The 71,864-nt window shown below is 43.7% G+C and overlaps 3 protein-coding genes across 6 annotated transcripts; all 3 read right to left on the bottom strand.

Annotated features, from left to right (window-relative positions):
- Positions 1 to 20,817: 20,817 nt before the first annotated feature.
- Positions 20,818 to 22,138, bottom strand: LOC309691227 (nesprin-2-like; the record flags this gene model as incomplete). Its single annotated transcript, XM_082508818.1, has 3 exons — positions 21,930 to 22,138; positions 21,040 to 21,204; positions 20,818 to 20,961 (listed from the first exon to the last, which is right to left on the bottom strand). Exons 1-3 carry the CDS (start codon positions 21,984 to 21,986, stop codon positions 20,818 to 20,820), a joined length of 366 nt encoding a protein of 121 aa, XP_082364944.1. The 5' UTR covers positions 21,987 to 22,138.
- Positions 22,139 to 24,752: 2,614 nt separating this feature from the next.
- LOC309691391 (trace amine-associated receptor 13c-like) lies at positions 24,753 to 26,151 on the bottom strand (the record flags this gene model as incomplete). The annotated part of the gene is made up of 2 exons (XM_082509004.1): positions 25,909 to 26,151; positions 24,753 to 25,572 (listed from the first exon to the last, which is right to left on the bottom strand). The coding sequence occupies exons 1-2, from the start codon at positions 26,079 to 26,081 to the stop codon at positions 24,753 to 24,755; spliced, it is 993 nt and encodes a 330-aa protein (XP_082365130.1). The 5' UTR covers positions 26,082 to 26,151.
- Positions 26,152 to 29,891: 3,740 nt separating this feature from the next.
- Positions 29,892 to 69,892, bottom strand: parp4 (poly (ADP-ribose) polymerase family, member 4). Of its 4 annotated transcripts, none has more exons than XM_082507928.1 (36): positions 69,454 to 69,892; positions 68,619 to 68,853; positions 68,096 to 68,189; positions 67,179 to 67,257; positions 66,980 to 67,084; positions 66,029 to 66,187; positions 65,200 to 65,337; positions 64,865 to 65,032; positions 63,835 to 63,986; positions 61,671 to 61,802; positions 56,202 to 56,300; positions 55,465 to 55,648; positions 55,155 to 55,296; positions 54,185 to 54,327; positions 53,958 to 54,089; positions 51,670 to 51,756; positions 51,325 to 51,489; positions 51,198 to 51,244; positions 50,946 to 51,027; positions 49,977 to 50,114; positions 49,700 to 49,889; positions 49,353 to 49,423; positions 45,388 to 45,575; positions 44,572 to 44,671; positions 44,290 to 44,457; positions 39,234 to 39,314; positions 39,023 to 39,103; positions 35,994 to 36,089; positions 35,770 to 35,901; positions 35,491 to 35,538; positions 35,127 to 35,178; positions 33,773 to 35,063; positions 33,614 to 33,683; positions 32,195 to 32,297; positions 30,933 to 31,065; positions 29,892 to 30,703 (listed from the first exon to the last, which is right to left on the bottom strand). In XM_082507928.1, exons 1-36 carry the CDS (start codon positions 69,577 to 69,579, stop codon positions 30,496 to 30,498), a joined length of 5,619 nt encoding a protein of 1,872 aa, XP_082364054.1. In that variant the 5' UTR covers positions 69,580 to 69,892; the 3' UTR covers positions 29,892 to 30,495. The 4 variants fall into 4 exon arrangements, with proteins under 4 accessions (XP_082364054.1, XP_082364055.1, XP_082364052.1 ...); XM_082507929.1 differs by having other exon boundaries at positions 33,773 to 34,993; positions 35,129 to 35,178; positions 69,454 to 69,891; XM_082507926.1 differs by having other exon boundaries at positions 33,773 to 35,178.
- Between the last annotated feature and the right edge of the window lie 1,972 nt (positions 69,893 to 71,864).

Below are 71,864 nucleotides of genomic sequence, written 5' to 3'. Positions count from 1 at the left end.
GGCAAGACTCAAAACCTGGGGTCGGTACTCCGTCGACACCACAATCTGAGTGACCACATCACCCTCTAACCCAGACACCGGAGTCCACTTGTGCAACAGAACCCCGCGGTCAAATTGGTAGGATGCAGGACCAGGTACAGCCACCTGCTGCTGGGCAGCAGATCGGCAGGCAGACAAATTATCATTAGACTGTTGAGCCTCAACAACCTGCTCCCTGTTCACCGCCAAACACAAGTCCTCTGAAACTACACTAAAAACTTTAGATTTGTCACCGTCTACCTCCGGGGAAGGGCTATTATGTGACTCAGAACCATCCAAGAACGTCTCAGATATGAGAGATGAGATTTCTCTCAACTCAGGATGCCACCAATGACACAAGTTTCTCTCCATCTGTGCTACCCCCACGTGGGCAAGCCCGTGGGCCTCATTCACCTTCTGTTTCGCCATTTTGGCTGTTAACACGGGGCGCCCGTCTGGCCCCCTCCACAAGCGTCCATCCTGCCAGGCTTCTTTGTTTTTCCACACCCCCTTTTCCTCTGGGGATGCCTCCTCCTGAGCCTGTTTGACTTCCTCAGTCATGTTAGTGGACACTTCCTCTTCTGCAGTTACCTGTATCATTTGTCTCCGTCCTTTGTAGCCTGCCGCCTCCTTTGCGGCTTCATCTGCTTTCTGGTTTCCTTTTGCCACCATGCTGGTTCCTTGTGAGTGCGCTTTGCATTTTATGATACTCACCTCATCTGGGTCAGCCAAGGCCTTCTCCAGTTCCCAGTTTCGGTGTCAGGTGTCCAAGGCAACTCAGCTTTAAGATTTCGAATGCCAACTTGCTTCATTAGGCCCCTTAAAGGGGCAGTTTTACCTGCATAATCCAGAATGAACTGTCGGCTGTCACCTGTCAAACCAAGAAAAGAAAGCATTTCTCTCACAGTTCGCGGTTTTGTATGTGTCAGAATTTGGTCTGTGTGTGTGTTCATCAAACCCGCTGATTTGTGTGCGATTACCTGGCCAAAAATGTTACCTCAGGTCGAACTAACTGCAACTTTTCTTTACTCACTTTGAAGCCACCCTCTGCCAATCGATTCAACACAACGAGCGAGGCTGCTGCACAATCCGCTGCTGACGGGGCTGCAATGAGAAGATCAAATTACATGTTGACAGGGCCTCTTTGAGCACCTGATTGAAAATGCCTGGAGAAAGCGCAAAGCCTTGTGGCAAACGTGTGTATTTGAATTGCTGACCTCTGTATGTGAATGAGAAAATGTCCCTGAGTGACTCATGTAGTGGAAGACAAAAGAATGCATTTGCCAGGTCAATACACATGAACCACTTTTGGTCACACGTGATAGCTGATAATGCTGTGTATGGGTTTGGTACAGGCGCAGTGTTAGTAAGCAGTATGGCACCACCACGTCACCAAGGAGACGAGCCCAAGCACGTGTAACCACACATGCCGGGAAAACTGTGGAGTCGCCAAGTCCAGAAGAGGTATGACAAAAATTATCCAGAGTAGGACATTCAGTGACTTCAGGAGTGGCCGGAAACACCTTTCCCCAGCCAAGTCGTTTCCCAGACTAAGATCAATGCCTTCAATTGGCAGCTGATCTTGCACCCCCACCCGCACTGCGCCCGATACAAAGGGCGAGGTCAAGGTAACAGTATGAAGCGGCATGCGCAAAATACTCATCTTAATCCCCCACACCAACAAATCAGAGCCACAATACGACTGCTGAGAGAAAGGCACAATTCCACGCAGAATTTCTACAGAATGCTTTGGCCCCCGTATCCCTTAATATGGTGATTGGAACCTGGTCCGCTGCATCACCAGACAGTGACAAAAGGTCTGAACACCTCATCTATCGCCACCGGAAAAACCCCATCTGGCACTGGCCCAGGGTGGTCCACAGTAGAACAACACTGTACTGGATGTGGTTTTAGTCTGCGATACCTCCTTTGTCCTTAGCACTGGACAAAATGTAATGAGGTGACCGAGTTCATGACAATAGAAACATCTGCGGTCCCCACCCGCCACTGTAGGGCTACGCCTTGAAAGCAGGGGAGATCGTTTCTGACGGTACGCTTCAGGCACCAACTCAAAAGCATGCAACACAGCAGCCTTAACAACCTCATAATCCAAACTTTCAGTTGCCGAGAGACTAGCACACACCTCCTGAGCCCTACCCACCAGCCAACATTGCAGCAGCAAGGCCCAGACCTCCTCCGGCCATTTCAACGCAGTAGCAACACGCTCAAAAGCAGCAAAGAATGAATCCACATCAGACTCACTGAAAGGTGGCACCAATTTAATGTGCTTACCCACATCAGAATCTTGATGGGGAGCTTGGGTGAGACCAGTTGTGGGTGGCGCAGGCGTAGGGCTACGTGGCGGAGGCTGGCGTTCTAGCTCTAGCGCTCTCACCCGAAGGTGCATCGCCTCCACCTCCAACTTGTGATTACTCAACTCCACCTCCTTAATGCGGAGCATCAGCTGGAGCTCCTCAGCTGACGTCCCCACTGTAGGAATAGGAGGAGCTACAGCAGAAGAGGTTACAGGAGGAGTAGTGGAAAAAACAGGTAAAGGAGCTAGCGGCTCCACAGCAGCCTCGCCCGCCTCACTGGCAACCGCCACACCCACCAACAGGCCCCGCTCACCCAAGGCCACAGCCGCCGCAATTCGTCCTTCTTCACCACCACCGGAGCATGCACATCAAAACGGCCGGCAATAAGCAGCAAATCCTCCTTTCTACACCTGTTCAACTGCTGCAAGGTAGGAGTCTTAGCGAACTTATCCAAATCAAACTCCATTTGCGGCCAACAACACAAACCAGCCACCAAACAATAGGCACACAAAGCAACAAACACCACACCCCTACACGGGGTGGCTGTGGCTCAGGTGGTAGAGCAGATCAGCTACTGATCGGAAGGTTGATGGTTTGATCCTTGGTATCCCCAGTCTGCATGCCAAATATCCTAGGGCAAGATACTAACCTCAAGTTGCCCTTCAATACTTCATCGGAGTATGAATGCAGTTTAGGTTGCACTTGAGTTTAAGAATGGGTGAATGAGGCATGTTGTATAGAGCACTTTGAGTACTGCGGGAGAGTAGAAAAGCACTATATAAGAATCAGTCCATTTACCATTTACACGAACCCCACGAAACACAAACGAGCAAGGACGAGCCCCCAATTATGTTACACACTGGCCTTGGGGGGTTGGAGTGCAACATGAGAAAAATAATAAAAATAAGTAAATCACACAGCCACAGCTTTGCAATGACTAGTCGTTTTATTAACTTAAAAGGTAGCGAGCATCAGGGTGGGCATGGCCAAAACAAGAAAACAAAACACACTGGAAATGAATCAGAACTAACTTACCTATAGTGAGTCAACCCCAAAAGAAAATACAAACCTCTAACCTGTCTCCCTACCCGAAACAGGAGAAAAAGGTTGTAAAAGAAACGACTTCCCACCCCTACAGCTACTATGTCCAGATAAACGACTTTCGAAGGGCCCCAAACGTGCAGCTCACTGGAAACCGGAAGTAGGAGAAGGGGCTGCCGGCTCAGTCAGGTCCCAATTTGTAGCTGGCCTCATTCCCTCTTCCACCAATGGTCAGCCTCCATCTGGAAACTTACATAACACAGACATCACAGAGTACAAACAATGCCCCCACATGGTGTGGTGAGTAACAGCACCACACGGCAACAATAATGTCACGGTTTGCCGGGGCAAGCCGTGTGGAATTATGTAGGACCAGGACGCGGCAGCTCTGGTGCAGGTGAGTATTTATTAACGAAAGAAATACAAACAACAAAGGCACTGGGAACATGAAACTCAAACCTAAACTGGGATAAACTAACCAAAACAAACCAGAAACGAAGATGCAAGGCGATCCGGGGAAATACACATGGAGAGATGCAGGGAGACCGAGGGAAACAACACAGACGAACCAGCAACTACCATGACAGAAGACACAACTTAAATACACTCAGAGAACACAGGGAGATTACACACAGGTGGGGAACACAGCTGGGAGTGATTACGTGACGAGACTAGGGAGGCAAACTGAAAACACTCACATAAGACGCAGACCTTCACAATAAAACAGGAAACACATACACGCAATGACTTAACCCACCAACTTAACACAGTCTGGGGGACACAGAACATAGGAACATGAACCATGAAACAGAGGAGTACAAACACCCAAGGCAACCAAAACCACAGAATACTAATAAACTAAACATAAACACGGAGTCGCAGACTCCGGACCATGACAAATAACCTGGGTCATAACAACCCCAACAGTCAGGAGCACACTAAAATAAATCTGAGGTTTAAATAGGCAAGGCTCCTTTAAAATGCTGAGTAACGATGTACTAATGATGTGCACCTGACATGAAACACCTGTGTGATTTTAATCATTTTAAGAGGGATAATTCCGTGTTCTCCAGCACACAGCTGCAGTTTTTCAGCAGCATCCCCCACACACAAAAAACCCCCCAACAACAACAACCTAAGGTTCCTGGCACACTCTTTTATGCAGGGGAGGTGAGTTGAGCTGTTGTTGCTCCGGTGTGTCTCAGCTTCCCCTGCCGCAGATCCCTCCAGTATGCAGACCTCCGGCTCGGCATGAGCAGGTCCAGACAGTGCGCAGATCTCTGACTTGGCCAGGGTAGGTTCCTGGAGTGCTGATCTCCAGAATAGCATAAGAGTTGCCTCCCTCCCCCATGTAGCTAAGGGATGCTGGTGGGGCCGGCGGCGGTGTCGGCCAGGAAACTGTCCCAAGCTACCAGAGTCCCTATCAGCTGCATCCGGTCCTGCAGCTGTTCCACCTGATGGCAAAACACTGCTCCCTCTGTGTGGCCATGAGTTCGGCAACCATTTGGGCCAGCACTTGGGTCCGGCGACTGGCTGGTCCGGTCCTGGTTCCGCCATCCCAGCACCTGGGTTTTGGCACCTTGCGGGTGAGGCTTGATGAGCTGATGGAGCTATCCAGAAAAGTTGGAGCAACTGTTTTCAAGGCTTCCATTGCTGTAGAACAGCTTTAAATTGTTATTATATACTGTATACACACACATTAAAAAAAATCACCTCTTGCCTCTGTGGGTGGTCAATCCTTTAAACTCCAGTCCTCTACCAGAGGCCTGGGAGCTTGAGTGTCCTGCACAGTATCTTAGCTGTTCCTAAGACTGTGCTCTTTTGGACAGAGATCTCCAGTATTGGTCCTGGGATCTGCTGGAGCTTCTTGCTTAGCTCGGAGTCACTGCACCTAGGTCTCCAATTACCACTGGGACCACTTTTACCTTCACCCTCCACATCTTCTCGAGTCCTTGTTAGTTCCCAACCTTCTTGTGTTCCATCTTCCTATGGCCATCTTCTTCTGCTTGTCCACCACCACAATGTCTGGTTGGTTAGCCACCATGATTTTCTTCGTCTGTATCTGGAAGTCCCACAGGCTCTTAGCTCAGTCATTCTCCACCAGCTGAGGGGGTATCTCCCATTTGGAATTTGGAATTCCAGGCCATACAGAGCACAGATGTTTCTGTGCTCAGTAATTCACATTTGTTGCTTAAATACTCTGCTTACCAATGATTTTTTAAACCTTATAGACTCATTTAATCTTGTTCAATCAGTCAAAGGCCCAACTCACGAATGCTGTCATACTCTGGATCTTGTACTTTTTTACAGCCTGTCACTCTTTGACACTGAAATCTGTAACATACAGTAAATTTTTCAGAACACATGCCTGCCCTATTTGAGGTTCCCTTTTCAGGGTAGCCTGGTAGATCTACTGTGCCCAAACTCCCATCTTGTACAATCAATTCAAATACGGCAGATCCCTTCACCTGCTCTTATAAAAATCTAAATCAGGCATTACCTGTTAACAGGTCCACTCAGCTGTTTTAATATTATTAGACCTCAGTGCTGCTTTTGACACAGTAGATCACAGGATTCTTATCACTCGAATGGAACAATGTGCTGGAATTAAAGGGCTTGCTTTGGAATGGTTTAAATCCTACTTATCTAATCGAACTTTCTCTCTTAGATTCAGAGACACTTTGTCTCCAAGGACCACACCTTTTTGGGGTGTCCTCCAGGGCTCTATCCTTGGTCCAGTCCTATTTTCAATTTATATGCTTCCGTTGGGATTAATTATTAAAAAATATGGTATTTCATTTGATTGCTACGCAGATGACTCTCAGATTTACCTACCACTGAAACGAAAATCGGTGAATCCTCTGAAGGGACTGTTTGATTGTCTAGAAGATATCAAGCCACGGATGGCTCTAAATTTTCTAAATCTAAATGAACAGAAAACTCAGGTCATTGTCTTTGCTCCTTCTGACCATTATGACCTTGGCCCCTTAGAAAACTACACTGTAAAAAAAAAAAATCCTAAAAAAACAGTAATATTCCGGCAGCTGGGGCTCCAAAATAATACCAGAAAATAACAGAAAATAACTTTCTCATAAAAATACGGTTATTTTCAGTAATGACAATACAGTTTGTTGCCCTAATTTTACATGGGATTTTGCCTTTTTCAAGTGCTTTTAAAAATTAAATTAAGAACATTTTAACGTGATTAAACAATGAAATTTACTATAAACAAGGTCAATGAATGCGGAAATATGAATAATAATACTTAAATGTACAGAAATATACAGTTAACAGTTGGTTTAAATAATAATGGATTGCATTTATATAGCACTTTTCGAGACCCTCAAAGCGCTTTACAATTCCACTATTCATTCACTCTCACATTCACACACTGGTGGGGGCAGCTACAGTTGTAGTCACAGCTGCCCTGTGGCAGACTGACAGAAGCCAGGCTGCCATATCGCAGCATCAGTCCCTCTGGCCATCACCAGTAGGTGGTAGGTGAAGTGTCTTGCCCAAGGACACAACGACCAAGACCATCCAAGCCGGGGCTCGAACCAGCAACCTTCTGATTACAAGGCAAACTGCCAACTCTTGAGCCTCGAACGCCCTATATAACATCATTTGATGTAAAAAAAAAGTTTATAAGAATCATTTTATATATTTTTCCATAGCATTACATTTGAATTTAACAGTTCAATCTTTCAAATAACGGACAAATATCTGTGAAATTATGATACATTTGTGAATGTATTTTAACAATCTAAATATGCACATGTACAGACAAATATATCTAAAAAACAAGAAAATTATGTTTTATTACATTTACAATGATTTTACGTTATTTTACATTTGAAATGTAAAATCACAGTCTAATTATGTAAATTTAATGATACTGTGAAATACACAGTAAAATACTTTTATATTACAATTTTTTTTACAGTGTATAAAAACCATTTGCAAGAAAATTAGGGGTGATTTTTGACAGCAATTTAAGATTTGGTAAACAGATAAATAATGTAGTCAAAACCAGCTTCTTTCATCTTCGCCTAATTACAAAAGTTAAGTCCTTTCTCTGTTTCAGAGATTTTGGGAAAGCGACCCATGGCTTCATCTTATCTCGCCTCGACTTCTGTAATAGCCTCTACTCTGGTGTTACCTCTTCATCAATTGGCCGACTGCAGCTAGTCCAAAACGCTGCAGCACGGTACACTTAAGCGAGATCATATATCTCCTATACTTGCATCACTACACTGGCTGCCAGTCAGCTTTTGAATTGACTTTAAGATCTTAACACTTGTTTTTAAGACATTGCATAAACTAGCCCCTACATATCTTGCTGACCTCCTAACCTGGTATTCTCCCCCAAGATCCTTGAGGTCTGCAGACCAAATGCTTTTGGTTGTCCCTAGGTCCAGATTAAAACATAGAGGAGATCGGGAATTTGCTGTGACTGCCCCCAAACTGTGAAATACATTGCCTTTGCATATCAGGTCCTCCCCAACACTGGATACTTTTAAAATCTGTCTGAAGACTGGTTTGTATTCTATGGCTTTTGATTCATCATGAGTTTTTTACTATTATTCTTTTTATGATTTTATTCTCTTCTAAAACACTATTCTATTTTTCTTTGTTTATGTCTTCTGCTTCGTCCATGTTATTGTACAGTACTTTGTTCAACACTTTTTAAAAAGTGCTATATAAATAAATCTGAACTTGAACTGTTTATGTATGTTAGTATTTGAGTATAGAAATCTACATCTAATACTACTTTGCATTACTTTACTGTATACAATAAAGTATAAAACACAAATATGTGGTGCTAATTATGAGATATTAGCCATAACAAATCCCAACGCAATCCAGCTGCTAAACAGCTACAATCTTATATCAGACAAGAACAAGACAAAATTCATCTTCAAAAAGTCCAGTAACTGGTCTCTGGAGTTCTCAGATGTTTACAGACTGTTGTTAAAAGAAGAGGAAATGCTACACTGTGGTAAACATAGCCTGACCTTTTACATTTTACACAGCATGTCATGTTTTTTGGATTTGGTTTTCAATCTTATTTTCCATAATCAGAAGTTATAAAACTGTTTTTAAATGACCTGACTAAGAATTAAACACTAGCAAATGTGTGATGGGATGTGGGCTAGATTGTCAGTGCAAAATCGCAAAACTAAACGACAATCATAATATTGATACAATGGAAAATGTAATTGTACAGAACTTGTCTCCAAACACATATCTGTTTGTTTCACTTTCAACTTCAACTTTTAACAACCGCCACTATTAATAACCACTGAGTTTTACATAACACACACCTACATGCACGCATGCACACACACATTATTATTAAGAGTCTCACCAGGCTCTCAACAGCTTGTGTGTTGCCCTTTAATTGCTGCTAATGACTGTTTGACTCTGTAGGTAATGACTGTTTTCCCACATGCTCTCATTAGTGATCAAATGATGACAGTGCTCAAATTAGAGGTGTTAATTGTTAATGTCAGTCAAAGCAAGGTGGAATATCAAAGGATGATGCAACTCTTGCTAAGTTGTCCAATGAAGTTAAGAGTATTTAAGTTTTAAGTTTTTTGTTTGTTTGAGTGTTTTTGTGTCTGTGACCCAGCATTTGTGTTGGAATTTTTCAAATTTTGTTAATTCTTGACTGTTTTGGTTTTTTGAGAAATGGTTAATTAGTTCCCTTGAGTGTTGCCTTCCTGTTGCCCAAGTTTTGTCTCTGGTTTTCCTAGTGTCTTCTATGTTCTCTAAGTCACATCTTTATGTGTGTTTAGTTTTCTTTTTTTGTAAAGTTCATCTGTTTGAGTCCTTTTTTTTAGTGTCCCCTTTGGAATCCTGACCAATTCTCAGGCTGATGGGTGGCCATAACGATATCCTCTGCCCTTGATGTGGATGATGCAACCATGAGTAATAACTCCCCGAAGCGGCATTAAGGAAAAACAGTGTTAATGTCTCGTTTATCCTCCAGGGGAAGCAGTGTGGAGGAGCATTCATTTACACGCTTGCTACACTATATATTTATACCTTTTAAATTTGTTCAGGAATTGTATAATTATGATACAATCAGCATTTCTATTAACTATTGATATAGATATATGTTTGCAGCAAATAAAATACAGATTGTGCACACCAAACAAACCATACCAAAAGTAATGTGTGTATTCTGTGGTTATTGCTGACTTGTGTTCCTGAACATAAAAGCATAAAATGATTATTTCATTGCACTGCTAATGTAAAATGCAAAATCCATATTTAAACACATTCCCATTGCGCATTAACATGAACGTGCATGTATTCCTTCCTTTTTTTTGCCTATCTCGTTTGGCTCTTTTGCCATCAGAAATATTGTCTAAAGGCGAAGAAAGATGCCCAACGGATTTACTTTACCAAATTGACCAGTTAACTCTGTCAAACGCTTTTTCTGCATCTAAAGAAAATATTGTAATTTCAAGGCTTTTACTGTATGAGTAGTCTATCAAATTAAGTAATCTACAGTACGTGTATTTGTTGATGAGTGCCTACCTTTCATGAAACCAGTTTGGTCAGGATGAATTAAGAGGGGGGTTATTTTCTCTAATCTCTTTGAGAGAGCTTTGCAGATTATTTTAAGGTCTACATTTATAAGGGATATTGGACGATAGCTTGAGGGATATACAGGGTCTTTGCCTGGTTTTAGCAGGAGATTAATGTTTGCAGAATTCATATTTGATGGAAAAATTGTCCAGAATTCTTTGTAGAATTCTGCAGGAAAGCCGTCTGGACCTGGAGCCTTATTATTGGGCGTACTTATCAGGGCTTCCTGGAGTTCACCTGGTGTCAGTGGTGAATCCAGTGCAATTGCTTGAGTGTCCAATAATTTTGGAAGAGTTATGTTGTCCAAAAACTGATTAATTTCATTTTTAGATGGGTTTATTTGTGGTGAATACGTTTTATAGAAATCCCTGAAAATGTTGTTTATTTGTATCGGTTCATATATTGTGTTCCCAGATGAATCTTGAACAGCACCTATAGTTGTTTTTTCTTTTTTTCTTTTTAGCTGGTTTGCTAGAAATTGACCGGATTTATTACCATGTTCATAATTTTGTAAGCGTAGTCTTTGTACTAAGAATTTTTTTTTTTTTTTATCAATTATCTCATTTAATTCTAGTTTTGTTTTGCGTATTTTGTTCAATGTTTCCTGATCTTGGTGGGACACGTAGGCTTCTTCTAGTGATTTGATGTTTTTTTCTAATTCCTGAATATTTTTGTTTTCTTAGTTTCTTTTTATGTGATGAGAAAGAAATTATTTTACCTCTCAACACAGCTTTCCCTGCTTCCCATCAGTGTTGGTCAAGTTACTTGAAAAAGGTAATCAGTAACTAATTACAGATTACTTCCCCAAAAAAGTTCAATTTCAATTCAATTTTATTTATATAGCGCCAAATCACAACAAAAGTCGCCTCAAGGCGCTTCATAGATACAGAGAAAAAGCCAACAATAATATGACCCCCTATGAGCAGCACTTTGGCGACAGTGGGAAGGAAAAACTCCCTTTTAACAGGAAGAAACCTCCGGCAGAACCAGGCTCAGGGAGGGGCGGGGCCATCTGCTGTGATTGGTTGGGGTGAGAGAAGGAAGACAGGATAAAGACATGCTGTGGAAGAGAGACAGAGGTTAATAACAGATATGATTCAATGCAGAGAGGTCTATTAATACATAGTGAGTGAGAAAGGTGACTGGAAAGGAAAAACTCAATGCATCATGGGAATCCCCGGCAGCCTACGTCTATTGCAGCATAACTAAGGGAGGATTTAGGGTCACCTGGTCCAGCCCTAACTATATGCTTTAGCAAAAAGGAAAGTTTGAAGCCTAATCTTGAAAGTAGAGATAGTGTCTGTCTCCTGAATCCAACCTGGAAGCTGGTTCCACAGAAGAGGGGCCTGAAAACTGAAGGCTCTGCCTCCCATTCTACTTTTAAATACTCTAGGAACAACAAGTAGGCCTGCAGAGCGAGAGCGAAGTGCTCTAATAGGGTGATATGGTACTACAAGGTCATTAAGATAAGATGGGGCCTGATTATTTAAGACCTTGTATGTGAGGAGCAGGATTTTGAATTCTGGATTTAACAGGAAGCCAATGAAGGGAAGCCAAAACAGGAGAAATCTGCTCTCTCTTTCTAGTCCCTGTCAGGACTCTTGCTCCAGCATTTTGGATTAGCTGAAGGCTTTTCAGGGAGTTTTTAGTAATCCTGTTACTTTACTGATTACTTATTTTCAAAAGTAATTAATTACTTAGTTACTTTTTAAAAACACGATTTACAACCTGAATAGGTGATAAATAGATCTTTCAGCCCAATTCTACTTTTTCTGCATAATCCATCATACAAAATGTAATCAAATGGAAAAGTCTCTTTTTAAAACTTGTTTTATTAGCTTTAATCTTTTAACTTTATGCATCAAGCAAACATTTAATTATATGCAACATTCTCTGACTTGAATAAATTAGTTTATCATTTAAACCTATTTTCTGCACATTCCAGCTCATAAAATAAAATGTTTTGTGTGTTTACACTCAGTTTTTCCAAATAGATGCAAGTAAAACACAGCAGAAAATAAATAAAGTCAAAGACTCAGCGGTCCTGTTGCTCTATTTTCACCTGTAAAGCAGGACTGAGGTAGGCGGAGGTTTACCCTGGTGCAGGTGTGCCGCAGCGGTCAGTTGAAGAATCCGCGAGTTTCTCTGTGAATTTCCCATTACGTCGTAGCTACTCGGTACTTGTTTAGGGGTTTTTTTTTTCGCTGTAAAAAGAAGTTTTCTTCCCACACAGTGAACAGCGGACACTAATGTTTTTGTCACTTTTTATGGAATCAAACTCAAAGTAAGGTCAGTACTTCCACGCTTTAAATGCTGCACGCTAGGGCTGGGCGATATATCAAAAATTTATCGTTACCGAAATTTATGACTCTCATCGACGTCATTTTGCCCATGTCGGTAAATTCGGTATTTAAAAAAAAAAAGAAAAGGCATGTGCAGGTTGGCGATGTTAATGTCCCTTTAAGACGCTGTGCTACGTTACAGACTTGACGGGGTGGAGTCACATGACTCTACTACCTGAAACAAGACGAGACACGGGTGAACAAATGGAGGACGATTTAAATGTTGAAGCAGCAGCGACGGAGGTAGAGCTGGTGGAGGAGGAAGAGGAGACGCTTGTTAACAAAAAAAAATGCATCATCAATCGTTTGGCAACATTTTGGATTCAACAAGGATGATATTGATCAAAAAATTGTTAAATGTAAACTCTGCAAAAAGACTGTTGCGTCAAGTCAAGGTAACACAACCAACCTCTTCCACCACCTGCAGCACAACCATGTGATTCAATTCGAAGACATAAAAAAAGCTCAAAGTGAGAAGAGAGTAGGAGGACCAGCAAAAACGTCTTCCTCCACCAGGCAGCGGTCAATAACTGAAGCATTTGCTAGTCCTCAACTATATGAGCGAACTTCAAAAAGATGGCAAGAAATCACAAATGCTTTAGGCTACCACATAGCAAAAGACATGGCTTCTATTGCTACAGCGGAACGCAACGGGTTCAGACACTTCATGAAAATAATTGACAAGAAATACGAACTCCCATCACGAAAATATTTTTCAAAAACTATCATTCCCAGCATGTACAGCACAGAGAGGGAAAAGGTTGCTGCTGAATTGAGATACGTTAAGCACGTTGCAGCCACATCTGATCTCTGGTCCAGCCGCACAATGGAGCCGTATATTAGTCTCACAGTTCATTACATCGACAACAAATGGGAGCTGCGTACCAGAGTGCTCGAGATGGCCTATTTTCCATCTGATCACACGGGGGAGATGGTTGGACAGGGGTTGAGAAAGATGCTGTCTGCATGGGACATCAGTGAAGAGGACCTTGTTGCTATAACAACTGACAACGGCCCAAATATTGTGAAAGCTGTCAAGCTCAATAAATGGACACAGGTGCAATGTTTTGGGCACAGGCTGCACCTGGCAATCGGTAAGTGTGTACATCTTAATATATTTGGGTGGTGACATCTGGTGTGTTTTAAAGTGACTTTAATTCTGTGCGTCATATTCAAAATTGAAAGTATTAATGTTTGAATAATGTTTATATAGGCATAAAAATACTTAAGACTGCTGAGCAGCAGTGTATCCAGAAAGTTTTTACAGAAGACTTATTGTGAGCCAGTGTTGATCATGTTGTGCTGTGAAATGTAGCAAAATACATGATTTTTAAAATGTTTTATTACTGTGCCAACCCTTTTTAACTTTGTAAATATGGTCTGGGAGGTCTTATTTAATTCTTACTTTATTATTTGTTTACAAGTTATAGTACCTCAAGGCCTTAGCAGAGATAGGCCTTTGTCCATGATGGCATTACATTTGCACAATCATTGTTTACTTTGTGAATAGCCAATGTGAAACATATTTATTATTAAACTATTTTGTTTACAAGGGATACACATTTTTTAGAGAGCATGGTTACATATTGTATCCTACACTTTTTATTTTGTTCAGTTAATAAATCTTAACCACTAAAAGTACTTACTACTATTGTCTTCATTTATTTTCAGTGACATTTTACAGCCCTTTAAAGTGGTAATAATATAATTGCAATGAATAGGTCTAGGGGGAATAATATTATCAAAATAACTGGAGGAACTATGCTGCCTGCCACAGCCCCATCAAATGAAGAAAAAAAAACGCTTGTTTTTTTGGCACTTGGGGTGGTTATCGTCCATTTATCGTTATCGAGGTTAACTGCTCAATTTATCGTGCTATTGATTTTAGGCCATATCGCCCAGCCCTACTGCACGCTCATACTTTCTCCCACAATCGATATGTGATCCACTGTTGATCTGCACACAGCTGTTGTCATTAACGTCACACTCGCATACGTCACTGTCGTGAGACATTCTCGCAAAAAAAATCACGGTTTTAGTAACACAGTAACGCAGCGTTCCTACAGGAAAGTAACGGTAATCTAATTACTGTTTTTGCAATAGTAATCCCTTACTTGTGATGGACATGCGAGAAAAAAGTATATTCCTTACTGGTGGGGTGAAGGGAGCGCCATGCATCGAAAAGACCAAAGTCGCTCATGTACTGTTTGATTATATTTGTGGACTGCCAATTACGCTGAGTTCCTGTTGTTTTGAGCCTATCCATGTCTTCATTTAGTCCCAGGTTGAGGTCACCGCCAAGAATGAGTGTGCAATCAAGGTGTTCAGAGAGTGCACTGAAAAAACCGTGAAAGAATGAGGGATCATCAACATTTGGACCATATACACTTACAATACATAGCTTTTTATCACGTATAGACGGTTTAATGATTAAGAATCTGCCCTCTGGATCTATAACTGTATCGAGTACTGTGAAATTAATATTTTTATGTATTAAAATTGCTACTCCTCTTTGTCTAGAATTATAACAAGCTGAGAACACATTGGGAAACTCAGGTGTTTTAAGTTCATTTGAACCTCTAAGACATAGGTGTCAAACTCTGGCCCACGGGCCAGATGTAATTAGGCCAAATTTGGCCCGCGAAGCCACACTAAATTACTATTAGAGCTGGCCTACTGGTATTATACAGCTAATATATATATTGTTTAGTATTAAGCTTTGCTTGCTCCATATTCAGTTTTTCAGCAAAACGTGTTTGAGTCCATAAGAAAAGATTCATTCTTAAATCTAGAGGAAGATTCTTTTTTCAATAAATATTAATGTTAGCCCGCGGCTTTGTTCCGGTTGTTCCACAGACCTCTTAGAGCAGGGTGAGTTTGACACCCCTGCTCTAAGAGGTCTGTGGGTCTCTTGTAAAAGGACAACATCTGCCTGTAGATTTTTGAGTTGGTTAAATATTTTTAACCTCTTTTCTCTGGAGCCAGCTCCATTTATATTCCATGTAATGAACCTCAGTGCACCCATAGATGTTTGTGTGTAACTAGGGATGTATGCTGTGTGCGTCGCTTAGACAGGTGGAGAGAATACGTCACTTGTTCATAAATAAGGAGAAGGAGAGAGAGAAAAAATGTGTGGCGAGATGCTCCCTGAGTCTGACTATGTGTATGCATAGTTACTAATATGAGTAGGCTTGGCTTAAGTGTGTGTATCCTATATGACTGTGTGCGCTGTCTGACTGATGTAAATGTGCTGCCGTTGAGCGCATGGTGCGTATGTGTCGAAATAAAGGATGTTTGTGGATGAGTGTCGAAGCAGGTGATTGAGGCAGTGAAAGGAATAAAGAAAGAAACCAAGGACAGGGGTGAGCAGCATAAAACCAAGAGGGGGAAAAAGAGGGGGGGGAACGAGAAGAAAAAAACCGGAAACATTCCAATTAAATCCCTGACGGAGAGTGACGGTGTTGATTCTGCTATGAAATCACACTTAAGATGCGATTTGATGAGTGGTGTGAGTGGATAGGGAAATGGTGTAGCTGATTCTTATCTGGTGTGAGGTTAATACAGCCACGGAGTGATGTTGGGGTCGCGGTGGAGCTGTCCGTCCACGTACAGCCGGTCCACAGCGATGACAGCGCGGGAGCCCTTCTGGATGAAGCCGCGTCGGATTGGGAAGAGGACCCTGCGTCGTTCCAAGATCTCTTTGGGGAACTGGTCGTTCACGCTGAAGTCCGTTCCTTTTAATTCCCTGCCGCGGCTTTTCACATGTTGCTTTTGTTTGAAGTGGCCGAATTTGGCCATGATAGGACGTGGTCTCCCGGCCGTAGCCTGAATGGGGCCGAGGCGATGCAGTCTATCAAAGAAGATGTTCTTCACCGTGTCCTCTGGCAGCTTCAGGTGGGTTTTGATGAAGCTTTTTACCGTGGTCTCCGCGTCCTCTCCAGCGGCTTCTGGAATACCAGAAAATACCAGATTATCACGCATGCTACGAGCTTGTAGATCAATAACTGTTTCTTTTATTTTTTTATTTTCTCTATTGAGCTGGGTAACATTTTCTGTGAGACATTTCACTAACTCCCTTAGCGGGGCACTTTCAGCAGCGAGCGTTTCCACCTGCTGCTGGCTGTACTCCAGGGATTCTCGCAAGCATTTAAATTCTCGGTGAAGAATCTCCACCAAGGACAGCCTTGCATCGAAACTGGACAATCGTTGGTCGATTGACTCCAGTATGTCAGCGATATCTTTGCCGGCTGGCATCATGAGATCCTGGAAGCACTGATCGATGTAAGAGCCTCTAAACTCTCCCCGTTGTTCTCCAGGGTGTTGGAGATGATTTAGACAAATATTGTTAGTTATAAGACAATTGATAAGTGTATTTGGTAATACTGAAGCTTAAAGGAATTTGTTCATTTCTAAACTACCATTTGTTTTAATTTTCCACCAAAATCTCCGGCGTCTGACGTCAGTTACACCATGAGTCGCTTACCTTGTCCGTCACTTACCTCCTTTTTGGTGCCACAAAGAACCTTTCAAACAATGGTTCTTTGAAGAACCTTTAAAGGTGCCCCAAAGAGCCATCAAGAAATGGTTCTTTGGGGCACCTTTAATGTTTTTTCAAAGAACCTTTTTTAAAATTGTTCTTTACGAGCTGTGCTCGTAAAATAAATATGAGCACAGCATAGACGTATATTAATGGTTTATAGCCATTTCGTAGTTACCAAAAGACAAAAAGGCATTTTAACCCTCAGCACAACATCACTACTAATACATGTCACATATTAGTCATTTAAACAGTAATAATTCAATATTTTTACTATATTATAAATAAATATATATAAATACTATATCTATAGATAACACAACAATTAATACATGTATTGTTTAATTAATAAAACATAAAAAAGTGATAAAACACATTAGAAATAGCAATAGCTTCATAGCAGACCATTAAATCAACACATTTTCATCAGCAGATGCTTGTATGTTCATTAAAAATATTTCAACAACAAGTTTATGATTAAACAACAACAAGTTTTTGATTAAAATTATCAATGAACTTCAGCGTTATGTAAGGTAAGTTTCATGTCCTTTGTTAGACCAGTTTAGGATAATGTCTCTGACGTATGTTTAATATCAACTATATCCATTCGTCCATCCATCCATCTTCCTCCGCTTTATCCAAGGCCGGGTTGCGGGGGCAGCAGCCTAAGCAAAGAGGCCCAGACCTCCCTCTCCCCAGCCACCTCCTCCAGCTTGTCCGGGGGAATACCAAGGCGTTCCCAGGCCAGCCGAGAGATATAATCTCTCCAGCGTGTCCTGGGTCTGCCTCCTCCCGGTGGGACATGCCTGGAACACCTCGCCCAGGAGGCGCCCAGGGGGCATCCTCGTCAGATGCCCGAACCACCTCAGCTGGCTCCTTTCGATGTGGAGCAGCAGCTGCTCTACTTTGAGCCCCTCCCGGATGGCCGAACTTCTCACCCTATCTCTAAGGGAGAGGCCAGCCACCCTTCGGAGGAAGCTCATTTCTGCCGCTTGTATCCGCGATCTCGTTCTTTTGGTCACTACCCACAGCTCGTGGCCATAGGTGAGGGTAGGGACGTAGATCGACCGGTAAATTGAGAGCTTCGCTTTTACACTCAGCTCCCTCTTCACCACGACTGACCGGTGCAGCGTCCGCATTACTGCAGCTGCAGCCCCAATCCGTCTATCGATCTCCGGCTCCCTTCTCCCATCACTCGCGAACAAGACCCCGAGATACTTGAACTCCTCCACTTGGGGCAGGAACTCATCCCCGACCCGGAGTGGGCACTCCACCCTTTTCCGGCTGAGAACCATGGCCTCAGATTTGGAGGTGCTGATCCTCCCGCTGCTTCACACTCGGCTGCGAACCATTCCAGTTCCTGGAGGCCCTCACCCGATGAAGCCAACAGAACCACATCATCCGCAAAAATCAGAGATGAGATTCTGAGGCCACCAAAGCGAAAGCCCTCCGCCACTTGGCTGCACCTAGAAATCCTGTCCATAAAAATTATGAACAGAACTGGAGACAAAGGGCAGCCCTGGCGGAGCCCATCACCCACCGGGAACGAGTCCGACTTATTGCCGGCAATGCGAACCAAGCTCTTGCATCGGTTGTATAGGGATCGAATGGCCCATAGCAATGGGCCAGACACCCCATACTCCCGCAACACCTCCCACAGGACACCCCGAGGGACACGGTCGAATGCCTTCTCCAAGTCCACAAAACACATGTAGACTGGTTGGGCAAACTCCCATGCACCCTCAAGTATCCTCGAGAGGATAAAGAGCTGGTCCAGTGTTCCGCGACCAGGACGAAAACCGCATTGTTCCTCCTGTATCCGAGGTTCGACTAGCGGACGAACTCTCCTTTCCAGCACCCTGGCATAGACTTTCCCAGGGAGGCTGAGGAGTGTGATCCCCCTGTAGTTGGAACACACCCTCCGGTCCCCCTTCTTAAAGATGGGGACCACCACCCCGGTCTGCCAGTCCACAGGTACTGCCCCTGATCTCCACGCAACATTGCAGAGGCGTGTCAACCAGGACAGCCCTACAACGTCCAGAGCCTTCAGGAACTCGGGGCGGACCTCATCAACACCAGGGGCTCTGCCACCAAGGAGTTGTTTAACTGCCTCAGTGACCTCGCCCCCGGAAATTGGCGGGTCATTCCCCTCATCCCCAGACTCTGCTTCCTCCTCGGAAGACATGTCAGTGGGATTAAGGAGGTCCTCGACGTATTCCTTCCATTGCCCGACAATTTTCTCAGTCGACGTCAGCAGCGCTCCGCCAGCACTATACACATTGCAGGTAGAGCACCGCTTTCCCCTCCTGAGACGCCTGATGGTTTGCCAGAATCTCTTCGAGGCAGTCCGAAAGTCTTTTTCCATGGCCTCTCCGAACTCCTCCCACACCCGAGTTTTTGCTTCAGCCACTGCCCGAGCCGCATTCCGCTTGGCCTGTCGATACCTGTCGGCTGCCTCCGGAGTCCCACAGGCTAACCAAGCCCGATAGGACTCCTTCTTCAGCCTGGTGGCTCCCTTCACCTCTGGTGTCCACCATTTGGTTCGGGGATTACCAACACGGCAGGCACCAACCACCTTGCGGCCGCAGCTCAATGCAGCAGCTTCAGCAATGGAGACGCTGAACATGGTCCATTCGGACTCAATGTCCCCAGTCTCCCTCGGAATGCTGTTGAAGCTCTGCCGGAGGTGTGCGTTAAAGATCTCGCGGACTGGGGCCTCTGCTAGATGTTCCCAGCACACCCTCACTACGCGTTTAGGTGCACCAGGTCTGTCCAACGTCCTTCCCCGCCACCTGATCCAACTCACCACCAGGTGGTGATCAGTTGACAGCTCAGCCCCTCTCTTTACCCGAGTGTCCAGAACATATGGTCGCAGGTCTGGTGATACGATTACAAAATCGATCATCGACCTACGGCCTAGAGTATCCTGGTGCCACGTGCACTTATGGACACTCTTATGTTCGAACAGGGTGTTCGTTATGGCCAAACTGTGATTAGCACAGAAGTCCAATAACAAAGCACCGCTCGGGTTCAGATCAGGGAGGCCGTTCCTCCCAATCACGCCCCTCCAGGTCTCGCTGTCGTTACCCACGTGAGCATTGAAGTCTCCCAGCAGGACAACAGAGTCTCCAGGTGGAGCACCTTCCAGCACCCCCCCAGGGACTCTAAGAAGGCTGTGTACTCCGAGCTGCCACTCGGCGCATAAGCGCAGATGACAGTCAGGACCCGTTCCCCGACCCTAAGGCGCAGGGAACAAACCCTCTCGTCCACCGGGAAAAACCCCAACGTACCGGCAGCAAGCCGAGGGGATATTAGAATACCCACCCCAGCCCGCCGCCTCTCACCAGGGGCAACTCCAGACTGAGACAGAGTCCAGCCCCTCTCCAGGAGACTGGTTCCAGAGCCCAAGCAATGCGTAGAGGTGAGCCCAACTATATCTAGCCGGTACCTCTCAACCTCACGCACTAACTCAGGCTCCTTCCCCACCAGAAAGGTGACATTCCATGTCCCTATTGCCAGTCTTGGCAGCCGGGGGTCAGTCCGCCAGGGCCTCCGCTCCTGGCCGCCACCTGGCACACAATGCACCCGACCCCTATAGCGCCTCCTGCGGGTGGTGGGCCTGCGGGAGGATGGGCCCATGTCTCCTCTTCGGGCTGTGCCCGGCCGGGCCCCATGGACTAAGGCCCGGCCACCAGACGCTCGCCCTCGGGCACCCTCCCCGGGCCTGGCTCCAGGGCGGGGCCCCGGTAACCCTATCCCGGGCAGGGTAAACTGTTCCCTCGATATTCTTTTCATAAGGGTCTTCTGAATCGCTCTTTGTCTGGTCCCTCACCCAGGACCAATTTGCCATGGGAGACCCTACCAGGGGGCAAAAGCCCCCAGACAATATAGCCCCTGGGATCCCTGGGACACACAAACCCCTCCACCACGATAAGGTAGCGATTCAAGGAGGAGTATATATGTCATATCAAAACAAGCCCAGTTGTTTCAGTTTTTCTCTGGTGTTTCCTGTCAGCTGGTCAACCTCACTCAGGCGGACATCCATATCAGCCAACCAAACGACAAGTTCCTCCCTTTGTGCTTCAAACCCCTCCCACTCTGAGACAAGGAGCTGAGAGAGAGAGAAAAAGAGTCAATTATAAAGAAGAGAAAAAAGTGAAACCCTCCTCAGAAGGTCTGACTCGCATACCTGCAGTTGACCTGTGATGGACTCCAGTTTGGCGTTCACGTCATCCCTCGCCGATGCCAACAGCCGAGTCTGCAGGGTGCCCTGGAAGACCTGAGTTAATGTTCGACTCCTCCTGGTCAGGCTCTCCAGCTGGATGAGCCGAGGTCTCCCCTCTCGCCGCTGCCTCTGAACACACAAACACAAATTGCATGTGAAGCAGGAGGTGCAGATTTTTTGTGTTATTCTTTTCTAAATCCAGGCTAGATCACGTGGAGGTATTTGGAAAACTTTTTTGGCAAGCGGACGACTGTTGTCTCGCAGAAAGTCAAATCAAATGTATGTGATACACAATAAATTCACAAGAACACATAAAAAATAAGTCCAGTTCTTGCCTGATTTCAAGTGAATTCTCCATCAAAACAGGGTGACAGAAGTAAAACGAGTGCACAAAGCCTCACTTTGTACAAGCCTGCTATTAAAGTTCTCTTCTATGCAGAAGACTTTCCTGTTTTCAAGGCACAACTTGGATCTGCTGTACGAATCTTATGGATACACACTAAATGAAACAGTAGTGTGCATGACTCCAGATTCTGATCCCTCATCCTAATATGGTCCCAACATAGCAACAGCAATAAAGCAAATGTTGAGGCTTCAAAATACAAAGTCCATAAACCAATGGCTGACATGGGTTTTATCATAAAGGTGATAGATATACAACATATGTTCTTAAGACTAAAAGTATAATACAGATTTCAGTCTGAGAGATTTGATGTTCATTTACCTGCAGATGCACTATACGTGCTGCTCTGTGGTTTTCCACAACATTTTGCACATCACTATTTAATACAGAAAGTAAGTGAACTAAAACAAGTCATGTTTCTTTGTGAGAGGACCATATTAATGAAACAAACCTCAATGACATCACAGAGATCCCTAAAGATGCTCCTGCTGCTTCTCTTCCTCCTCATCCTAAGCTTCCTTCTCCTTGTCCTCGACTTCCATCCAATTGTGATTCAATCTAATTGTGTTTCTCCCCCTCCTCTTCCTCATTTTGTTGGAGCTGTGAACAGAATTAGGGTGAATCTGAATTAATTTGTGCAAACAAGAAAAATCTACAGCTTTTCGGTCAGAGGTGCTCTTGTGATTTAAGCCGGGTAGATTTATGTGTTGATGCTTCAGCTCTACGACTGGCTGCTGAGTGATATTTACACCCCGGCTGGATTACAAACTTTAACCACGTGCTGAACTTTGGCCCAGCCTTGATACCTGATACCTCCTGTTAGTATAATGACCTCTTCTTGGCTTAATGCAGTGGTTGCCAGACTTTTTACAGGAAAAATGTTGCCCCCCCCCCCGCGTGCACGCACACGCACAAACACATCCTCCAACCACACACATATTTTGCTCGTTTGTGGTTTATTTCTCACCTCAAACATTTAGTAAACAATTAAGCAAATACAAGTAATCTGCAAAAAATTACAGGCAGTAATAAAACAAACTACTAACTCTTTTACGCTGCGTCCGCACCTACACAGGTGTTTTTGAAAACGCAGCTGTGTCGTCCACGTAGACGGCGTTTCGAATCACCGAAAACAGAGATTTTTTAAAACTCCTTTTTTACGTTTACGTGTGGACGAGGAATACAGAGTTCGTCACGCAACATCACAGGTATGTGCCTTTTTTCACGTCAGCTGTGCGCCACGTTATTGTTTACATGAGATGAATTGCAGAATGACAGATAGAGACAAAATACTGTTAATCTGACTGTCTGCAGTTTCTACCTCAGAATTAGGAAGACATTCAAAAGGGCTGTTTGGGGGGGGGGGAGTAAATATATTTTACAGTGTTTATTTATCGGGTAAAATACGTTAAATGTCACCGTTATTATTGGCCGGCCCGGAAACAGCGGGGGTGTCCAAATTCAGAGGCTGCTTCCACCTGAGGACCGGCCTTCGTGGTCTAAAGAAAGCCGGGTAGTACGGCACGAGCTCCCTCGGTGGAGTGAAACTGCCGTCTGCTCCTTGCTATCTCAAATATAACCGGGCACTGACGTAAACTCTCGACCATCTCACACTTTGTTTAATCAGTTTTCTGTTTGACGTTTATTCAGCTGTGTGAAAACCCCAGCGGACCCCTCCCAATGGATTAATAAAATTAAATTTAATCTAATCTAATAACTTGGGAGAAATTCGGGATTCTCCCGGAAAAATCGGGAGGGTTGGCATGTATGGTTGTGGCAACATTAACTTCGTCAAACACCTCAGAGTAAATCATATCACAGAATATGATGAGCACATGTTGAGGCGAACTGAAGAGGAGGAGAGGGACAGGTGCTGCTAGGGCGAGACAGACGTCTCTCACGGAGTCCTTTAGTGCTGCAGGCAGGCAACGTGTTCAAATAGCACAACTTCAGTTTTTTATTTCTATATGATGAACTCTGCATCATTAAGTGATAAGAACAAGTAATCTGATGTCCTGTAATCATTATGATGGTATAGTTTGAGATACAATAAATAAAATAAGTTTTTGTACAAAGTATCGGATCAGTATCGTCGATACCAGCCTGAATATTATTTGGTATCGGATCGGAAAGGAAATCAGTGGCATCGCACATCACTAGTGTTCGCACGATCTGCCTGTGCATCCCAGCGACTGACCCCCTCCGTCCCTCCCGGGAGGTTGCCATAGTACGACGTGTTCTGACGTCTCTCTCTCTCCCTGTCATTTGGGTTAAAAACACATATTAACAAATTGCTCAGTGATGAACAAGTGCTCAGATCCTTTACCTAAGCAGTGCGCTTTGTCATAACTCATTGACATTCTGTTGTGCAATTGTTATTTACTTGTATATTATAATTTGACTTTACATACTTCTGGGTGGTTTGTATAGTTTACAATAACTAGTATTATCATTATGCTATATTTTCTAAGATATATAATAATCTCAAAAGTAATGCCTTGAAGCAGAAAATAGTAATGCTTTATTAAAACATAAAACTAAAGTACAGTGTTTGAATGTGTGTATTGTGTCTACTGTTTGTTAACTCACCATATTCATAAACATCTTAATAATAAATTTCATATTCTATTACCACATTATTTGTGATCAATGGGTTTGCTGGGTTAGGTGTGTGTGTGGGGGGGGGGGGGGGGGTCTTTAGGCTTTGGCCCCCACACCTGCCACCAGTATATTTTTAAGCAAGTATTTCTAACTTTATTTGAATATTCAGTTTCCTACCATCTTCTCTTAAAGGGTAATCACCAGGTAACCCGCCCTCCCCCCTCGCACACACATGCACACAAACAAAACACACAGTAGAATTCACAGCCTCGTTATAGTGAGTAAATATTTAAGCCATTTACACCACCAACTTAGACAGCTAAGGATGAAGAACCTTTTGTTCTTTAAAGAACCATTTGTAATAGCTAAGGAACCATCTACAAAATAAAAAGGTTCTTTGACGAGAGTGGAGTGAATGAAGATGAGACACAAGTCTTCATAGTGACTCTGGAGTATGCATGTGCATTTTTCATGAAGAAGTTAAAGGATCTTGATGAATTCTTGATTAATATTGTTTATTACAGCTGGTAATAATCAATATTGATACATTATTACAAATAATTGATGCAATTTTTCATTAACAGCTGAAGAAGATGTCAGATATCAACTTATTTTTTCACATTTTGACCTTTACAGTGTATTTGACTAACTGAGGAGTGATAGGATTTTAATTCTACAGTATGTTGGCATCACAAGAGTCAGGCTGCAAAATCTGCAATGTAACTATCAGTTTAACAGTCTTCCTAAACCAGGGATAGAAAAACGCATAGATAAGTGGATTTAGACAGGAATTACAATAAAGTAACCAGACCCCAAAAACTGAAAATTCCACACTGGTTGATGTGTCCTGCCCTGCGAGAGAGGGATAAAAGTAAGGACAGAAACACATCAGAAACACAGCCACAACAACACCAATAGTTGTAGCTGCTTTTCTCTCAGACTTCTTAATGGCAACGTGAACTGAACCCTTTGAAGTAACAAAGGCAACATGAGATCTCATAGCCTGAGCCTGAGACACAGCCACCAGAAATACTCTCATGTACAGAAATATGATCACAGCAGTGGGGCCGATGAAGGTAGCTACGACATCAAAAGCACCAGTTATGAAATTAATTACAACTATGCATTCCCCGTCACAAGAATTATACCTGTCTGGCTGCTTCAGAAAGTTGTTTAGTATTGTGCCGTTATACAGCAGTGAACAGGCCCAACACAGACAGACACTGATTTGGACTTTTCTCTCAGTAACTGTGGTGGGGTAGGACAAGGGGTCACAAATAGCTACATACCGGTCAAATGAAATAAGCACCATGTTTCCTACTGAGGCAGATGTGAGAACAAAAGAGGCATAGTAAAACAGTCCACACATGAAGGTGCCCAAAAACCAGCAGCCCCCTAAAAGGAGGATTCGAGGCGGCATCAGCAGGAGGCCAACAAGGAGGTCTGAGACAGCGAGAGAGAGGAGGAAGAGGTTGGTTTGGTTGTGAAGCTGCCTGAGAAGAAAAAAACAGAAAGAAAGATGTAACATAATATTAATAAACCTGCAGCAGGTGGAAGGCTACAGTAATGCACCAGTTCTGAAAGTAAAACAACATACAATAAACAATCCAGTGCAACAAAGTAGGGCAAACCTCTCGTTTCCACATCATTCTGAGAGGAGGAGGTCAGAATATAAAATCATTTCAGTTAAATAGTACAAACATTTATCACATCAGCTGTTCCTTTGTAAAAGAGAGCTATCACAGTTTAGTAAATGTGAAGTACTCTGTAGCTAATCCAAGTATGCTCAAGTCAAACACAATATATCACAGTAAAGTTTACTTTAACACCTGAAGTGGGAGATAGAGATGATGACCAGGACGTTGAGAGTCACTGTGAGCAGAGAGATGCAGCAAAGCAGAATGTAGAGAAAAATGGTCTGATTGTGATGTTGCAGCGGCTTCCTACAGGAGGTGTTGAGGAGCTGTGGAAAGCAGAATTGTTGTCCATACACGTTCTCCATGAGCAGAAAGGGAAAAGAAGATGAAAGCTGCTGAACACTGGCACCTTTCTGACTAAAGCTATCCGTGTAATGTGACTTACCTTACTCCTCCTACTCCTTTTCTCCATCCACCACAGAAAATCTCTTGTGTGATATTCTCTAACGCTTTCACTGGAAATGCACGTCCTGAGATTTACTTATGTTTCACAGCTTGACAAAAATAAAAACACACCTATTCCACCGATACATCATTTCATTTCCTGCTGTTTCTCCTGGATTTCAGGAGCACGAGTCTAAGAAGGGATGCCTATGCCTCCTGTCCAGCCACCTATGCTTCTTTTTCTGGGCTCCAAAGACATAATGTCACCAGCATGTCATGGGTCTACCACAGGGTCTTGTGATAAACATTCCCCAAACACCTCATCCAAGTGTCCGAGAAGCATCATATCCAGATGTCTGACCCATTTCACCGGCTTCCTTTTGCTGTGAAGGAGTAACAGTTCTCTTCTCAATCAGAATCAAAATCAGAAAACTTTATTAATCCCGAAGTAAATAATGTTGTTACAGTTGCTCCAAGAGAAAAAGAACAGTAACAGACTGAACTAATTAAATAATACAATATATTACAAAGTTACAAAATAAAAGAAATAGGTCTAATATAGCTCAATTACAAATATAAATACCAAAAGTACTGCACAAAGTTCTTCTTTTTTAGAGTCTTTTCACTAGAAAACTAAAATATCTTTGATATCAGCAGTAGCTCCCACTCGATCCTTGCAAAACCGCACAAGGACACCCAGAAGGCTGTTGTTGATATGCCTTGCATAAACTATTGTCTCATCCCAGGTCAATTCTTCAGCATTCGACTGAGTGAAGCAAGAGGGTGGCTGGCTTGCTGTCTGTTGTTGGGGAGTCGTGGTCTTGGAGAATGAAAAGGTGGTGGAGCTACCCAACTATTTGTTTCATCCTGGTAGAAACGCTTTTCAGCTATTTTGAGGAAGGCCAGCTCTTTTATGGAGTAAAACCCTTTTTCATCTGTTTGTGTCTCCCACTTTATCAAACGACCTATTATATGTTCCAGACTTGGAAGAGTTTGTCACTGAGCAACCTTGAGAGCTGAAGCTTTCCTTTACTGGGATGCTGTTTTGACATGGTAAGAAATAGCTCGATTTGCTGTTTCTTTTGAAAACAAACATACTGGACAACTGGACCCTCTGTGTTGGATTTGTGGGCTCCCATCTGGAACACTTGCCTTGGGGGTGTCAGGGCTCGGTAGCCAGCAGTGAGAAATGAAACCAAAAGCAGAGCTTAGTGATTAGAATATTTTATTTACAGAAACAAAGTACAACACAATGACCAAGAACTAAGGCTATGAAACCGGATTCGAGCAAATGAACTATGAATGTGCAAGTGCGGGGATTATATCATTTTATATCAGGTTGATTCTTTTACATCTTTTTATTTAGCTTTGAGCAGTGTCATTTATTCCATTTATTAAACATAGTTTCAATCAGGTTATTACGCACATTGCATTTGTGCTCATGATAGAGTTGAGCATACAGTCTAAGGAAGGCTCAGCGCCATGTCTGAACTGATATGTTGATGCAATGACCTGTATGCTGTGAATGAAGGCCTAACACGCTTACATACACATAGACATGAAGCATCATTTCTAGGGTAAAGGTGAAAGACTTTGTCTCTGCTTAGCAACTAGTGATCCGGGGTCCACAGGAAACATCTGGGGGGACCAGACAACCAAATAAGGAGGAAATGCTGTTGAACACGGAAACTTGTTGAACTGTCGTTAATTATAACCTGTACATGTGATGTTTTTTCTGACGCCAGAAGGGGCGTTAACCCTGACATAATAAAACCACGCTGAAAGTATGTTTTGACGGAAGATCTGCATTGACAATATAGAGCTGTATCTTTCCACACACGTGTTTAATAAAATCATTGTTTTGACGCACTTGGACCAGTGGTCGTTTGTCTCACACCTCAATCACGGATCGGGACACAAGCTAGAGTATTAAACACATCTAACATGGACTATGAAACTCCAGACCAGGCAGACATGAGCTTAAACTGGCCAGCAGGAAAAGTGTGGTTCAAGAATCAGCGGTCTAGGGCACTGAAACACAGGGAAAGGAGAGTCAGGGTGGTTGTGGGAAGTGGTGAGCAAAGTTCAGCTGAAAACGTCTAAGCCTTAGTTGCCTCAGAAAATGGATATGACTCTGGCCCTTCCTGTAAAGTGCAGTGGTGTTTTTAACCAGTCCAGTTTACTATCAGTGTGTACTCGAGGTATTTATAGCCCTCCACAATGTCCACATCGACCCGCTGGATTGAAACAGGGGTCACAGTTTTCCTGGTCTTCCTGAAGTCCACTATCAATTCTTTGGTCTTTGCCACGTTGAGCTGCAGCTGATTCTGATCGCACCACCTGACAAAGGAGTCGACCACAGCCCGGTACTGTGACTCATCACTCTCAGTGATGCATCCAACCACCGCAGAGTCATCACAAAACCTCTGAAGGTGGCAGGACTCTGTGCAGTGTAGATGGTGAAGAGGAAGGGGTGCCCTTGTGTTGTTGGTCACCTTATCAGACACACAATAAAGAAGACGCACATACTGTGACTTTCCTGTCACATACTCAACAATCCAGGACAAGACAAGCATCCACATTCATTGCTGTTAGCTTATCACCCAGGAGAGTTGGCACAGTGCTCGCCTTCTGGTCCAGTCTTCATGAGCCTGGACATGAGTGAAAGTGACAGGTGGGGGGAGGGGTGTCAGGACTCACAGGAGGCTGTGGCCATGTCCACACTAATACGTTTTCGTTTGAAAACACATCTTTTTGTCTCCGTTTTGGCCTTCACTCCACACTGAGACGGGGTTTTCGGTCAAGGAAAACGGAGCTTTTTGAAAAAGCAGAAACAATTGAAAACGCTGTTTTCACGTGGCCGCAGACTTTTGGAAAGATGACGCATTTTAGTTATATGATGCAGTCATGTGACCAATTAAACTGAGACAGCGGAGCAGCAGTTGTTCTGTTAGCTCTCAGGTTTGACAGCCCTGTTAAAGATTAATATCAGTCTGCACATGCTCCAGAGAGCTTTTCTTCAAATGCTTTAATTCTCACTCGCTTTTGCAATTTGTGCTTTTGTGTTCCTCGCAGCAACAACTCCACCTCATTGTTAGTCCATTTAAAAAAACTCGGTGCTTTTCCTCCACATTTGGCCAATTTTCAAAGAGCCGGAAAGAAAATAAACGGCAGACAGAAATGAGGCGGGTCGAATCTTCTTACTTTACATGCATGCGCAGGACTGGAATGTAAGCATTTTAGGTCGTTTCAGTGTGGATGCACAACTCTTTGAAAATGATAGTGTGGACGCGGAGTGTTTCAGATTTATCCGGATTAGTGTAGACGTAGCCTGAGGTGCAAAGTGGAGAGAGAGTGGCATGGACTGAAGGATGACTACAGGTAAATCAGGAGGGAGGTGAGCATTTCAATCTGTTGAAAAACACATTCAACTCATTGCCTCTGTTCTCAGCACAGATGGGACGGCCTGACCATAGTGATGGTTTTCATGCCAGTCAACACCTCTCTCACCTAAATGACTGAGCTCCTTACTATGACCATCTTGGTGTCAGCCGGATGTGATAGCTTGGTGAACCTAAGAAAACCACTTCATCTTCAAAAAGCAGTGATAAGATCCCGAGACCCTCAAACCTGGTACCCTTTGCATGTATTCAATTTCTTCAGCCTCCCTCAGCAACTTAACACGGCAGAAGCTGTAAAAGGCAGCAAGGTAAAGCACCGGCACAAACAGGTCACAGTAGCAATTTATTAACAACAACCCTTGTTACATGTAAATAAGTATCAAGTCACTGACTGTGTTACAATGTGCATCAAACACAAAGGACACAAACCTGGCTGATGCCCGTAACCAGGGGAGACTCCTACATTCTGCTACCCAATCACTGGAGAGTCAACATCGGTCCTCCAGCATCAGAGGTATTTACCCTCCACCATTATCCCACTGCACAAACAACAACTGTTGCCACCAACACCAACAGCTATGAAGTGTTTTAAAAAACCGATACTGTGCTATGCAATAAAAAAAATAACAACTTGTGTCTCAAATTAAGTACATTTTACCACCTGACCTGGATTAAACACCAGTTTGCTTTTCGGGCAAACTTCACAGATGACAAAACAACTGCTCTATGTGCAGTAAATGCTCCGTGTAAATGACCTGTATTTGTAACATTTGAGAAATTAGATTACAGCAGATTTGAGATTATCCATACATGTATAAACACACAGAGTACACAATTCTTAAAAGGAAAAGGAATACATGCATATTTATCTACAAGCATATCTAAAGCTACTGTAATCCCCTCTGAAAGGCTACACGGTGTCCACAGCATCTTCTCACTGGACCAGTACTCGGGCCGTTGTCCTCTGTAGATCAAGACCACAGAGAGGCGAGAAGGGAGGGAGGCTTTCATAACCCAGTAGCTGACGGGTGGCGGACTCCCAGCTCAAACCAAACTCTAGCCGACAATAGACACAGGGGTACTGTCGGTCAGCCCAGCAAACCCAGTCCACCGCCTTCTTCACCTGCTCCCATCGTTCAGGCCTGAATGAAAAAGACAGTCACAGTAGTGAACAACCTTGTTAAAACCATCGTGGTGCAAATATTTCCAGACCTGCATTTCTAAAGTCATGCAAGGCATAGTGAAATAAGCTTCATTAATACATCAAATCACATTTTGTACAAAATGTTTTTCAAGCTTAATTTCAGCTGATTTGTAACAACTGCAGAGAAATTTTACTCTAAGCTGTTGTGCATCCTGTGTTGGACAGACCTGGACTGAGAAGCTTCTTCCAGACAGAACAGGGTGCGGAGCAGTTTGCCTTCTTCCAGTTTGTCCACTTTCATCAGCTGCAGAACCAGAAGAGTCGCCACCAGCCTCAGGATATCTTTGTGGGCTGTCACGCCTTCAAACACACATGCAAAAAAGATCCCAAAGTAAATCACAAAATGGTCCTTTTATAACCGAAGTGTTCTTACCAGACCAGACGCAACGTCCAGACGAACAGAATCAACATAATGAATCAATCTCAAACAACAGCTGCCCATTTAAACGTCGCGCTGGGGAATAATCTACAGGTTTAACATGTGCCTGATTTTTTTAAAGAAATAATGAAAAATAAGGTTAATTAACATCTGAGCTCCTAGAAAACAGCATATAACGGGTTATGGATGAAATCCAATAGAATGACGCTTCTGCCATGTATTCCAGCCCTAACCTGATCCCAAACCATAACCAGCACTTCAATGACGTTGGATCGTGTTTTCCAAAGCGAGTAAAACAAACGTGTAGATACATTCCAAATGGTTTCCTCATTTTTCCGATCTCGTAATATAGGGACGTGTTGAGTGATCGGAAGCGTAATATATCGATGATTTGTCACTTAGCGCAGAATGTTGCGCTTTGTGAGTGAGAACGTGTTGGTATAAAATGGTTATTGCAAAATTTTTCTTACAGACATCGAGGTAAAGGGTTAAGTGTGAGCTCATAATAATTATAAAAATAAGTAAATTTATGTTTTTAGTAAACTTACAATAACTTGAAAAACAAGAAGCACTCAGAGCACAAATCTGTGCACCCATCAGTCTCTGGGCTTTATTTAAAGGACCAGCATCGGCTTTTGTTGGGAACCACTTTGTTTTCTGCTCTTTGTAAACTTTAAGAAGTGCCATGAAAACAAATGCAAAGAATTAGGTTTTATTTATGTGGATATGTGTCATTTCTTTTTACTGTTTAGTACTACTTAGGTCAGACCTCAAATGTAACATGATGCTGTAAATCTTTATATGGCACTTTATGTACTTTAACAAAACACACATGTAAGAACTGCAGTTTCTAAGTTATTCGAGGCTTTTTGTCAATTTTCCACCAATAAATCTTAAGTTGACCTTAAAGACCTTGGTGGATGTGAGTCACATTTTATATGCATTGTTAACATGATCCCAAGTAAGCATACATACTTGTTAACTTTCATAAAACTTGAAAGTACAAAGCTAGTTTTTCCACCTCCAGATCAGAATTGAACGAGCTCTCACCGAGAGAATGGATGCCTTTGTTCTTCAGGAACACGTTGGCAAACAGGTCCACGTTGACATTAAGTAGTTCCCCCAGCTCTGTGGTTAGTTCCCAGTACCCTTCCTACAACACGCATAAAAATAACGCCATTATATCAAAGTGACATTTACATTTTTTCCAGTTGCATGCACTCAGAGTACAAAGGTGTGGGTTACAGTTTTGTCCTTGGTCATTTTAATAATTCTGTCCAGCTTTTTTGAGCCTTGCTAACTCTACCAAAGCACAGGAGCTAACCACATGAAACGTTCACTACGATAAAACACTTTTAACTCTATGACCAACTTTGAGCATCACTGTCATGACATATATTACCAGTTTAATATCTGTGATGTAGATTGACAGAAACGTGGCTGTTTTATCTGTTTTCTGATAATTAACTGGATACCATTTGAAAAACTGCATTCTGGGTAAACGTGATAGCAAGGTCTTGTTTATATCCCCATTATGATCCCACACTCATCATTAGCTGCGATTCTTTCTGCGTCAAAATGATTTTCACCCCTCGGCTGTAAAAGTGTGATGGGGTACCGTCTCCACCCTGCTGGGCAGGTGGGCAGCATGGGCACTTGAGCTTGTGAATGCAGTAACTCAAAAACAGGTGCAGCCACTACAAACCTCAGACCAGTTTGAATACCAGTGGCCTTTAGTATAAGGTAAAGGTTGGAGGTCAAGTTTTCTGGAAATCTTGTGAATGTGACGAGTTGAGAACAAGGTGAGGTAGAATTTTCAAATTGATACGACAGGTGTGTCTACAAGGAGGCAGAGGGGCATCACTGGAAGCTTTCTTTACATATTCCTATCATAAAACTCTGAAATGTAGCTTAAAGTTTCAAAACAGTGGATGTTTGCATGCTCTGTTAATATCACACAGACTAAAACCCTAGTCTGAGCCTAACCTGACAGTTATGTTTAACCTCGTAAGACCTGAACTCTTACACGGCATTTTTAATTTCTCTTCTCGTTATTTGGGCTGATTGAACCTGATGAATGTAAAAACAAAGAATTACGTGATTCTTTGTTTTTACCAAAATTTTGGATTTTGGTCTAGACAACCCAGAATATGATGTCCACATGTGGACGCCAGGTCCTAGGAGGTTAAATTCTCTGTGTTAGCCTTGCAATACACTAGCAGTCTCTCCAGGGTCTACTCCGCCTTTCGCCCCATGACAGCTGGAATAGGCTCCACCCACCCATGACTCTAACAATGACAAGTCCCATAGAAATAAAACAGATGTTAACAAGTGATTCAGTAAAATAATTAAGCTTCCTTCGCAGTTTTAACCTGTCAGAGAGCCAAAGGAAGCTGTTGCTTTGTCCGAGTGATAAACAGCTATGTTTGCTTAAGTGAACCCAAGACTATAAAACCACAAAAAGCTCACTGAATGTTGCATCTGGAAGATCTTCATCCATTTGAGCTTCAGCGCTTCAGGAGATTCTGCTGCATTCAGTCTAGTTAACATACAGTCATTTCCATCTGTTAGACAAACACTTCTCATAGTTAACAAACAGAATGTGTGTAGAAATGTTCAGAGACTCACGCAGCTGACTGATGACGCAGGACAAGGTTAGTCAGGAGATCCTGATGGCCATTGACGAACATTTGTCGAACATTGCTCTGAGCTTCAAGTTCATGGTGAGGTTGTGATGCACTCGTAACTTTGCGTGAACGATAAGAGGGAGCCCTTCCTCTGCGATGAAGCTGAGCGGCCTTCTCAGGAGCCCATGCAGGGCCTACAGGAACATCATTGTCGGAACAGGTGGGAGGTAAAGAGGACGCAAGATAAGAGGTTGTTATCCTGCAGGGGCCCCTAATCCGCCTTAATGATTTTAAGCACAAGTCCGGTTTTGGTTGGTGCTCTAAATCTGATGGAGCTGACGTCACAGGAACCACTGTAGATCCCGGAGCACCATCATAGGTGGAGCTTGAGCTACCTAACTGAGAGTGAAAGCCACTGGAAGTAAACTTAGCTGACCCAAAATACGGCCCTCTGTCTCTGGCAGTCTGTGCAACAAACAGAGGAGCCGTTTCATCAGATTCAACAACCATCTGAGACGGTACTGCTGCAGGAGCAGTGTCAGGAAGACTCCCATTTGTGCTGAGGCCGCACAATTCAGGAGGCAAATAGGACATCTCACGAAAGACTTTACTCTTAAACTCGGGTCTTTTCCCTACCTTCGCTTTCCGACCATATATTTGGAGGTGAGGTTTTGCTTGGTGCTCTAAATCCGCTGGAGCTGACATCTCAGGAAGTTGTTGTCTGAAAGACGGACGCCTGGCTGCTATGTCTTTGTATTTTACAGGCTTTTTACAGGCCCTGTAAGAAACGCCTTCAACATACTCAGATGAACTCTGTTCTTCCTCATCAGACACAGAATCAAGTGCACTCAGTACCCGATTACTCATCGCTGAAGGGTAACCTTGAGTGTGGAGTGATGACCTGCTAATCTGAGTGCTACAGCTCTGAATTGGAATATCGATGTCCTTCACTGCCTGACTGTCTGATGATGATGAAATGGCAAATGAAAATGAATCCATGGATTGACTACGAGGATAGTCACCACAAACTGAAGAAGGGATGGACAGTCCTTGTGGAATAAGTCCTGAAACACCCTCTGAAGCACGCTTCATAAAAGAATAACGTGGAGGTCTAGAAAAAGAAAGGAGGGGAACATCGTCTGAAGCACCCCCCTTAAAAGAAGGAGGCGGAGGGGGAGCCGGGTGTCCAACAAAAGAAAGGTGGGGAACATCGTCTGAAGCACGCTTCATAAAAGAAGGAGGCGGAGGGGGAGCCGGGTGTCCAAGAAAAAGGTGGGGAACATCGTCTGAAGAACGCTTCATAAAAGAAGGAGGCGGAGGGGGAGCCGGGTGTCCAGAAAAAGAATACATTGAAGCAAGCTCCTTAAAAGAAGAAGGAGGTGGAGCTGGAGGAGAGGAGTCGGGACTCTATGAAAGGAGAGAAATAAGCAGAAATTTAAACTCCGACTCTACAAACCTCTAAATGTGTTGAGATGAATTCTGTCAGAAATACTGTTGGTAATGTCTTTTGACAGGTTTCACAATATAAGAAAAGTTCTACATCAACATTAACTCAACAAAAGAATCACATAGTTTGTTTGCCTGCAGGACATCTGCTACATGCCATTTAGATATTTCTGAAATTGAACTGAATTGATTATTGTTCCATATATTTGTTAAATTTCTTGAATTTGTTTTACTGAATGTGCAGCATCAGCGTCTTAGTGTAAGGGGACTAACCGTGAGTGAACCACAAATCTCAAACAAATCAAAGCCGCAATCTTCCTCCTGCAGCAGCAAGACAAAAGCATGAAATCATAAACGTCAGCATTTGTGAAGATTGCAGCAGCAACACAGTCAGTACGATCAATGACATGATGATCACATGTTTAGTAAAGGACAGGAACACAGATGTGTTGCTCCCTCGGCCACTGAAACAAAATCTTTGGCAAAACTACAGCTCCAGTTTATGCGCATGAGGACTAGTCATGTATGAACAACAGTTTAAAAAATTCATACCAAACAGTCTTCCTCTATTAGGTCTTCCTCATCCTCGGGAGAAATCCAGTTAATGTAGGGAAGGAAGTCCACATCTTCCTCTGCAATCAGCTTGGAGATGTCTGTAAAACCAGGCTGTGGTTGCTCTGAGTCCTAAAAATAAGATCAGTTAAATAAATATTTGATAAAAAAGCTAAAAGAATGGAAAACAAGCTGTAAATGTGAAAAAGGCTGATTTGACAAACCCGTTCCTCAATGGCCACGAAGCTGGTAAACTGAGACAGGATGGAAAACTCTTTGCTTAACTCGATGATGAAGGACTTCAACTCTGCTTTCTTACCCTGTAAAAGTAAAAAAGTCAGTTTCCAGAGTTTCTCCCTCACAGCCCACCCAGGTATGCTAACAATCAGCCTGTCGTCACCTCTGAAGATATCCATGAGGAATGTATTGTTAAACAATCCCAGCACTGTTAACTAGAGAGCCTAAGCCAACTTCTGTCAGTTTGGACAGCAGTGGGAACGAATGGGATCATTGTCCTGCTGCTTGACATCATTTAGGCCAGAGATAAGCTGTTGTACAGATACAGCCACTTATACAGGCTGCCTTATTCCTGACAGGCCCATGACAGGCACCTGGTGGGTCCATGGGTCTAATGTTGGGCAACGATAGGAAAATGAAATATGGTGATAGAATACGGGTCAAACGCGCATGCGCAGTGCCTTTGTTTTCATACGTACATGGCGGAAAAAGCATGATGGTGACAGAGAACGAGAAGGGCGAAAGCGGATCGTTGAATGAAACTGATGAACCTGAACTGGTTTGTAAACATGCTGCAGCTTCACTGGTGTGGAACTGGTTTAGCTTGTCCTTCTAAAAATTTATTTAGAACTACAAATTAAATTTCTTTTAGCAATTATTGTTTTTTTTAATGTCACAATTCCAACCCTGCTCCTTTACCTGGGCTTGGACCAGCAAAAGTGACCCGAGATAGGCACTCTGGTGTAGTTACAGTGTGTGTGTGTGTGTGTGTAAGTAGTTTTAAACCTGATCCACAAAACAGCATAACAATAAGAGAACTGACTGCGTTACAGTCAGGGCAGGAGCAGCAGCTTCGCTCATGCGTGATTCATTTGCAGTTTGGACGCACAGGTGTGAACGTCTCCTGCCCTGATAGCAGCGGGGGGAGCACTATCCTCCGCCCGTGAGCGCTTTGGTATGGGTGAGGTGCCCACGGCAGCACCGCTGCTTGTTGAGAAGAGCGATACATGCTTTCACGTCAAAAAGTGGTCATTAGTGATGTGCGATACCACTGATTTCCTTTCCGATCCGATACCAAGTAATATTCAGGGTGGTATCGACGATACTGATCCGATACTTTGTACAAAAACTTATTTTATTTATTGTATCTCAAATTATAGCGTCATCATGATTACATCAGATTACTTGTTCTTATCACTTAATGATGCAGAGTTCATCATACAGAAATAAAAAACTGAAGTTGTGCTATTTGAACACGTTGCCTGCCTGCAGCACTAAAGGACTCCGTGAGAGACGTCTGTCTCGCCCTAGCAGCACCTGTCCCTCTCCTCCTCTTCAGTTCACCTCAACATGCGCTCATCATATTCTGTGATGTGATTTACTCTGAGGTGTTTGACGAGGTTAATGTTGCCACAACACTTCACTTTCATGCCACATGTATTGCAAACCACGTCTTGGCTGCCTGTGGAGGTAAAATATGTCCACACGACTCCAATTACACTCAGCCATTGTTGTGAGTGCGCACGCCAGAGGCTGCCACACATTTATACAGCCGTGTTTCACACATGACTATGAAAGGCGGAAGGGAAAATAGTTCCTTCCAAACATAGACAATCCAAATGTTATAGTTTCTTTCCAATGTGTTCCTGTTAATGATAAACTACAAATTTACTCTAAAGTACTAAAATATCGATATTTTAATGTGAGAATCGATTCTAGAACATAAACGATTGGTATCGGAGGAATCGATATTTCAGGATCGATCTGCACATCATCTGTCGTCATAAATAAGTCTCCAATAACAACAGAAAAAGTCACCAGATTTGTCGCTAGTCACTTTTTAGAAAAAAAAGTCGCTAAGGGGTCTGAAAACTCGCTAAGTATAGTGACAAAGTCGCTAAGTTGGCAACACTGGTCGGAGCATTACGGCTATCGTAGGCGGAGCCTCGCGGAGTGATGTGTACTGTGCTTCAACATGATATTACCGTATTGTGTGTGTATGACCTCTTTTTAAGTTCAGTGGATGTTATACATGGTTACGCTGAGGATGTGTCGTTCAGTTTCCACCGGAAATGCCTTTTGGTTAAACTGTCAGCGAGGAGTTTGCACTGTTACGTTTTTATATAACTTTAATGCAGATAAAAACAGCTGCTTGTTTAAGTGAAAATACATTGATGGGTTTTTTTTGCACTAATAAAGTTGTGGAGTTTTAAAGTGTTTTGTCTGGTGTCAATTATATCGTCAGGTATATCGTTATCGCAAATTTTCAAACGTATATGGTGGTAAATATTTTTGGTCATATCGCCCTGCTCCAAGTACTAGTTTATCAGTAGTTTATTTTCTGACTGCTTTTTACTTTAACTCTCTACATTTCTAAACAAATATATGTACGTTCTACTAGGGACCAATCCAATATACAGTATCGGTCCGATCCTGACCTAAATTACTGAATCGGATATCATTTCCAGTTTCTGGCAGGCTGGAGCTTTGTTGGGTCGTTCCTGAACATCCTTACAAACTTCCTCTCATCTGAGGGGTTGCGTCTTCTTCCAGACCTTGGCAGAGTGGTGACACATCTGAATAATAATGTTCACCTGAACTGATGGTGCTGGAATCTGTAGTTGTTTAGAAAGGTCTCCAAGAGACCTTCCCAATGTGTCCAAATCTACAATTCTTCTTCACTGAGTTCTTTTCTGTTCTTCTACTGGTCAATCTAATCAGTGCTATCAAACACAACTTTATAGGCTGGTAAAGATAAGCATAACATCATTTTACAGCATCACTAAAATATGCTATAAGAAATGATTAACAGTTCACAATGTAGTACGAAATAGTACGAACATAATGTCCATGATGAGTAAACCTTTGACCACAGCTGTATTTATTGTAATAAGGATTTTGAAACTAAACTGAACTGGAAGAAAAATTTGAAGAACAATAAAATACATATATCAGTAAAACAACAACAACAACTACTGTAAATTTCAATCTTTGGTCTCACTTATCTGCAAAGTACCTCGTGTTCAGCTTCACTGGTGTCCAGGTTCCCGTCTTCATAATCCCTGATGACGGCCCTCGCGGTGAGCTTGTGAAGAAACTAAACACATGACATAACAATTACCTCACTGTCCTGTGATGGCAGTCAGCCTGCGTGAGGATTGCAGGCTTAACAAGTGAGATGTATGCTCATACAGCAGCTACTGTTGAGTGTCAGTGTGCGTTCTTACTGTGCCCTTTGTTTTCTGCAGCTCGCTGGTTGACACCATTGTTTTGAGCTCCTGACCACTCAGATTTCCCAGGAGAGTCGCCTGTGTTAAAACAACGGCATTATCATTATTGTCTAACGGTGTTGTGCTGTAACTCTTTAATCAGGTCAAAAAGCCAGAGACTGCAAATTAAAATAAAGTTCAAATATTTTGCTCTTCACAGTTTCTAAGTCAGCAGTCACACTGATGCAGATTAGTGTTAACTCATTTGTTCTTCCCCTCAGGCCACTCGCAGTTACTGTTCAGCTGGTAGAAATATAACCACGCCTGAAGTTTCAACCAAAGCATTACTAACCAAAGAATAGTCCATCCATCCATCCATCCATTCGCTTCCGCTTATCCTTTTCAGGGTCGCGGGGGGCGCTGGAGCCTATCCCAGCTGTCATAGGGCGAGAGGAGGGGTACACCCTGGACAGGTCGCCAGTCTGTCGCAGGGCCAACACACAGGGACAGACAACCATTCACACTCACATTCACGCCTAGTGGCAATTTGGATTATCCATAGAATAGTGACAGAGTGAAATTAGGTACTGGGAATAAGTTAAAGATCCACTTCCAATGTCTGTGAAGGTTCTCAGTCATCCAGGTCATCGTAGTCAAAGGAGCTTGCAAAGAAAAGCGTCTGGACTTCTTTAAGTTGCTTGAAGACGTTTCACCTCTCATCCGAGAAGCTTCTTCAGTTCTAAGGTCAAATGGTGGGAGTGGGAGTGTCCCCCCCACAGAGGGACAAAAGGACCCCTGATGATCCTCTAATCGCTTGAGCCAAGGTGGGAAACTGGGTGTGGGTCCCAATCAGCCAGAGTTTCGGGTGAGCTCATTGTGAAACCTGGCCCCACCTTATCATGCGAATTCCTGAGGTCAGATGGTCCAGGATGTGAGTGGGCGTTAAGGCGTCTGGGAAGGATCTCAAAACTGGATTATAGATGGCAGAGAGTTGGTTTCATAAGCCCCGCCCTCTGTTCAAAGCTGGTCGCTCACAGTGGACATAGATGCTTCTTTCACTCCTCTTTCAAACCATCTGTCTTCTCTGTCCAAAATGTGAACACTGGCATCCTCAAAGAGTGACCTTTGACCTTTAGATGCAGATGGACCACCGAGTCTTGTCCCGTGGCGGTGGCTCTTCTGTGTTGTGGCGTGCGTTATGAAGTTGCTGTTTGGTCTCTCCAATGCAGAGGTCTGAGCATTCCTCGATACCCTGTACAGCAAACACTACAGTGTTAAGCCATTGTTGGAAACTGGAATTGGCTGGGCGGCGCTATGAATTCTGGGATATGGCGGGCCACGAAGGATACACCGACCCATTCTTGAAATCTGGGGAAAAGGAGGACGCATTTGTCGGCCGGATTCAGAGGGGTCTACGAATTCGGACAGCCTTTGCTGCGTCGCTGTGATGTTAAAAGGTCTACAAATGCAGCCTCAGGAGGATGCAGCCTACGTTTTGGGACACAGCTTATGCCACTTATTTATGTGCGAATGTTTAATAATGAAGAACATTAAAACATTACTGTTAGCCACATGTCGGGAAAGTTATGTGACATTAGTGATGTTTGTACTAACTTGGTTTTAAAACCTTTACTTTAAAATATACGCCGTTCAATAGTCGACCTTCATCTGACAGAGAATGTGATGATTTTGTGGATAATTAAAGTCAGTCATATATCCACAAACACAACAAGCTGAAAGTCAGTGATGCTGCTCGGTTTGCAGTCCTGAATATCACGGCACAAGCAGGATTCACTGCACTGTTAATGTGAGCTGTGTTATATTGCTGCCTCTGTTCGGTGGTGTCGAGCCAAACGGACTTTAACGTGTGTTTGAACGAGCTGACGGTTCACTCGTTAAGCTGAAAGAAAGATGCTTTAATCACAGCAGTCACACATGTGTCCACTGCACCATCTGGAACTCTTCTTGTTTACACTCGTAATAACACAAACACTAAATCCTGCTTCTCTGTGCTGTTGTGTAGCAGTGTGTACACCTGAGACTGTCACCTGTCTGTCTGTCCTGCACTCTCTCTCTGTTTCTTTCTCTCTGATTGTGGAATAAAAGTATGAACATGTGTTTATAAGTTACACTTGTGTTTGAATCCTGCAGCTTATCACACATTTGATTTCCATGTGTGACGACTGCAAGTGTCCAGAGTGAGGACAGACTGAGGGAGCCACTGCTGCACATCATCTGTGAGGCTTTGCACCCCTGATGATCCACCAGGACAAACTCAGCAGTGTGTGAGGAAGAGGAGGAGGAAGAGCCAGCAGCAGCTGACAGATGGAGAGAATAGACAGACTGTTCCCTGTTTGTGAAGGACTGCTAGGAAAGTTTAACATAACTGTCTGTGCTGAATCAGTCTTATTAGGTAATGTTCAAATAATGTTATCCTCCCAGTGTTTCCAGTGTGGGAGAAAGTACTCAGAGTACTCAGGGCCTTCAAGTTACACACTATGAAAGGCAGCAACAAGTTTAATGTTCAGAAACCTAAAGTCTGTATCAGCAGCAGAATGGAGCTAAAATAAATGTTTGTTTCAGTTCTATGAAGCTTTGAGTATTTTGGATCAGTAGCTGCTGTGTGTGTTGCATCATATTGCTGTAACTGTTTATATGCTTTATATATTCTGAGCTAAGTTGATCTATAGTGTTACATCATATTCTATAAGGATGTTATGTGTTTGTAGACTTTCTGCCCAGTTTGACCCATTTAGCAGACGTCAGCCTGTTTAAGGCTCTGATATCTATTCTGTGTGACTTACAGCAGTTATGACATGGTCTGATTTTCTCACCCAATAAAGGAATATTTCATATATCAGTCTACTCTTCATTCTATCAGACACAGTTATCACAGCTCGTACATTTGCTTTTTACACATATATGTAAGCATTGAGCCAAATTTAGTAATGCCAACATATTAAACGAACAATATTTGTCTCTTATAATACATCTGTATACACACTGTCACAGATACTTACTTGTCTTTGAGTGAAGATTTAAGGAGACAGGAAATATAAATAACTGCAACTTGAATCTTTACTGAGGCTCAGCGTTTGGCACAGTTCAAGCTCACTGCTGTAATAACTAATAATGGTGAAAATGATAACTTTAATATATTCACCATATTATATTTATATTACCAAGGTGAGATGAGTCTCATGAACAACATTAGCTAGTAAACAGCTAATCTTAGAACTACAGTTGGATACAGAAATGAAGCCCAGCAATCATGTTTTACAGCATCGGGGTCTCAGCCTCAGATACTTATCAAATCAAAACATCTCATAAAAACAAACAAACCAACAAAAAAGTCTCCTTGTTAAGCTTGTGTGTCCTGAGTCTGAGTTTCGCTCTGTGTGTTTCCTGTTTTATTTTGATAGTCCTTGTCCGACGTCAGTGTTTCCACTTTAGCCAAGATAAAGCTGCCTCTTTCAGTTCACCCTGGTGTCTGTGAGTTCTGCGTTTGGGTCCAATCCTGTCTGCCACACAGCAAATCACAACACTGCCGATCATATTCTCACTTGTTACATGGACATTTTTAGCAGCAGCAAAACGTACTTTGTACATTTCTAAATGTAAGATGGCGTCGCATGAACAACACGAGGCTCAGTGTCCCTCCAGAATCTGCCTTTTAGCGGGTTGTTTTAATCCATTTTTGACCGGATTCTTCATCCAGAATTGCTGTGCGTTGCTGACCTACAGCAGACAAGACCTTCTGGACATTTGGACTCATAACTCCAACAGTTTTATCGCCGATCTCCGACTCATCCCAGAGATCTCCAGAACACCGGAGGTTGGCTGAACAACAGCTGCCCGGACAATATGCTACTGAGTTAGCAGGACGCTACACACACCGAGCCGACAGGCTAGCAGATGACTCCGGCAAGACCAGAGGTGGAGGTTTGTGCACTTAAGAAAAAAAAGAGCCGTCAGGTGCTAAAAAATAAACCTTGGACTCAAACTTTGAAAGAAAATGGTGTCCGTTACAACTTATGTCTAAAGGCTGGAGCCGAACAAAAACTCCCTGATAACGACTGTTTTGACTGTTCTTCCCACTCTATGCAAGGAACCTGGGTTGGCTGGGTTTACTTAGCCTGATAGGGCGAAGGACACTGTCTCAGCTGAACTATGGACACGCACACACTTACACTGATAAGCACTCACACATCCCCCTCCCCTTCCAACGCCTTCGATGCTTGTTGCCTCCTGGGAACACGAGGCGGGTCTGGGCCCGCGCTGGAGAGTCGGCGCAGTGGCAGGATGGCTGCTGTGTTGCCTGGGTGAACTCCTTATCCCCTACCCAACCCTGTTGCTGGTCACGTGCTCCATAATGTTGTACTGTGGACATTTATGTGCTTTCTGTGCAGAGGAGTTTTTGTTTCCTGTTCTCATGCTGTCCTCCTGTAGCCCAGCATGAGCAGAGGTCTCTTTTTTTCCTCTTGTACTTTCCCATTGTAGTGTACATTTCAGTGTTTTCCTGTAACGACTTGTATCCCCATGTGATGTCTGTGTAGTGTGTGTAAGGTCGGGGGCGGGTTCATTCCACTGCAGGGCGACCTGTATAGTTTCATGCATCGGTTAAAACACTGGAGTCCAAGTAAAGGACGCCCAGCTGGAAAAGCTTCACACAAGTAAAGTTGTTCGAGATTCACAGAATTTACAGAAAATATTAAATTTTTGTGATTTATACCGTTGTCAGGACGATAAATGTCTTATAACGGGATATTAGATTTTTGTCATGTCGCACAGCCCTACTACAGCCTTATAGTTATTGCATATTCATAACATACCTTCATACCGTGTACACTGTAACACACCCATAATAGACCCATTTTTGTAATATATCTTTATTATTGCTGATATATATTTTGTAATATACCTATATCATGGCTAAAGCACTTCTGCATGGATGCAAACTGCATTTCATGATATGTGCAATGACAATAAAGTTGAATTCTATTCTTTTCTATTCTAAAAGACAGAAAAGAAGGAAAAGGCAGGGCTGTGTTCAGAGAGTAGAGAAGCAGCTTACCTGAGTACAGTGTGGCACAAAGCCATAAACCAGAGTGTGACAGTCATTGAACAGAGCATGCAGCTGCTTGGGAGCCTGCAGAGGTGGACTTGTTGGGCTGAACTGCTGCCACTTGACAGACACTGAACTGCAGCCAGGAGATGCCATACGCTTCAGCTGACAGGCCACCTGTAAACAAAACAGACAGAGAAAATTTTGGATTTTATTTACGATCTTCTTATAACGAGTCAACAACTGAATAACAACAATTAACAGCTGCTTATGTATGACATGAGCGCTCACCTTCTCTGCCCAGTTGTGTTTGGTTTTTGTGTCGAAGAACTCATAGGCTCCGCCCCCTGCTTGAGCCAGGGCTCTCAGCATGTGTTGGTTGGCCATTGTGCTAAAATCATCAGACACATAGATATACTTTATACATATTTAAAAGATCAAATGGATCAAATCAAGAAGAAGCTCAGTGTGCAGAGCATCACAGCGTCCATTACAATGATCCGTGTTGTTCATGTTGTTATTCAGGCCTTGTGCTTTGTAAATTCACGTCTCTTACTGGTGACTGTACCGTTTAAACAGCAGGACACACTTTAATGCGACAGTATACAGCTGTGGGCAAACGTTTACAAACTGTGTACCCACGTCTTGTTTTTTAAGCTCATTAAAGATGTAAACTGTATAATAATCTTGGAAAACGAGCGGTTCAGAGAAATCATGAAAGCCTACTGTTACCATGACGATCATGTTCATGATAAATGGATGTAAACTTGTGACCACAGCTGTAGGACGACACAGCTGTGTAACACTTAAAAAAACAACAACTCTCAAATGACATCCTGTACTTGTGTACAACTTAGCTTAGAGAATAACTTCACAGGGCAACTATTTAAACACAAGGCTGCTACACAGTGTATAGATGATGCCCTGGGGGCATCTGTGGCTACAACCGTAGCTTGCCTCCACCAGTGTGTGAATGTGAGAGTGAATGAATAGTGGCATTGTAAAGCGCTTTGGGTGCCTTGAAAAGCGCTATATAAATCCAATCCATTATTATTATTATTATTATTATTATTATTATTATTTTCCCACTCAGAACCCTTTTCAGACCTGAGGCCACAGGTGAAGAGGCGACTGTGCTGAGCATCGTCTCTGAGCAGCTTCAAGGTGAGCTCGGTGTTCTGGATGTGGCCGTCCGACAGCAGCAGCAGGTTCCTGATGCCGCGCGATGGAGGCAGCAGGCTGAGCGCTCGCAGGGGGCGCCACAGCTCAGTGCCTCCCCCTAATGGAGCGGAGTGCTAATAGGAAAGAGAAGAATCGAGCTTGTTCAAAACTCTCTGTTGAGTTTGGCTTTAAACACAACATTACCAGTGCCATTAACATCAAAATATATTCACTAATACAACACAGTCACATTATAATAGAAGCTATACATAGAAAATCTGTGGAGGGAGCCGAAGGTTTTAGTTCATCAGCCACAAAACATTTCTGACTTGGAGAGGATCTGCAAACATGAGCGGGACAAACTGAGATGTGTGCAAAACCTGCAACTGCACGACACGCCTGACCTCTGTGATCACCAGAGGATCAAATACTTTTCCCTTCATGAAAATGAATGTGTAACGTTTTTCAAATGCATTTTTCTAGATGCTTTTCCTCATTGCTGTCTTTCACTGTTCACATGAACCCACCATAGAAACTGATCATTTCTTTGTCTGTGGGCAAGTTGCAAAATCTTTTGACGTGTTACTGGAGTCATAAAAGCAAAAACATGTAACAAACTGTAATAAAGGCCAATGTCCACCATTAGTTTCAGAGCTCATCACAGCACAGAAACAGCTTTAGTGGAGGTTACTGTCATGGCCTGGGTCTAAGTAAGCTAATGCATTTTTTGTATGTTTATTTTATATGTTGTGTTTTTGGTGGTTTTCCTCCTCCTCCCTGTGTGTGTGGTCATACGCGCTCCGGGGTACTTTGGGCCACTGAAGGGACTGCGACACCTGCCGCTCGTTAGCAGCTGCAGCTGATGGCCTCATCAAGAGAGTCCTTTTTAAGAAGGGGGCGGAGCTCCAGTCTATTCCAAACCTGTAAAGTACCTCCATTGATGAGCGTTTATGTGAACGACATCACTACTGTGGGTTTCCTGCTGAGCTGTGTGTGTTTTGTGCCACCAGGAGTCGGTAGTGTCGTCTCGAGGGGAAACCACGGAGCGCAATCGGGTTTTGGAGTTGTCACCTCCTCACTGTTTATGGACACGTGTGTCGGACTTGCAGAGGAATCGCCACGGGAGCCACAGTGCTGCATCTGTACATGTTGTTTTTTCCACTCACTATAAATAAATCCCGTCCTTCACGTCACACATGGGTAGTGTGTAGTGAGCTTTTTGGACATTAAGAAAATAATTCGAATTGTAACCGTGCTGAGGGCAAGTTCCAGCTTTGAGCCGTTTGGTTTGGGCGGTCCGGGCGAGGAGGATGCGGCTGCCTCCCTGGGAGCTCGTTGCCTGGTTTTTCTTCATAGGCGGACAGTTTCCCCACCGTCGTTTGCTGCTCACTTGTTGGACCCTCCACTTCAGGGAAGAAGGCTTCCTCGCCATCGGCACCCTACCCCATCTTTTCTAACTCCTTCAACGTCTGCTGAGTCAGCAGACAAAGTAACTCAGACTCCACCATAGTTGTAACACCACTTGCTATTAACAAGATGAAGGCCGTTTCTTCCCCACTCACTAGCAATGCTAAGCCAGCTGAAAGTAGAGAGAAAGGTTTTGTCTAACCCGTCCACTGTGGGTTTCTCTGGGCCAGTGGGCCTGGAGACTGTTAGTTCACTGTCAGCCGTCCCTGTAGTTACTAATTGTGAAGCTGTTGTGAGTAACCGAGGCATTTTGTCACTACCTGCTGAAACAGTGACTGTTCATTCTGGGCAGGAGTGTTCAGGGAGTGATGGAAACTATTTTTCTTGTGCTCATTCTGACTGGAGTGTTTAAACTAGAGCCCATTAACAGGCTGTGCATTCTCAGACTGTTTGTGTGGCTGTTAACCTGCTGCCTTAAAGTTAGTAACTGAGGCAGAACATGGTTCTGGAACAACCGCCTTCGACCTTGGCGAGGGGATCAAGTGAGCTAATTCAGCGGACTGTGTAGCTTTTTTAGTGGACTTTGAAATCGCACGTGCTGAATTAGAGCACTCAGGGAACGCTGAGTTGTGGCCAGAGCACTCAGAGCTGCCAGCTCAGCATGAAACTCAGCAATTAGCTCAGTCAGCTGCTCAACTTCACCCATAAACGTCACTACAGTCAGTAGCTCAGTTTCCAAGAGCTCAGTCCCTAGTGCGGTCTTTTGCTCCTTACATCAAGATTCAAGGCTCTTTATTTGTTATATGCAGAGTCATACGAGTGCAACACAGTGAAATGTGTCCTGAACTCTCCTTTGACTGTGCAAAAAGACAATATATACAATAAATAAATTAAATAGCAAAAATGTGGAAATTTTAAATTCAAAATCTGAAAATGTACATTGTGTGAATACAATGTTAAAGTGTCTTGTGCCATATTAGCACCCCAATGTATTGTCACAGCAGTGCAAGTAAACAACTGACCAGAGTAGTGTAAATGTACAAAGTAATATGTGCAGTAGTGCTACTCACAAATGGCACCATTACAAACTCCAGCTGCTGCAGCATCTCAGCGAGGATGACCCCGATCGGTGCACAGAATTTGCAGAATAATAACAAACAAAACCACCGCTATTGGTCTGACACTAACCCACACTGGATGGATCCCTACAAGACTGTTGGAACAACAAAAGTGATGGTTTGGTGTGGTATATGGGGCACAACGATAGTGGGTCCATTCTTCATCAATGGAAACCTCAAGGCCACTGGATATTTGAAATTGCTACATGATGATGTGTTTCCCTCTTTATGCACTGAAGCTGGCACGTTCCCTGAGTTTTTCCAGCAAGATGGTGCACCACCACATTATGGGTGCAGGTCCGAGCATTCCTAGATGAACAGTTTCCTGGAAAGTGGATTGGTCGTCGTGGGCCAGTTGAATGGCCCCCAAGGTCTCCCGATCTGAACCCCTTGGACTTTTATCTTTGGGGTCATCTGAAGGCAATTGTCTATGATGTGAAGATACGAGATGTGCAGCACCTGAAACTATGCATACTGGATGCCTGTGCTGGCATTTCTCCTGCGGTGTTGCTATCAGTGTGTGAAGAGTGGGAGAAGAGGGTTGCATTGACAATCCAACACAATGGGCAGCACATTGAACACATTTTATAAGTGGTCAGAAACTTGTAAATAACTCATGAAAGAATAAAGTTACGTTGAAACCAAGCACACCATTGTTTTTCTTGTGACATTACCAATAAGTTAGATGTGTCACAAGTTAAGTTTCCAGTCACCTTTCTCACTCACTGTGTGTTAACAGACCTCTCTGCATTGAATCATATCTGTTATTAACCTCTGTGTCTCTTCCACAGCATGTCTTTATCCTGTCTTCCTTCTCTCACCCCAACCAGTCACAGCAGATGGCCCCGCCCCTCCCTGAGCCTGGTTCTGCTGGAGGTTTCTTCCTGTTAAAAGGAAGTTTTTCCTTCCCACTGTCGCCAAAGTGCTTGCTCATAGGGGGTCATATGATTGTTGGGTTTTTCTCTGTATCTACTGTACAACATAAAGCGCCTTAAGGGACTTTTGTTGTGATTTGGTGCTATATAAATAAAAATGAATTGAAGCTTTTCAGAACAGTTGACCTCTGACCTTGAGATCATGGTCACTAAGATTCAAACATGTCTGACACTGTTGGTAGATACACCTATAGTAAGAATTTGAAAATCCTACATGGCTTCGTTCTCAAGTTATCACATTCACAAACTTGGGAGACGGCGTGGCCCACTCGGCAGGGTGGTGACAAAACCCCATCAGCCTTTTAGGGCTGAGGTGAAAGAAGGGCTTTTTCTGGATCATGTTAGCTAGTGTTAGCGTACCTGCTAAGATAAGAATAGAACAAATAGAGCAGCATGCAGCCATGCTACTCAGTACCCGGAGCTATAAGAGCACAGCAGATTTATAACTGACCTTGATGAATCTCTGGGCTTCTTCATAAACTTCACCAAGTGGCGTCACTGTTAGAAAAGCTTCTGTGTGATCTGAAAGGCAAACACAGTAAAAGTTAAGAAAGCTACCACTGGCTACAGCAAGCATTTGCAGGGTTTCCTCAGTAATATGTGATTAACAGCTTCATCCAAGTATTGTGTGGGAAAAATGCAAATATGACAAACTGTAAATGAAACTCTTGTGAGTGACACAGGTTTGCTCACAGAAAGACGTGCTGCTCTTGTTATTCACATCCTTCAGGTTGACTTGAGCTAACACTTTTTAAATGTTAGCCTAAAAGCTGCCTCAGGCTGCAAGTGCAAACCGACCTGTTCCAAAGAAAACCACATTGAGTCTCAGGCTGCGATCCAGGCTTTTGAGAATCTGCAGGGCGATTCTGCGGGCCGAGTGGAGAGACTCTCCCTTCATGGACTCGGACGTGTCCAACAGCAGGATGACTTCATCTGTGTCTGAACTGGAGCTGACCTCAAAGTCTGGATAGAAAACCAACATGCAGGCCTAAAGGGACGGAAACGAGATGGCTGAACAAAAAAGCAGCATTTTTAGAGTGACAGGAGGAGAAGACAAAGAGAGCGACAGACAAACCTGGCTGTCCTTGTCAGGGTGTTTCTCCACCCACATCCTGGGCAGGTGGACGTCAGACAGCATGATGGACAGCTGGAATCCATCTGGACCCATGATCTGTCCTGGCAGCACGCTCACCACTGCCTTACAGTCGGTTTTCTACATGACCACAAACATTAAAGAGCAAAAAATGATTGGTTTGCATGCAATAAATCCATATTTGTAAACAGCAGTTTGGTTTAAACTTTGAGGTAAAACAATTAGTGGTATGGTCCACCCAGCCTTCCTCTGACTGGACACAGACAACAGGTCAAATAGAAATGATTTCCAACTAAAATAGAGTCACATTAAACAAATATTAACAATCGAAATCTTTAAATAGAATGAATGACGGTGTTTTGGAAAGCTGTAAATGAAGAACAAACGGCAACAAGTATAATAATGATTGTAATTATTGTTATTACTAGTAGCAGAATTCATTTTAACGACTTCTGATTCAATTCCAAATGCAGCCAGGTTGTCATTTGTTCACATGCTCGATCAGAGGGACTTAAATCCCAAAAGATTTGGATGATACGTAACTAATAATAATCTGCATGAACAGTTGCAGTCTGGTCTTCGCCGCCCCACAGCACTGAAACTGTGCTGATAAAAGTAACCAATGATCTTCTCATGGCAGCCGACTCTGGTTTACTCTCCATTCTTATTCTTCTCGATCTGACTGCTGCTTTTGATACCATTTCTCACTCAATTCTCCTCAGTAGGCTCGCCTCCTTCGGTCTCTCCCATATCCCACTAGCCAGGTTTAAATCACTCAGTTTATTCGACTTAAATCCTTCACTTCTCAGCCCTTTCCTCTGGTTGCAGGCGTGCAGGGATCTGTCCTGGGGCCTCTTCTTTTCATTATCTACCATCTTCCACTTGGACACATTTTTTGTAAATAAAATATTCAGTTTCACTGCTTAAATGTAAAATAAAAAGCCAAATGACCTTCATCTTGACTTGGTGAGTGATACATTGCAGGCTGGAGATCTCATAGGGCATTTCAGCTGACAGGTCCAAGGTGAACTCTCTGAGAGCAAAGGAACAGTGATTGAACAACCCCAAACCAAAAACATGAGGATACACGAAATAATGAAGCTGTAAATACTGCAAAGTTGTTGTTCAGTTCTTAACAGTTTGGAGGTGGATATGAGCAGACGAGGTTCAGACTGGTTAACAGAAATGCTTCATTTCGCTCACCTCACACTCGCAGCTTCATCAGTTACACACACCTTCTCCACACTGACCTGTGGAGTGACGTTTAAAGTCATATTTGTCATCAAAGCAAACTCTGATTCAATCATGAGCCGGACAGGATCTCTGTTACCTGTGTGGTCTGGTTGAGGGATGCACTCTCCTGCCACGGAGCCACGCTGCCGGGCAGGGAGAAGAGAATTGTGCCGTCCCTGACGATCAGCTCGGAGACAAAGGTCACTTTGATGAGGACAGTTGCACCAGGGGGCAGGTTACCCACACTGATGGTGAACACATCCTGCAGTGAGGATACAGACCATGTCACAACCAGCGGCGGCTAAAAGGGCCTACATAACACCAGGAGACGCTAAACAGCTCTGGACCCGCATGATGAGTGTGTGTGTGTGTGTGTGTGTGTGTGTGTGCGTGTGTGTGCGTGTGTGTGCGTGTGTGTGCGCGTGCGCGTGCTTAGACGTACAGGTGCATCCTGGTCCATGAGATAAGCTCCATGTCCTTTCTCAATAGCCTGTTTGTACTCCTTGCGAGCTTTTTCTTTCTCCTTCACCTGAGAAACAAACATCCATTGGTTTGCTCACGTTGTGTTGAACAGCACAGGCTTTATATACACGATAGACGTAGTGCCTCAAACTGAGCAGCTTTACTATTCATCGTTCATCTTTTGAATCCAAATGTCACGAGCACAGGGCTGTGACTGTGAAATGAGAGAACCCACGTGCTTATTGGTCAACAAATTGTGACTCACAAATCATTAGCCAATGAGCTCATGAGAACTTCAATGTCCAAAATAAACCTAAATGTTGCATTTGATAGATCAAACTAGCAAAAGAGCGAGTGAGCTGAAGGGTGATGTAGTCACAGCCTGAAGTCTTTTACAAACCCGGCTGCTTCAAGGCTCGTTGATGTTGGCAGAACTTTGTGGAAAACACTAAAGAATGCTTTTCTACTCCCTCCAGCGTCAGAGTACTGGGTATTATCAACAGACTGCTGGGCTTTGACAACAACAACAGGAATAATAAAAGATCCTGTTATGCTTTGGTCACATTTTCATGAATAAAAAAATAAAATAAAATATATATATATATATATATATATATATATATATATATATATATATATATATATATATATATATATATATATATATATATATATATATATTTATTAGGGGTGCAACGATACTTGTATAGATATTGAACCACTCGATACAGTGCTTTCGGTTCGGTACGCATATGTATCGAACAATACAACATTTTTAATTTATTTTATCAACTTTCCTTCTGACGATGCTGTCTGTGTTGAGAGCTCAGTGAATCTGCGCTCGACTACTCCGCCTAGGCTGCACTGTCGAGCGCAGATCCACTGAGTGCTCCACACAGACAGCATCGTCAGAAGGAAGAGCGCAGGGCAAGCTAGCGAGACAGAAGTTAAGCTCTACTTGCAACATGGCAAATTGAACCTCCCCGACCCTCATTCAGATCTGGCGTTTGGAATTATTTTGGTTTTCATGTGACGTATGACCCTGAAGGTAAGCGAGTCATGCACTAAAGTAAAACCCGACGTCCCGGAGCTAGCGATTTTGCCAGTCAGGCTACCAAAATCTATCTCTGCCCTGCCCGTCGGGCTATTGTAGGAAGGAAAAATATATGTCAATGCTTTTGCATTCTTTCGGAAATGTAGCTGGGTAATTATGTCATTGGCATCGGTGAGCCACTGTCAATATGTGACATATTGAAATCGCGTTTGAATTTGCGCTTGTTTTTTGCTTTCACTTTGCAATTGCGCGAACTGTGTATAGAGAGCGACAGCACTGATCTGTGAGTGATGATAATTTGTGCACCAATTCCTCTGACATCGTCTTATTAATCGTTAGCTTACTATGCAAACATGACAAGTGAAATCTCCTGCAGCTTAAACATGTGAGAGGTTGATCGCGCAGAGAATCGCTGAGCTTATGTGAGTGCGGCAGGATATATATTTGACTACGATGACCTGGATGACTGAGAACCTTCACAGACAGATATATATTTTAGTTCTGCTGAGCCAAATAAGACAGGTCAGGGTGAAGAAGTGACAGCCAAAGAAAAGCTTACCACAAAACGGAGAAGTTATGACAAATCAGACTATAAGGCAAAAAGAAAGTGCAGCTTTATGGTTTCATGGACAAAAGAATTTCTGTGGCTGCAACATGACGAGCTAAATAACCAGGGCTGCACATAAGTGGTCCGCAGGTGCGCATTCGCTGTCAAAACAAAAGACGCGCACAAGATAAGAAGTTGCAACGCGTGTTTGCATACATAAGATTTTCAGGAGGAGGACAGACATTTGTTTAGAACTCTTAAAGATGTCGAAGAAGCTCCTTTAAGCAATTACTGTGATGTTCCTCCACCTCCAAAGAAATGTCAGAAGGAGTCCGAACCACAAAAGAAGCGCGTATTCTCGGAAAAGTGTTTGCAGGAGGTGAGCTGGCTTCAAACAAATGATGAACGCACAGAGATGTGGTGCAGAATGTGCCGTGAAAATTTAATAAATGACAAATTAAAAAGGCATGAACATTTTTTTTTGTATCGAAAAAATATTGAACCGTGACACCAAAGTATCGAACCGAACCGTGAATTTTGTGTATCGTTGCACCCCTAATATATATATAAATAGAGAGAGTTTGACAGGTGTTTATATTGTAATTCACAGAAACAGGAAATGAAAACTTTCAGACGGTGAACTAGTATTTGAATAACGCTCCGTTACCTGTCCCACGACATGCTTCCCGTTGATGAAAGCTTCAAACCCACACACTGCAGCTGAATCATCTAGAGGGAAAACATACTTTGCCTCAATGGGCACTGAGCTCAGATTTGTGTATTTCTGGAAGATGATGACCTAACAAGGACACAGACGATCACATCAAATGTCAAATCGTATGTCAGCAAGCTAACAATGAAAAACACTGAAACGACTCGATGTGCCACCGTTACCTGCGAAAGCAGATCCATCAGTTTACACTTCACATGAACGGCCTGCAGAGGGAGCTGCTGACCAGCGCTGTCCAACAGTCCGGCGGTCACCTCTTCCAAGGGGTTTTTACTGCTTTCAAACATATCATCGCCTAAACTGAGCTCTACACACAGAAACAAGAGACGAAACAGTGCAGAATGACGTGGTTAGCTTCATTTCTATCTTTCAGCTTCATAATTATAATTCGCACATAGCAGACCGTGCTGACAAAGGATTTCCACTAATCTCATAGCTGTTCAGAGACTGTCAGTCCCATCCTGACCAATAAACACAGTCCTCTCACATAGACGAAGCCACCGGAGCAGGATCTCGACACTTCTTTAGACTCGGCCTGCATGGCAACAAACCTGTAGCTGAGGGCCCAACCAACATCCTGCACGTGCAAACAAACACTTTGAAGAGCTTGACAAAAAACTGTTGTTGTGTAGTTTCACCAACTCTACATGCAAAGGTTTTGTGTCTTTCTACGATAAACTAAAAAGTGCTTTGAGTAAAGAAGTCCATCTGTAAATTATAAGCTGCATCTAATGAATGACGTCACTGTTTACCTTTAAAGACAGCTGTGCAGCAGTGCTCGCTCCACTACATGTTATATCTGGTGGTGTTACTGGTTAACCCCACTGGGATCAGTCTGGGCTTAATGTGAGTAAGTGTCATAATCCTGGGTGGCTTCCTTTTGGAGTTTTCAGACCTATGAACTTGATCTTGAGGTCAAGGGTCACTGATGATTTTTAGCACTTGAGGTTCAAATTTAATTCTCAGCTTACTGGAATTATAAACGTGGTGACGATGCTACCACATGAGCCTTTTACAGCTGAGGGGTAAAAACGTATGAAAGCTCAAGTTCAACCACTAAGCTGAGCGCACTGTACTCTCACGTTCATCGCCATAAATAAGAGCCGATCAAAGGCGCAGCTGTCCAGTGCTCACCTTCAGCAGAACAAGGAAGACAGAGCTCAGGTGACATGTCCACGGCAGGAGTGAAGGCCTTTAGCTGGTCTCCTTGGATGCTGAACTGAACCACATACTTGAGTTTCACCTGATCAGGACTGTATACCACATACTCATCATCCTGGAGGACACAAGAGTGGATGCATGTTTGTGTGCGTTAGTGAAGTGAACCTAGTGTGACAACAGTTAAATATTCAGCAAAGAACAATAATTCAGCTTATGGGCAGGAAGTGTTTTCTTCTGTCTGTTTATCCGTGTGCATGTAAACGCTCACACAGTCCTACTGTACCTCAAACTCAGAGGGAGTGTTTGGAGCGCGGCGGACTCCGCGCACGCTGTCGTATCCGTCGGGAGCCTGCTTCAGCAGGACGTCCGTCCTGTAGACCTGCCTGCAACGTCCCAACGCAACGTCACACACCAACAACAACCGGGAGCCATCCGTCACGCCGGGCTTGGAGTATTTCAGACTGGTGCTGTGGATGGAAAACGTGACTGTGTTGCTGCCATCTTGGTTCAGAGATATCAAAACTCCAATAATAACAAGTGAAAGCTTGTATTACTGCAGGTCAGTGTTTGCTTTACATTCAGAGGAAACTCTACAACCAGAGGACTGAAAACACTCCACAGCGTATGAACCTCACAGCCCTTCTTAGGGAACCAAGGAGAAGATGCTGAGGCGTGCAGATTACACAAGATCACGTTAAAACAAGTGGCAACAAGTCTCATGATCTTATTCAAAGCGTTATTGGTTCAAAGCGTTGCCGATGCGCACGTAGTCGGGGGAGAGGTGCAAGACTGAGTTCAGTGGTGTTGGGAATCAAAATCAATGGAACCATCAGATTTGTGTCCAGATTGTAACACGTCTCTCGTCCTTGAACTAGTTCTTCATACTTGCCTTATGTGTCGTATTACACTTTTCACTCAATGGCAAACTGTCAATGAATGAGGGGCGGCTCAAGACTTTTGCACAGCAGCGTATGTGTCAGACACACAAAGAAACTGGTCAAATTGGGATTTTCGACTAACCTCAGGGAATCACTAAAGTAGATCCCACCGCCCAGTTTGCCGACGTCGGTTCTTTCTATGCCGTGGTGCTCGACTCCCACACGGGGCAGCAGCAGGCCACTGAAGAGGAGGACACAAACACAGCTGCTGTTTCACTACACACATTAAAGACACACAATTCATATGAAAGTAAAGATATCGTTATGTAAAGGAGGTCTGCTCAAATCGAGCTAAATGATTGGACGGCGTTTCCTAATACAGATGGACACAAGACGTACAGCCGGAGCCAAGGCCAAGTCAGTCAGCTGATCTTAACCCAGCTGAGCGTTTCATTGGCTGAAGACTTTGGCTCACAAACAAACAGCGATTGAAAGCTGCTGCAGTGAAGGCACAGCATGACAAAGGAGGAGGCTCGCGTCTGGTGATGTCCATGAATTCAACACTTCAGGCTGTCAGTGCCAGAAAAGGCGTTTCAACAATTACTTTCACTTGTTTCGTTTGTCCAATGACGTCTGAGCCCCTGAAATGATGAGATTGTGTTCCTCACATCTTTTTGTTCCACCCTCTGAATGAAAGCTGAAAGTCTGAACTTCATTACAAATTCATTGTGATAAAAAACCAAACCTGTCTCTGTCCAAATATTTATGGACATAATGTTTATCTAAAGTGAAAGAATAAGAGAGAGGACAGGTGAAAAAACGACATGTTTCAAAGTGATGTGATAAACACATCGTGCGTGTCTGTATACACGATAAATGTGAAACCACTAACAACATTTTCAGGTGACTGTTGTTGTGATTTGGGGCTGTAGAAATAAAGCACTAAACATCCAGAGACACGGTGTCCGGCTGAAATCCACCTGGCCAGTCAGTGTCCTTAACCCTTTAGGACCTACCATAGAACCAAGTCCGCCAGAGCTTATATTATATTTTTACATGCTGTGGAGCCATTTTTGGGAGCATTTCAAGTTGATATACATCAATACAACCATTATAGCCCAGATTTTAATAATATGTCTGCATTAAGTGCATAGTAATTACATAAATTGCAAAAAAGTGCAATAAACTACAAAAAAACTGAAAATCGCTTTTGTTTAACATATATTTCTAGTTAGAGAAATTTAAGAGGCTTATCCCTCAAAACTGTAAATACAAAAAAGTTGCACAAAATAGTTTCCCACCACAGGAAATTTATTTTGAGTGTCTTCATAGTTTTGTTTTTGAAATACACCAATTTTTATACACTGCAGGAAAAACGAAAATAAATATTATACTGCAAATTTGCAAAAAAGGTCAAGGTCAAGGTCAAGGTCAGATTTATTTATATAGCACATTTCCAACAGCCGATGCTGCACAAAGTGCTTAACAATAACAATAAAATTAAAAACTACAGTGTAATACAATAATAACAATAGAAACAATAAAATAGAAGAATTGAAACAATACTAACTAATTCAGATAAATCCAAAATGCTTGGGTCATAATGTGTTAAAAGCCAGAGCGTAAAAGTGTGTCTTTAGTAAAGATTTAAATTGCTCAAGAGTTTGAGCAGATCTAATATTAAAGGGGAGACTATTCCAAAGTCTGGGACCTGCCACAGAGAAGGATCTATCACCACGAGATTTGAGGTTAGTCCGTGGAATGGACAACAATAGTTTTGAACTAGATCTCGTGGGTTTTCCTGGAGCATAGGCAGAGAGGAGCTCTGACAAGTAGGGGGGGCTCGGGCGTTGAGTGACTTAAAAACAAAAAGTAAGAGTTTAAATTGGATCCTGTAGGGGACAGGGAGCCAGTGTAAAGAGGCTAAAATTGGGGTTATATGCTCTCTCCGTTTGGTACCAGTTAGCAGGCGAGCAGCAGCATTTTGAACCATCTGAAGGCGATGGATGGTGGCCTGATCTAGACCATAACACAATGAATTGCAGTAGTCCAATCTGCAAGTAAGAAAAAGGTGGATGATACGCTCGAAGACGTCAGCCGGAAGGTATGGCTTTATCCTGGCTAGCTGTCTTAGCTGAAAAAAACAGGACTGAACTACTGCACTCACCTGCTTATTCAATTTAAAAGAACCATCAATGTAAACTCCGAGGTTTTTTACATGTGTTTTACAATACGAGGAGAGGGTACCCAACGTGCTGTCGATATGATTGAAATTGCCAAAAATGACAACCTCAGTTTTGTTTTCGTTTAGCTGTAAAAAATTTAATGATAACCACTGTTTAACGTCGTCAAGGCAGCGTAATAAGAGCTGCGGTTGATCTGATCCTGATTTTAAAGGTAGATAAATCTGTAGATCATCCGCAAAGCAATGAAATGAAATGCTGTACCGCGAGAAGATGGAGCCCAATGGCAGCAAATAGAGTGCGAAGAGGGCGGGACCCAAAATAGAGCCTTGAGGAACGCCGTATTTAAGAGGAGCTAATTTGGAGTTGTGGGGGCCCATATTGACATAAAAGAACCTTTCTGTCAAGTAGGAGCGAAACCACTGAAGGGCAGATCCTTTTAGGCCAGCATGCGATTCTAGCCGTGATAACAGGATGTCGTGGTGAACCGTGTCAAAAGCTGCTGACAAGTCCAACAGTAAAAGGGCAGCAGGGCTGCCAGAATCCATAGTTAAGAGAATATCGTTAAAAATCCTTAAAAGTGCTGTCTCAGTGCTATGTAATGATTTAAAACCAGATTGAAATTTTTCTGAGATCATATTAGAATCGAGGTGTGCCTGCAACTGTAGATAGACCACTTTCTCCAAAACTTTAGATAGAAAAGGAAGCTTTGAGATGGGCCTGTAATTAGACAGAACAGTTGGGTCCAGGTTTTGTTTTTTAAGAAGAGGCTGAACTACAGCTTGTTTGAAGCATAGTGGGACGCAGCCTGTAGTAAGGGACGTATTAATCAATTTCAGAATAAAAGGGCCAACAATATTAAAAGTGTTTTTGAGCAGACTCGGGGGAAGAGAATCAGAGGGGCAGTGTGATGATCTTAGGCCACTAACTATCGCGGTCAGGTCCTTAAGGGAGACGGGATCAAACTGCTCTAAGACAGCTGAACACACAGGTGGAGGGCTTTGAACTGAGACAACAGACAACGAAACAAGGGCCCTAATCGATAAGATCTTGTTATTGAAAAATGCTAAAAAATCATCGCACATACTTGGTGAAGAAGTAACTCCAGGATTATCACATAAACTAAAAAAGCGATTAAGAATGTTAAAAAGTACCTGAGGCCTATGACCGTTTGCTGATACTAAGTTTGAGACAAATTGTGTTTTTGCAGTTTTTACAGCTTCTTGATAAGCAGAGAGACGAGTCCTTAAAATCTGTAAGGAAACATACAATCTGTCCTTTTTCCATCTCCTTTCAGCGCGTCTGTAGTCGCGTCTGAGGGAGCGGGTGTAATCGTTCAACCACGGTTCTGATGAATTCTTAGCGCGCACAGTTCTGAATGGTGCAATAGAGTCCAAGATATAAGTGCAAGTAGAATGAAGAATAGCCGAAAGGTCCTCAACATTTTTACAATTGGAGTTCAATATTCCAGAGTCCATAAAGGCAGCAGAAAAGGCAGGTGCTGTTAGTACATTAAGCGCTCGCTTTTTGCGCAGTGGGGCGTTCGACTTGTCCATCGAGCAGCGCAGTGTTAGAGTGAACAACACAGGAAGATGATCGGAAATGCGTAAAAAAGCAGCATGTGCATCAAAATAAACTATTTCCAGCAGTGCAATATGAGTCCTCAGCATCCCAGAAACGACACAGGAAGTCATAAAGTCAAAGATAACTTTTAAAAACACCAGTATAGGCTCATGAGGCCCTGATGGTAAAAACTACATTTCCGCGAAAAATGACGTCACTTCCGGTTTCGGGCAGGACATGGCGGCCATGTGATAGTTCACGCTGATGGACGTAGGAAGTGTTACAAACAGCTGATCGGATCGGCAAAGCATGTTTCTGGAATATTATGTTTTTGTTGCTGCAAGCGCTTTTTATGCAGTTTTTGCAAAGCTATATGTGGAAGGAAACTGTGACCGAGGACAAGCTGATGGCATCAGATGTAAGTACAACTCCTCCGGTTTCATATGCAAAAAAAATTATTGCGCTAGCTCACGTGGTTGCAGAGCTACCGGGATTTAAAAATAGTTACACAAAACAGAGCGTGCCCACTCCGACCGGCTCTAAAGGGTTAAAGACGAATCACAGTTTCCTCTAACTGGTTAAAAAGCGAGACATGTCTCACAACAGACAACAAACCTTTGGTGTGACCCAAAGTGTCACAGTCCTGGGTCGTGTGTTTTGATTTTGGTATAATTATTGAGCTTTCATCGTGGTTTATCATTACCAGTCTTTTGGTTTAAGGTTCTGTATTTCGAGCTCTAGTAGTTCTTTGTTCTGTAATTTCTAGTCCTTAAGTTTTGTTTCTGTGTTTCCTGTTTTATTTTGATAGTCCCTGTCCTGTGTGCAGCGTGTTGGTTTTGCTTCTGTTGTCTAGTTAGGTCTGATTTGTCCCAGCTGTGTTTCCCTCTCCCATTCCCCGATTGCTCCGGTGTTTATTCGAGCCCTGTGTTTTTGTTGCTCTGTGTCGTGTTGTATCCTCATGCGAGTTCTGTCTGCCTGTTTATCTTCCCCAGTCTAGTTAGTTTTCTCTTCGTTTCCTGTCCAGCAAATAAAGTTGAGTTTTGTCACCTTGAGTCCTGCTGCACGCACACCATGACAGCAAGCTGTTGTTGCTCTTCTTAGAATCCAAGCACACGGGATTCTGTCCCATTAAGTTTCCATTCATTATTCCCACACAGCATCACAGATCTGCACTCGCAGCAGAACACAGGCAGAGATGTCCTGGTAGCTTATCAGTTAGATTACATGTAAATACAATAAACACAATAAATACAGAAAACCTTTGTTTTTTCCTTCAGTCTTTGATCTGATTGGTCGACATATTAAATCAAACGTGTTCATGCAAACGGACTAAGACGTCCACACGGTTGTGTTTTATCCCCAAAAGTTGAATAAAATTAAATACTGACGGCCACAAGTCGCCCCCTCCCCAAAGACGCATCTATGGCATAAATGTTCCTCATTAACTCTCAGTTGACCTCTGACCTTCAGGTCAAGGTCACTACTACATGCAGCTATGGTATCAATTAAAGTTATCATGAAGTTTCCAGACAACTTTGACCTCGAGGTCAACGTCACTGAGATCCAGACTCATCGAGATATTTGGTAGCTGCAGCTAAAGTGTTTAAATTCCCCACAGCGCCACGTTCTTGACTTGTTGTTCACGCCACCCGCCTGCCTGCCCACGGCGGGTGACTACAACACCCTGACGACATTCAGACTTTGTTTCAGTGTATATGAGAGTGTCAACCACAGCTCGATGCGACGAGCTAAGTCTCTGAATGGACGGCTTTACAGAAGAGTTTTGTCGATGTGGGTTCAGCTTGAAGTCCGTTTTCTTACAGTAAATCAGGTATGAGACAAACGACAGGATCAGTTGTTCTCACCGAGACAGGATTCCCACAAAGTTGTTGGGACTGGAGGAATGGAGGAGTGGCTTAACATTCCCCAGCTCGCTCTTAAAGGTCTGAAGCTCCACCCCTCGGCCGACACGCACAATCTGCTGGATCTGCACCCTGCTGCGAAACACAGATTAAAGCGAGGGAACATCTGTGAAAGAGATCTTTGTGTCGTTGCATACAGAAGACATGCGCCAGAAAACTGAAGACAGATCATTGTGAACACGTTGGCTCGTTTACCTCTGCAACGACCGGCTTCTGACAGCAGGGATAATAATACATTTGATTTAAAAGCGCCTGTCAAAACACCCAAGGACGCTGTACAGCAAATAAACAGGCATAAAAACATGAAATATACACAATAATAAGAGCAGCAGACAGAAAGTTTAAGTTCATGGATGAGTTATATGGAGTAGGCAATTTTCAACAGGTGGGTTTTAAGGTTGGACTTAAAAAGAGGGAATAAAGTGTTTCTGAGGTCGGGGGAACTCCAAAGTGAAGGGGCAGAGCACCTAAAAGCACTCCTCTCCCTTATCTTCCCTGCTTTGCTTCTTATGTCCTTGTCTTGTCTCGTGCTTTTTTCACTTCCCTGGAACACTCTCTCACAGTCTGTGTCTAAAACCTAAAAGAGAATTATGGCTTTGATCAACTGGTCTCTGGATGCTGTTGACACCCTTTAACGAGAAGTCTGGGCTCGGGAGAGCCCGAGTGCCCTGGAGGGACTTTCCCTGCCGGATACACGATGGACGGGTGGCAGAGGATCGTGTGCTTGGCGGGACTGTCGATCGAGGACGCTGAAGATATCTACCTATTCGGAACCATGATAACAGGGTTCTTGCTGATCGGAGCTGGCTTGGCCCTGGCTTATCGGAGAATTAAGAGAGCGGAACCGGCTGTTCAAACCCCCACAAGGCTGCCCGCTGGGATTGGAACGACAGGTGCGACTTCTCAGAAAGGGCTCATTGAAGGCAGCATGGTTACGAGCTTGGAGGCGCTTACGGCTGCAGTGAATGCTCAGAATAACACCTCTGAGCGTATGTTGGAGTACATCAGGGAAGAATCCACTCGGAACAACACCTCTGGGTGGAAGCTGGATTACATCGCAGATCAGTTGGCTGCGGTTGTGAGGTCTCAGAATCTGCTATGTGAGCAAAAGACTGAAAAGATCACGGAACTGAAGGTAAATAACATCATGGAGAAACTCGCAGCTATCCAACGGGAGATTGAGACCAGTGTCGGTGTCGGAGTGTTAAAAACGGCTTGAAATTCTCATGAGTTGTTTGTAAAAGAAAAACCACCATTATAATGCGGAGACCCCTTCAGCGCCAGCTGTGGGCTCAAGGCCGGAGCCGAACAACACCCTGATAACGACTCTGTTGAGTCTGTTCCTTCCCATTCCCTACAAGGCCACCTGGGTTGGCTGGAAGACTGTTTACTTAGCCTGGCAGGGCGAAGGACACTGTCTCCGCTGAACTCTGGACACGCACACACATACACTTACACTGATAAACACAGACTCATCCCCCTCCTTTTCCAAACGCCTTGGATGCTTGTTTCCTGCGGGGGAACACGGCGGGTCTGAGCCCGCGCTGGAATGGTAGCACTGTGCAGGGCGGCTGCTGTGTTCGCTTCGGATTACTCCTCACCCCCCACCCAATCCTGTGGCTTGTCATGTCTTTCACAAAGTTGTGCTGTGGACATTTATGTGCTCTCTGTGCAGAGGAGTTTTTTTTGTTTCCTGTTCTCGTGCTGTCCTGCCATGGAAGCACAGCATGAGCAGAGGTCTCTTTTTTTCCTCTTGTACTTTCCCATTGTAGTGTACATTTCAGTGTTTTTCTGTAACGCTACCGATCTCCGACTTGTCTCCCCATGTGATGTCTGTGTTGTGTGTGTAAGGTCGGGGGGGGGGGGGGTCCCATTTCACTGCAGGGCAACCTGCATGTGGCGAATAAAGCTTTGATCGATTGGTGTATATATAGTGACAGCGGAGATGGAGGAGGGTGTGTGGAATGCAGCAGCTATTCCTGAGTGACCACGAAACGTCAAAACAACATGAAATCCTGTGTGTTGGGTCCTTATCACAATATGTCACCATGAATTTGAATGTGTCGCTGTTACTTAATCCTCGTTTGGAAAGTAGACGTGAAACTACCTGTCCTGCAGGAGATCGGTCACAGCCTGAAACTCGGAGCTACTGGGGGGAACCGTCTCAACGCTGCACCTCAGAGCTCGATACTTCCCCACAGTGGAAGGGGCGGGGCTCCTCAGAGTCATCTCACTTGCATTCAGAACATCTCGGATTAACTGGAGGAAATCAAATCGTTGTTTTGTGTTAGTCTAAAGATACAAAGAGAACACAGAGGCTGAGCTGATCGATATCATGGACTTGTGCACTGGAGTGGGGGGATTTGTGATGTTGTCCAATCATCATCCTCCTCTGGCCCTTCAAACAGACTTTTAACCTTTGAAGTCGTCGTGTATTTTTTTTCTTTAATGTTTTCTACAAATGTGTGATGATATCTGAGACACAGGACAGAGCCAGGAAGCACTCAGCTTACACCAGTGCTGCGGCGCTAGCTTGGTTAGCATTTTACTGTGTTAATATGTTTTAGTAGCAAAACCTGAAAAGTTCTTAAGAGGAACAGTGAACCGGAATAGCTGAAGCCCAAACATTTCTGGATAAATGAAGAAATGCATGCTGGGATTGTTTTGGTCGTCTGTAGTGTATGTCGCAGTGCACAGGACGGTCAGGTTGACTCTAACGTTTATCCACCTGTTTGACATTTTCTAAACCAATTTTTTATATTTCAGCGTAAAAGCGATCAAAAAATTGTGAAAGGTTTTTGTGAAAAAGCTCCATCTCCTGGTGGAGAGGATCGTAGTTCATAGTGCAACGTTCCTCCTTCAGAAACACTCCCAGCAGCTGGGAGAGGCCTTATGTGTACTTTACATCACGTGCCTCACATTGACCTTTAAGATTTTATGGAACTGTTTCTTACATGTGTCAAAGCGGTGGAACCAGTCGGTGCTCTCGTGTTTTTGCAAGTTGTATTGTGATAGTTTTGTTGGCTTTTCTGTCCTGGCTCAGTCACACTGCATCTCTGACAGAAATCATTCTGCAGGATATTTTTCTCAGTACGTGTGACGTCAGTGGGCGTGTCTCAGAGCCGTGTGCGTGGTACCTGACAGAGGTCCAGTTTCTGAGAGATGAGCTTGGTGCTGGGAAATATGGAGAGTTGTCTGTGTGGCAGCAGAGTGTAGACGTCCTCCAGGAGACTCATCAGCTCAGTGTGGTTTCCCTCTGTCAGCTTCTTCTGAGCCTGAAGCAACAAGCCCTCTGCCCTGCTCACCTGCACACACACACACACACACACACACACACACACACACACACACACACACACACACACACACACACACACACACACACTATCAGGTCAGGCTGATGGGAAAGCTGCAGTTTCTCTCAGTGGTCACCGTCAGCAGCTCCACGTTTTACAAACAGAGAAACTCTTACATCATTCAGGCTGAGCTTGTCCACTGAAACTCTGAGGATGTTGTCGAGGCAGCCCAGCGCCTCGGTCCACAGCAGCTCCACAAACACACCCACTTCCTGTGATAAGCTTCCTGTGTTGAGCTTCTCTTCCAGGAGCAGCTGTCAATCAAACAGAGCATGTATCATCCAACTGCTGAGCAGCACAGATGGAGGTCTCAGATGTCAAACGTGCTACTAAGAAACAGGATTTCCCACATGTTCTCTCGTCCAGAAACATGAATTCAGTCCTTTTAGTTTAAAGCAGATTTGGACACACGTCCAAAACGCTCGTGTTTTCCTTCTATGTTACTTTTAGGAAACTTTAATCTGAGCACAAATATAAAATGTGACACGAACACATAAAGCAGAGCATCTGATGTGACGGTGACATTCTTAATTAATCTGTACTGAACTGTTATTATTCATGGTGTGAGACCCGATCCACCCACAGCTTTGTACTGTAAACTGCTGCAATACAGTTTAACAGAGAGAAAGATCGCTGTAGTAAAGGTTGATGCTTCAGGCCACAGTGGTTGGTGGGAGTGTACTTTGTAATATTGTGTCCTCTTAATATGTCAAAAATTATAACCAGTGTTTTGGTCAGTGTTGATATTCAACAATATTCCTCATTGGAAAAACTGAAGATTCATTAAACCTCAGAAAGAAAGTGGAAAACATTTTGTATTGAAGAAAATTTCTTTAAACTTTAATTCTTCAAATAAAAAACGAGTGAAGTAAATAAAGGTGAGTCTAAAAGCTGAGAGCAAAGAGCAAAGATGTGATGCAATATTCATCAGTGAGTGTGTCAGACCTGCTGCAGGGGCGCAGAGCCCATCTCACAGGCAGAAGGAGGAAACCTGCTCTGCCTCCGCAGACCTGAAGCCTCCAGGCTGTCTCTCAGGGCCTGGAACACCTCCAGAGCTTCCTCTGAGGTGGACAAAAACACCAGCTTGTCCCTCACGGCCTTCTTCTGTGAAACACAAGTATGTGTGCAAAAAAAGACACAAAATCAAAGGTCTATGCAAGCAGTGACATGTGATTGTGCTGACAGTGCACTGTGGAACACGTCTTCCTGTTTTGCAGACAGTCCCTGCTTACTTGTCTCAGACCCGGCTGCACAGAGAACAGCAACACTGCCGTTAGTGCAGCTCGGAGGACGTCTCAAAGCTGCTCTCCATCTGAAGGACCCAGACTACGATAGTCGTCCTGACCCTCCTGCTGATCTTATCAGTCTGTCAGCTGTTTGAGGTCACACTGAATAAAAAGTCTATTTTGAAAATATTTGAAACATCTTTTATACTGTCTATGCACACAATCCTTCAGGTATGAGCAGTGACAGATGGGCTGCTATTGTACGGAGAAACAGGAAGTCACCAGGAGTTGGTCGTAACCCTTCTAGGTTTGGCACAGGACTCGTTTAAGCACTGCTGATGATTTCGAGCTCACCGAGCTCACCTGGGGCGCACTGACAGAGTGTGCACATGACACACAGTATTTCACCAGCACTGCGTGACACTGACACTACATTTGTGACTGATTGGTTTTTTCTGTCAGGAGATTTCATCGCACTAATATTTGTTGGACCTGAAGACGAGCAGCTAAAGAAGCAACACTACGCTCTCTGCAGGGATCCAGCTCAGCTCTCATTTCAAAAGACAAATGTACATTTATAGAGTTTCACATCAGGACACAGAAAACATGAACCAGAGTGGAGTCGCGTCAGTCTCACACATGTATACACACATGTAAAAACACTTCTTACCTCACAGAGTATATCATCCTTCCAGTATCTGACCACACGGTACTGCCGCCCCTCCTCCCCTTTGAAGCTCTGCAGCTCCAGCACACACCAACTGTTGCTGTTTACCTACAGTGCATATGTTTCATACCAGTAAGAGTCATTACAGTAATTATTGCTGTGGGAATGTCATTAGTGGTAAGCTACAAAAATGTTCTTTTACCTTTTCAAAGATCGAATACTTTGCCACTTGAAAGTCACTTTGGTCTGATGGAAGATCCGAATCAGTGTCTCTATAAATTCTGTCAAGATGAACATTTCAAACATCAGCTTTCTTCTGAGGCGCCATGACTGGAGGAAGCTTATCAGAGCAGTTATCTGCACTATTAAACCAATCTAATAACTACAGCAGCTTAGAGAACAAACAGTTCAGGTTTTTAACCAGGCCAATGTTTCCAGATCTGAAGCCAACGTGGGCGGGGCTGACAGAGAAAGCTGTCTGTGCTGCAGTTCAATGCAGTACCAGCAGATGGAGACACCTGATTTCAAGCCAACATGACAATAATCACAGTCACAATCTTTGTATTACTGTAGGCTCTACCTCACAATATAAAGACACCACTGTTGTTGTCATGTGGTGCTGTATAAACATGTAATTACATATTAGCAGCCCAGCTTTATCCTTTCTGGCACAGAAGGACGCTGGGATGTACTTCGTGCCTTTACTAGTGATTCTTGACTTTAAATATATTGTCTCCTCCTGCTGGTAAAGCAACTTCTGCTTGTGTGTCCACTTCACACTCGGCAGAGGCAAAGTGTGAAACGCACACGGTGCACCTATTACACGCCTATTACACGCCTATTACATGCCTATTACATGCCTATTACACGCGTAATCGCTCACATGAACCCAGTTTGTGTGTAAATCAGAGCAGAATGAACTTGGCTGTTAACCATGTACCACATCCAGGTTCTTGAACCAGAATCAGACACATCTGATCCAAAATATTAGATCAGTGCATCCCTGGTACTTTGTCCTGTACCGTGACAGGTCAGAGGTGTCTTCATAACTCAGGGCGTCGACATTAACAGACAGATGGTCCTAATGTAACTCACTAATAGACAGATGGCGTCTCTCACCTGAACCTGTCCAGCACATTCCCACTCCTCTCAGGACTCTCTGCCCTCTGAGTCCCACTGACACACTCCACAGGTTGGGCCCGGCCTTTTGACCCTGCAGTATGGACACACACACAGTTTAATAATTAACTCCATATCATATCACCTTGTGCACAGATCTTTGCACACACCGAGTAGCAAACAGGTTCTTATCAATTTGCACAACAGTGCTGCATCAGCTTTAAACACAATGTGAATGTGTAACACTGCACACAGCTGCACACAGCTGCACACACCCATGTTCATCTGACCTAATAAAACTAGTTCAACCTGCTGGCTGAGTCTGCTGAACATTTTTAATGTGAATGTATTTCAATCAGCGTGGGGGGACGATGTTACTGAACAGTAAAGGAAATATCAGTCATTGTGCTGCATGTGGGTAGAATTAGCAGCTTGTCTGTGTCTGTAACGCAAATTAATGGAAAAAAAATACAGAAATAAATGAAACTGTAAAGATCTGCTTAGTGGTGCTTTCTATACAGACCTATCTGCTGAGGTGCGAGCGAAGCCAGTGGAGCCGCCTTGAAGGAGGAGCGATGAAGAGGAGCTGATAAGGCAGAGGACGTGTCCAGCTTGTATTCATCCACCTGCAGGAGAACTCCTCTCTCCACACACCTGTACACGTAATCCACCCCGACCACAGGTGTGTGGTGTTTCTGAATGCTACGCAGCCTGTTGGAGCTTAGGTTGGATACATCGGTTGTCACTACCAAAGAGCACTGTGGGAAATGTAGGAAGAAATGAGAGAGAAGTCTAAGATTTTTAAATGTATTTATTGGTTTTTGGTCTCTGAACATAAAGCTGCAGAATGCACACACTGCAGGTTTGTAGCTGAAAGCACAACACAATCCAAAAGGCGTTTTGCACTGCTGGCCTGTGTTGGTCAGTCAGTGTGCAAATATATACTTTTACAAAAATAATGAATTGCTGAAGCTTCCCATCAGAAGAGAACCTAGTTCTATTAGGTCAGACTTCAGCATCTGCACCATCGTCACTAACACAGGGACGTCCTTCTGCAGAACGAGCGCTTTTGCTCACTTGTGTGCTTCTGTTGGTACCAGACAGTCCTGTGAGGCTCCATGGAAGTGCAGCCGATTCATGACCAACTATTAACTACATGTTTCTATAGATGTGGGAGAATGACTTCGATCATTCGTGGTGCAGCTCTGGCATGTTGTGAACATTATACTGAAATAGTCACGTGCTGCAGCAGGTACCAAAGAAAAAAGCTCTTTTTAAGTAAAGTTGTTTAGTAAAGTTTCATTTGAGCATTCAGCCGTGAGGAGTGCCCCCTCCCCCCGCGCTGACAGCTCACTGACCTGTTTGTTGACCACAAACGAAAGGTTGCCTCCGTGACCTGTGACTGCTGATTTCACCGTCTTCTTCTCCTTGAACGACAAACCTCTGAGCTCGAACAGCACCGAGCAGTTGTCGAACACCGCCATGTCTGGAGACGTGTGTCACACAGCTGCGCTGAGAAAACCCTGCTGGCGCTCCCACCAACTCCTGTTAAAATGCGGAAGTAACTCTCAGCAAAAAGTATCCAACGTAACAGATCAGTTAGAGAACAGCCACGCGGGACTCGTGCTCGTTAGTAAACGACGAATACAACAAAGCATCGACACGATCAGAAACAGCAAAGTAAAGGTACTGACGAAACACCCGAAGCACGCACTCGTCCAGTGACTAACTTAAAGCGAGCAGCAACATTTAACTTCCTGTCTGGTTCGGTTTTCAAAATAAAGGTCGTGACGTTAACAGAGGCGTTTCCGTTTCCGTCCTCGAACACCTCCACGACAAATCAGTGTCGAATCAGACTGAAATGTCACATATTCAGACCTTAACACAGTGGTTCCCAAAGTTTTTTGCTGGGCCCCCTTTGTTTTACAAGAAAAATGTTCGCCCCCCGCGTGCACGCGCGCGCGCACAAACACATCCTCCAACCACACACGCCCATATTTTGCTCCACTGCGGTTTATTTCACACCTCAAACATTTAGTAAACAATTAAGCAAATACCAGTAATCTGCAATAAATTACAGGTAGTAATGAAATAAACTACTAACTCTTTTACGCTGCGTCCGCACCTACACGGGTATTTTTGAAAACGCAGCTGTTTTTCTAGTCTTTGGCTTGAAATGAAGTTGGTTTGGAAACATATTCAGCGATGCTTCATCTCCTGCTTTGCCTTTCTGTAGGCGCCCAGTGCTAGCAGTGTCCAAGCATTTTGTTTTCCCCCCCCCCTTTTCATACCGCGCCCCCCCCTAGGGCACGGGCCCCACACTTTGGGAAGGTCTGCATTAACACATGTCACCAGATATGACAGAAACAACCTGTTTTCAACTTGATCATGTGGAGCCATCCATGTGCTAATAATGAATGTGTCAAATATCCGTATTCTGCACTAATCTGTTGCACTGTGATAACCTGTTTCTATGTCACATCTCTGTCCTTGCAGTTTTAAGCATGTACAGAGTTTCTGACTGTTGTCTACAGTTGCTTTATTATACAATGAACTGGCTTATACTGAGCTTGCTTCCTCTCATATTGCTGTTTAAAAAAATGTAAACAGTTTTTTGTAAATTTTAACAGGAACAGGCAAGGCCCCATATAAACATGAAAACTCTTTTTGATGGCTTTCTACAATAGACATCAAATATTCTCCCACATCTGTAGCAGAAGTTCCCACGAATGTGGACCTCGTAGGCTGCTTTGCTTTCCCTCTTCTGTCCAGTTCAAACCAGCTCGATGGGGTTTCAGTCTGGAGGCTGTGCTGGACACTCCGTGTTTCAAGCTCACCATCTTGTTCTTCTTCCTGAGGTAGTTGTGGCACAGCTTGGACCTCTTTTTGGTGTCATTATCCTGCTGTAGGATGAAGCCCTGACAGACTAGGTGCATACCAGAGGGTGCTGCATGGCGCTGCAGAATGCGGCCATTTTGGCTCAGGGAGCCTCTCACTCTGTACAAGTCACCGAAAACAGCCCCAGACCATCACACTCCCTCCTCCACTTACTACGGCCACCATTAATCTGTGCTTGAAGCTGTTGTCCTGTGAGCCACTTATCACACAAGCTGCTAACTACAGTGTGTCCATCACTGCAGAGGGGGTTGGAACAGCTGTAGGAGTTAGTAGCAGCAGCTTTCAAGGCCTCATCCGCCCCCATTACTGCAGAACAGCTTTAAACTGTTAACCAACATTGTGTTCCCTGAAAAGGCATTTTTGTATAATTCTGAAATGTACATTATTTTACAGTTTTGGGTAACCTTACCCTTTTTTAACCTAGTTCACCACATTTGTACCATTTCAAACTATTCATTGGAAAATATAACTTGGAGAATTGGGCAGTTCTGAAAGTTTTGACCGGTTGTGTATATTCTTTAAAGTTTTCATACAAAAAATCAGGATGGATGACTTTTGCTCCTAAAGTATTTCTTGATGATAATAATAATGATGATTTTTATAAGTATTGTAACGATTGTTGAGGTTATTTTACTTTGACAGGTTCACTGTCTGTGCACTGTTACTGTTTCTTTAAGAGAAGTGTTTGGGTTGCAGGAAAAGACGAGTGTGTGTGGGAAGGGGAGGGGGCTCTTGTTGTTGTTGGGTAGCGGGGGAGTGAGTTGATTGGTGGTGGTCAGAGGGCCCGGTGGGCCAGTGTCCGGCAGCCTCGCCTCTGTAAGTGCGCCCCAGGGTGGCTGTGGCTACAATGTAGCTGCCATCACCAGTGTGT

Source organism: Aulonocara stuartgranti (genome assembly GCF_965226115.1).
Source record: "Aulonocara stuartgranti genome assembly, chromosome: 16".
Lineage (NCBI taxonomy): Eukaryota > Metazoa > Chordata > Actinopteri > Cichliformes > Cichlidae > Aulonocara > Aulonocara stuartgranti.
The sequence above is the reverse complement of the archived record's forward strand: the minus strand, read 5'-3'. Positions and strand labels throughout refer to the sequence as shown.

Excerpts from the sequence above, each read along its gene's own strand:
- parp4 (XM_082507926.1), bottom strand. The coding sequence starts at position 69,579 with ATGGCGGTGTTCGACAACTGCTCGGTGCTGTTCGAGCTCAGAGGTTTG. Across the intron at positions 65,033-65,199 it reads ACAAGCTCAGCCTGAATGAT|GTGAGCAGGGCAGAGGGCTT; the intron begins GTAAGAGTTTCT and ends GTGTGTGTGCAG. Across the intron at positions 61,803-63,834 it reads ACCGATCTCCTGCAGGACAG|CAGGGTGCAGATCCAGCAGA; the intron begins GTAGTTTCACGT and ends TGTGTTTCGCAG.